Source organism: Pteronotus mesoamericanus, unplaced genomic scaffold, assembly GCF_021234165.1.
Source record: "Pteronotus mesoamericanus isolate MK-2021 breed Mesoamerican mustached bat unplaced genomic scaffold, CSHL_Meso_final contig_25, whole genome shotgun sequence".
In the NCBI taxonomy this organism is placed as follows: domain Eukaryota; kingdom Metazoa; phylum Chordata; class Mammalia; order Chiroptera; family Mormoopidae; genus Pteronotus; species Pteronotus mesoamericanus.
In genome coordinates this window covers 2,508,849-2,563,631 of record NW_026555105.1, presented here as the reverse complement: position 1 = coordinate 2,563,631, position 54,783 = coordinate 2,508,849, and the positions used below count along the sequence as shown (strand labels likewise).

The window sequence follows — 54,783 nt, the reverse complement described above, 5'->3', positions numbered from 1 at the left end:
CTGCGCGGGGAGCCCAGGACGCGGGGAATCCTGCCCCAGCCCCTCCTGGCCAAGGCTGTCGGGACCTGTCGGTCACAAGATGGGAAACTGAGGCGCAGAGAGGGAACCCAGCTTGCCGAAGATCACGTGGCCGACCAGCGGACGCTTTCCCTGGCGCAACAAGTGTAGGTCACGCTTTATTTTTTTAAAGTTCTTAGTTCATTAATCTTTCCATGAAAACCCTGCATAATCACCACAAAGGCAGTGAAGATTCTTTATTCCTTATTTATTTATTTATTTTTTGCTACCACCAACGTTGGCCCTTGCAGTCCTGCTAACTTCGTTCATTGTGGTTCTGGTGTTCCTTTCGCTGTTCTTGAATTCTTTTCTATAGTCTGTATCCAACAAGTCTATGTTTGGGTTCGCTTTCCTTTGCATAATCCGAGGAATCATAAATCACGTCCAAGCCAGTTGTCTTGCCATCACCAAAATGGGTTCTGAATCCAAACACAAAGATGATGTCTGATGTGGATTTATACCTTTTAGCTAGCTTTTTCCGAATTTCTGTCTTAGGTACTGTTGCCTTCCTGGGTAAACAACAGTGACCATTTGTTTTCTCTGACGTTGTCGGCCAGGACGTTCCTGGCCCGGATAATTACTGTGTCTTTCTCCATGGCGGCCGATCTTCAGGTAGCCGGGGAGGAAAAGAGCTAGATCACATGTTAATCCAGGTTTTCAGAGGCTCCCTTTTCAGTTTTTTACATTTTTTCTTCTATTTATTGATTTGAGAGTGACTGCTTTGTTTTTCCCCTTCCTGATGCATTCATGGGTTGTTTCCTGTGTGAGCCCTGAGCAGGCCACCAAACCCGCAACCCTGGCTCTCAGCCTGACTCTCTAAGCCACTGAGCGCACCGGCCAGGGCAGAGGGTCCCTTTCCCAGATGAGAGCTGTCCTCGTCTCCTGCGTTCCACGTACATTTGTGCAAATGTTTCCCGAGGGCCCTCTGTTTGCAAAGCGATGTTGCAAAGGCTTGGAGGCAGGGCTGTGCCTGGTAATTTGGAGGGACAGTGAGTGACGTGAGTGATGAGAAAGGGAAATGAGTTAAGACAGAAAAGTGTGTTCCTAGTAGGCACGTCAAAGACTTGGCATTCCACACCCAGTGTAAGGCGACTGGGGGCTGTGGCTTGGGGAAGGAAGGATCAGACTTCAGTGGCTGCTGCGTGGATTTCGGGGTTAGGGAGTCCAGGGGCATGAAACGGGTTCGTCCGGACCTGGGATCAAACACAGCCTGAATGACAAACACTTCACCCGCATGCCTGTCCCTCTCAGCCTGCCTGGTGCCACTGGTGGCCCCGCAGACCCCAGCCTCTGTCCCAGTGTCCAGAGAGGAGTCCGTAGGGTTGCAGCCAGAGTGACCTCACTTAAGAGTTACAGTTCCAGACTGCACAGGGTGTCACAATGGTGGGACCTGGACATGCAGAGAGCCTGAGGCCTCCGGGGCTGAACTGGCACCGTGGTATGACCCCCCTTTGGGGGAAGTTGGCACCAGGGCCAGCTCTCTGACCTGTGCTGTTACACGGCCAGATGCTCAGAAAGGCCCACACTCGGTTCAGTGCTGTGCTGTCAGATGTGAAATTCCTAGTGACTTGGAGCTCTCAAAATTCTGTAGCCAGTCTTGCCAGGTGCGACATTCAGAGGGCTGGAGATGAGGCAACCAGTTCCTGTGGTTGGGGACCACAGGACAAAGGGGGCGTGGACAGCCCTCTTCTTGCCTTCCTCCAAGGGTGGTCCACACAGATGGAGGGATCCCTGGCACCAGCCGTGGTTGGGGACAGGCTTTTGAAGAGGCCAGAACTACCTCCCCTACCCAGTCACCTTCTCTGGGTGGCCTCTGGGGCCATTTCAGCCTCTCCTGGACGGCAGCACCCCGATTTCTTTCTTTCCAGATTATAGTGTGTATGTACTTGCTGAATTGTGCGTCTTACTCATAGACTCGCCGTGGGGCTAGAGTGTGTTCTGCCCATCCTTGCAGCCTTAACTCCCTGATTAATATTCGTCGAACAAATTTTATCTATGGATAAAAGAAAAATCATTTTACCTATATTATGTATGTTGCCATAACTTGGCATAAATAGTGCCTCAATAAACATGACCTAATAATCATTATATCTGATTCATTAGAGTCTGCGCTCCATGAGGGCAGCGGCCGGAAACTCGGCAGGCACGTAGGAGGACCTCGGGAAACTTCCGGATGCTCCGTCCCCCGCAGCGGACCCCACCCCAAGGCCTCCCCAAGAGCGCTGGGCGCGGCGGGGCGGGGCCCGGACTACGCTTCCCGGCGGCCCCCGCGCGCCAGGGGCGGGTCGGGGGCGGGCCCGAGGCGGGCCGGGGGCGGAGCCGGCTACAAAGCCCGGGGGCGGGCGCCGGAGCGCAGAGTGCCCGCAGCGCCGGCAGGAGCGCGGCGCAGCTCAGCGCGGCGTGCACGGCTGGAGCGGCCCGCGAGTGGACGGGCCCGGAGGCGCCGTTGCTACCTAGCTCGCACCCCGCCGCCGCCCATGAGCGCATCCCCGCGCGACCCGGGTCCGTAGGCCGCGGGGCGCCCCCCATGCTGCTGCAGCCCGCGCCGTGCGCCCCGAGCGCGGGCTTCCCGCGGCCCCCGGCCGCCCCCGGCGCCATGCACGGCTCGCAGAAGGACACCACGTTCACCAAGATCTTCGTGGGCGGCCTGCCATACCACACCACCGACGCCTCGCTCAGGAAGTACTTCGAGGGCTTCGGGGACATCGAGGAGGCCGTGGTCATCACCGACCGCCAGACGGGCAAGTCCCGCGGCTACGGCTTTGTAAGTGGCCCCGCGGCCGGGCGCGCACCCCAATCTGCACTTATCTTGGCCCGGGGCGCTGAGTCAACCAGAGGGCGCACGCCCAGCCGCCCGGGGCGCCTTCGGCCGGTGCTGGCACCTGCTGCCCCCTTTCGGGCTCCAGGGACGGCGATTCGCGTTCTAGTCGGTCCCGCCTCCCCACCCCCGGGCTGGGTCAACCTTCTTCCACTCCACACCCAGTTTAAAAGGGAGATCCTCAGGGTTCAATTCGAACTTACAAGTTCGTGGAGAGGTTTTGGGGTCAGACGACTACTCTCGGGACTTTCTGGAGCAACTAGCTAGCGAGGAGCAGAGGCTTCGACCCCGGGCTCTTTGGAGACCTTTAGCGCCCCTCCCCCCCCCCCCCCCCCCGTATTTTCCAACAGCCCCCTCTGCTGCTTCAGGTAAACATTAGTTTAAATAAAAGCGGCTTGAAACCAGTTTCTAACTACAGTGTTTCCCAACCTCTCCCAAGAGGAATTTCACAGGTCCCCTGCCTCTCTTGGAAGAAGGGAGGGTGCCCGGTCTCCCCTGGGGATTGTTTCTGCCCTTGAAGGCAAGGCTTCCCAGCACTTGAACTTTGGGGGGAGGAGCTTGAATCCAGCGGGCAGCTTTGTGGGAGGGGCCCGGGCTGGGGTCAGAAGTCGTGGGGGGGCGGGCGTGAGCACGGGGGCCAAGGCAGAGCCCACCGATGTGTCTGCTCCTCCAGGTGACCATGGCTGACCGGGCGGCAGCTGAGAGGGCTTGCAAAGACCCTAACCCCAACATCGACGGCCGCAAGGCCAACGTGAACCTGGCTTATCTGGGCGCCAAGCCGCGGAGCCTCCATTCGGGTGAGAGGCTGTTTCCCTTCCCTGGCTCTCCTTGGCTGCTATATTCAGCATCGGTATCTTGTCTAGTGGAGCGCCCCCGCCCGCCCCTGGGGTGCCAGTCGGCTGTCATGTGCTTGCACAGCCGTCACAGGGCAGCCGTTCGCCAGCTTGGGAGCTGGACCCCTCACCTAGCTGCGGGTGCCAGTGGCACAGGGTGGGGAGGGTGCGTCCCTGGGTTGTCAGCTGTTCTCGCGGGCTAGCGGAAGTTGGTCTCCAGGGCCTGAGACAGGGAGGACGAAAGCCTACCGGCTGCTGTCCCCCAGGTCCCTTGGCCTGTTCGGCTCAGGGCTTTGGGGTTCTTCGGGGGGTGGCCTGGGAGGGGAGAGGGAGCCCGTTACCCCTTTTGGTTAGACTTGTGTGACTGTGTGGCTCTGCTGCCCCAGGCGAGCCCAGCCCCTAACGGGTCTCTCGTTGCAGGCTTTGCCATCGGTGTACAGCAGCTGCACCCCACCCTGATCCAGCGCACGTATGGGTGAGTGGGGCAGCCGGCTGGGGGCGGGGCAGGGGCTTCCTGGGCCTCCCAGTGCAGACACTGCTGCCAGGACCACCAACCCCACTGCCTGGGTTGTGCCAGAGGGTGCTCTGAGGACACTTCCCCCAGCTCTCCAGAACCAGGGCTGTGTTTCGGGGGCGGGGCGAGGTGTGGGGACAAGCTGGGAGAACTGAGGGAAGGCAGATTGCGTGTTGCCACCCCCGCCAGAGCCCACATGGCGGAGAGATGAGGGGCATGGGCTCCGGAGCCTGCGGCCTGGGGTTCAAATCCTGGCTTCCCACTTTCTAGTTGTGTGATCTCTAGCAGCTGGCACAGGTGCCTGTCTCTGTTCCTGCACCTGCGGGGGCGGGGGACGGTAGCTGCACCTCTGGTCTCTGCGAGCGCAGGCCTTGGCTGGACAGGGAGCGCTCTGGGTGCGTTGTCAACATTCTTAGGGACCAGCAAGGTGGGCCCTGCTCAGGGAGCCCCTCTGACCTGCGCCAGTGCCCGACAGATGGTGGCCGCAGGTCAGGCCAGCCGGGGTCCGGTGCTTGTAAAAGCTGGAGCAGGTGAGCCGGGATTGGGGCCAGATGTCCCCAGCCTAGGCCAGCCGGTCTTCGGGCCTTTTGTCTGATGTGCTTTGGAGCAGCGTGTCCCACCCTCTTCCATCCAAAAAAGGCCCCCCTTGCCTTTTTTCTTATAAACATCTAATAAGCTCTGGCAGCTGCTTGGGGAAGGACACGCAGACTTCAGGGGCACAAAGGAGCTTGCCATGCGGTCTGACTTCCCAGCTCTGTGATTGATTTCGCCCATGCGCCCTAGTTGCAGGGGGCTCGTTATTGGGGGTAGGGGGGGTCATTTCTTGTGGAGGCGTGGGGAGGACACTTAGTTATAAAACAGGTAGCGCCTTTTAGAACATTAGCACTTCTTAAGCTGTTGGAGACCAGCCCTGGGCTCCGGATTGAAGGCACAGTTCGCGGAGCGTTCTGGCTCACCGGGCCAGCGTGGGCCGAGGACCAAAGCAGGGGCGCCTCCAGGCCCCCGTGGACTGACGGGCAGGGCCTGTGCCCATGGCTCGGGGTTGCCTGCTCGGTGGCTTCGGCGTGGGTGGCATATGTGTGAGCTCAGCTCCAGTCTGCCCTCTGGGGGGTGGGGCAGCCCAGAGGGTGGCAGGGAGCAGGTGTTCTGCCTCAGGTACCTGCGGCCGCCTTGGAAGGGGTTTGGCGACCCCCCCGGCCCTGCCATCACCCCAGGTACTTCCTCTCGGGTTCAGGCCATGAGGAGAGCGTTCCTCGTTTCCACAGGCCCGGCGGTGTTCTCCGGGCCTACACCAGGTGCCCGGGGGGCAGGGCTGGCTGCACAGAGATAAGGGCAGGAGCTTCCAGCACGAGCAGCTCTTTCCTGTTTAAAATGCAACAGTACCTTCCCCGCCCACCCCAGTCTGAGGGCCTCCTGATCCACCACAGCTGCCTGGGATGCTGGCAACTGTCAGCGCTTGGCCTCCGGAGCCTGCAGACCCACGTTCAGATCCTGTTCTGTCCCTTACTGGCTGGGTCTGTCTTGGCAGGTGACATCCTCCCCTGGAGCCTCCGGTTTCATCATCTGACGCAGTTGCAGTGTTGGTGCGCGGGGCTGGGTGCCCCTGCGCCTGCCACGTCTGCTTCTGTCCTCACGACTACTCGCGGGGGTCGGGATTGACGTGTCTTTGCTTTATAGCTGGGGAGACGGGCAGAGAAAGGTGAGCAACCCACCCAGCGTGGCTGGAGTCACAGGATTTGTGCCCAGGCTGGCTGGTTCCGGAACCCACGCTCTGAACCGCTGCTCTCTGGGGCGGGCGGGGACAGGGACACTCTGACCTCGGGGTCCCCAGAGCGTCACCCATGTGAAGGTAGTTGGTGGTCAGTCGCAGGCTTTATTTCTGTGTGTTCCCCACCTCAGGCGACAGTGTTTTGTAACTCAATCTGCTGGCAGGCCATTTAATACCTGTGACAGGGAAGAGGCCTCCAGCTATTTGTTGGTTGCCAAGGGGTGGAGACGCAAACAGGGACAAGAGGTCAGAGGGACTGTCCCGCAGCTGGTTGGCTGAAGCCTCTTGGAACCGTGCTGCCTCCTTCCAGGCCTTGCTGAGGTCCAGGCTCGGGTGGGGTGCCTGGGTGCGCGGCCCCAGAGGGGCGGCCAGCCGAGCTGCCTGGGTCAGCTGTCCCCTCCCACCGCCCTCCCGCTTGCTCGCCCTGCCGAGAGTTGGGCCGTCAGCGTCCCTTTTGTCTTTGCAAACAATCGGGCTTGGGACTGTGGACGGGCCTGACTCAGCGGTCAGTTTTGTCAGCCCCGGGCTGGCAGTGAGGCCACGCCTGTCGTTGGCTGAGGGCAGAGTGGGAGCCAGGGGCCCAGACAGCTCAGTTTGCAAACCAGTTAACCCCTCTCCTGCCCGGCTCGTCTCTCCGGGGCCTGCCAGCCCTCAAGGTGCCCCAGCCCCACTCTGGGGCGAGGCCACTGCAGGTTCCTCGCCTGACTGGGTCGCAAATGTCAGTGCGAGGAGAGTTGCCAGAGAACTTTGCATCTGAGGCTTTGTGCTGGGATTCTCCTCCCCCAGTTTGTCTTTCTTTAAGTCGATGGGACATTTTCCGGACCTGGCTCGGCCAACTGTGCGTTTCCATCGTGGTACCACGTATGCAGCCGAGGCTTGGGGTTTGGAGTCCTTGGCGGGTGACAAGTGGCTCCAAGGGAGGAGGCGATGGCGGCCACGGAGCACCCCGCGGAGCGTGCCTTTGTGGGTGGCGGGACGGTCAGCAGGCTGCAGGCAGGAGTGAAGGTCAGAGCAGTTTGGAGAGGGCACGTGTCCGGCAGAGCTGGGTTCTAGCCTGGAAGGGCCCTCCTGGTGTCAAGGGGCGCTTGTTCACACCTGGCCGGGCGACACTCGGGGTGCCTCCTGGGGTTATTGTGAAGGGCCACCGCTCCTCTGGGCACAGCTGACTCCCCCCTTTCTTAAAGGGGGCATGCTTGGGCTCCACGTCCGTTCACTGTGAGCCCCACTCTGTGCCAGGCGTGGGGCCAGGCCCCGGGGCTGCTTGGGTGTCAGGGGCCCTGGGGTCTGCCTGGGTCCTGGGCCGGGCCCCGCCTTTTCTCTCGGGGCGCCTCCCCGCATCTGGGCGTGGGGGCGCCTCGCAGGGCTGACTTGAGGGCTGGCTGAGCATGTGCATGTGGAGCCGGTCGGCCAGGGCCTGGCCCGTGGGGAGACCTGGGGGTTGTCCATGAGAGTCACACAGCAGCCCCATAACGGGGGCTGTCATCCCGCCACCGGGCGGGTGTCGGTGAGGAGAACTGGGCGCGCGCGCTCGCAGCGTGGGAGTGGGGGCCACGTGGGGGGCTGCTTTGCCCTGATTCCTCCTCAAGGGCCCCGCTCCTCCCTCTGGTGGCTCTTGGACAAACCCCAACTCCCAGGGGCTGACCGGGCCGTGGGACCCTCCCAGGCATGCATGGACCACTTGGCCTGTAGTGTCGGGGACCCTGCTGTGTCTGTGTCAGGGTCCCCGGCGCCCAAGATGAGACCTAGGCCATGAGCGTGCATGCCCAGGGGTCTGAGCAGAGCGCCCAGGAGAGGGGCCAGGGCACAAGCCGAAGATGAGGGGCCTGGACAGACTCGTTCATTCATTGAGCTTTTATTGAGCCCCTGCTGTATGCCAGGTCCTGTGCCCAGGACACTTTGAACAAGAAAGACACGGTCCCCGTTGCTGGGTGCTCCCGTTCCAGCGGGGCAGCCAGGCTGTTACAAAGCCGTCTGTGCACAGAGGCCCGAGAGGAGGGCTGTGTGGGGCTGAGCAGGGAGTCCCTTGTGGGGGCGGGACAGCCCTGCGCCGCAATTGTCACAGTGGGCGGACAGTGTGTGTGTGGACAGGGTGTCAGACCTACACCCTGGGACACATCAAAAAATGGTGCAGGCCAAGTAAGCCTGGCGCCTGGTTCACGGCCATGTGCCTGTGGTTCCTGGTTTTAGTGACGCTCTGGGTTATAAGACGTCATCATTGGGGGACCTCTCTGTACTGTTTTGGCAACTTCTTGGGAGTCTGTCACTGTTTTCTTATGTGCAGTAAATAAAGCTGGGGGAGGGGAGGCACGGGGCCTAGGGGATGGGCGCCTTGTGCGCCCGGCAGGAAGTGAGGTCAGCGCCAGGGGCTGTGGGCGCTGGGAGGTGTTCGGTGCCCCGCCCCCCACCGTGGGGCATCACGTGGCTTGTTTTTACTTTCAGGGTGTCTGGGGTGGCCGGCACTTCCTGTTTGTCACCCACGGGAGCGCGTGGGGGCGGCGGGCAGCCCGTGCACACCTGCTGTTTGTCCCCGTCTGCCGGAACAGAAGCCAGCCTCTGCGAGGTCCCTGGGTTCCTCTCCAAGGACGCGCTCCCCGCCCAGCCCCGCGGGCCCCGCGGGAGGGGCCCTTCTCGGGCAGAGAGACCCATCGGGGAGCCCCAGACCCAGGGGGAGGCCAGACCACAGACAGATGCTGAGGCAGGCGTCTAAAATTCCCTTGGGGGTGTCCCCAGTTCAGGTGGAGGGGGTGTGGGCCCCCAGGTGGGCCAGCCCCTTCATGCCACAGCCAGGCGAGGAGTCTGGAGGTTCCTCATTTGACTTGTCTGTTTCACCCCCCGTTCCCACGATTTCCTCACTGAGCCTCAGTTTCCCCATCTGCCAAGCGTTCGGTTTTCACTCTTAGCGACTTGGGACCAAGGTGGTCCCTGAGAAGACAAGAGCCAGGTCACTTGTGGCTCTAAAGTGCCCCTCTGGCTGCTGGGTGGGCCGGGCTGCCAGGCCAGCGCAGAGGCCTTGCTAGGGGACCAAGTGACAGTCCAGGCCCAAGGCCATGCGGCTGCTCCCACCGTGCTCTGGTGAGGAGGGGGGATTCTGAATACTTTTTCAGGAATGTGTGACACAGGGAGGCACCCAAGAAGATTCCAGAGCTTTGGGCCTGAGCAAATGGAAGGGGTGGTTGGCCTTGGCGGTGAGGGGAGGCGGGTCAGAGGAGCACAGGTCCCCGTGGACACGCTGTGCTGGAGCCGGGCACGGTCCCAGGGAGGGCCTCTCACCTGCCCCGTGTCCGGCCACCCCTCCCACCCACCTGTCATCTGGTGGCTCCAGAGAGCCCAGGGTTCCCGGGAGGCCTCCGTGGCCTGGTTTCCGGGCGGCCGCCAGCCTCCTGGTGGCAGCATGGGGCCCACTCGGCCCTGCCCGCCCCTCAAGCCTCTAGTCCCACCTCCAGCCGCTGAGTGTCTCTTGCCTGGTGGGCAGAAACCCCCAGAGAGCAAAAAAAGTGAAACCAGCCCATTTGCCTTTTTTATTTTTACTTTTGGGGGCAGCTTTGCTTTCAGAAACAGGCCCCCTGGGCTGCAGCTGAATCCCTTTCACTGGGAGTTTTGCTTTGCACCGAGGTGTGGCTGGCCCGTCCCAGGCACTGGCTGCCCCTGGCTCTTGTCCACACCCCTCACCTTCCCGGCAGACCGGGCTGCTCAGAGCCCCAGGCGAATGCCTCCCAAGGGGCCTTCAAGGACCCCCCGGGGCTCTGCCAGGCTCTGAGCCACCCTTAGTTCACAGAGGGTTGGGGGGGCTGAGGCCAGAGAGGGCCAGGGGCCGGAGAGGTGCAGCCAGGATGTGAACTTGGCCTTCTCATCTCTGGACCCCGGGTCTCCAATGGGCCAAGCTGGCTGGGGCACCATTGGCCACATGTCACTATCTCGGAGTGTGCCAGGTCTGGGCGGAGACTTGGCCGGTCCCCTTTCAGCAGGGGTGCTGGACGGCAGCACCCCATGCGCTCTGGTGCGCGGACGGAGGCCCAGCTTGGAGAGGTGGGGGCGCAGAGGGGGAGCTTGGGGGTGTGGAAGCAAGGAGCACCCAGTGGATGGGGTGGGCGTGGCTTCAGGGGAAGAAGCAAGGGCAGGGAGTCCCTGGGGGCAGACCAGAGCGTGGCCACGCTCGTGCCCTTTTCAGAGGCCGGAGGGCCAGTGTGTGGGGCCTGGCAGTGGAGAACGGGTGGGGTGTCGAGGCCCACCCTGGGCATAGCGCCCGTTCCATGGTGCCAGGGGCTGGGACCTCTGCCTGTGGGGACGTGCAGGCCTGGGGGGGCGTGGGGGGGGCGTGGCTGGGTCTCCGTTCTCAGTGGGCGTGGGTGTCTGCGCACAGGTGTGTGCCCACATGCACCCCTGGGGCCCCCCGGCCCCTGTCTTGGGCGCCTGTGGCCGTGAGAGCGGGGAGGAGCCTCGTGTTCGCCCTTCACTTTGGAGGCTGTGGCAGGACCCCCCCCCGGCCCCAGGGCAGTGCCGGGGAATTTTCCGTGGGGTCCGTCCTGAGAACTGCAGGGTGCTAGCCGCCCCCCCGCCCTCTGCGCCCCTGCATGCTGGTGGCACGCCAGTGTGGCAGCCAGAAACGTCCCAGACCCCAGACGTGGCTGCATCCCCTGGGGGCAGAGACGCACTGGCTGAGAACTGCCGTCCTAGCAGACGGTTTCGGTTCTCACAGCGAGCCCTGCTTCCCCTTCCCAGCGAGGAAAAGCTCTGTGGCTTGTCCCTGCACGGGCGGGGGCGGGGCGGCGGCGGGCCCTGCCTGGCAGGCTCTGTGTGTCCCTTCCTCCCGCTTGGCTGGTCTTGCTGCGATGTGCAGCAGGACTCACCGTCCTGCCTGTCACTTTGATCCGAGTCCAGGCGCACGCACCTGTCTGGGGTCCAGTCTCTGGGCACGCTGAGCGCCGTGACGGACGCAGAACCGCCAGGTGCTGACGTGTCTTGGACAGACACTCTTGGTACCTGGGCCGCTCCGTGGCCTGGGTGGACTGCAAGGCGGGTCTGGGTTTGCAGGCCCCAGCCCGCAGCCAGTCCTCGTGGGCGTTGGCAGCGGGCGGCAGCCGGAGGGGGCGAGGGGCCAGACTGCTCTGCCACGCTGTCCCCCGGCTGTGGGCTTCCCTGAGCCTGTTTGCATCCCTCAGAAACGGGGTAACATCAGCACCTATTTCATAGCTGTGAAAAGCTTTGTAAGTTGTCTGGGGGTTTTCATCCTGAGTGGTGGGTGCCAGAGCACCTGAGGGAAATGGGTGAATAGATGCGGCCAGGATCCCCAAGGGACAGGAAGCGGGTCCCCTTCCTCCCCAACCTAAACATCGTCCACCCTCATCGTGCCTGAGGGTCCCCCCGCAGGGCGGCTCTGTGGTGGCTGGACCTTGGGGCAGGCGTGGTCAGGAACCTGTCACCAGCAAAGGGGGACACCACCATGTCCCCGGCAGCTGCGCGACATAGCCAGGCTGAGGCCCTGGTCTGGGCAGCGGTTCCCGCTGGTGTGGGGGCTGGTGTGGGGGCTGGAGTAGGGGTTCTCCGCCGCAGGGCCCCTGACCCTGCCCACTGTCAGTCTGCAAAGTCCCATGTTTTTAGCACCTACGTGGGGGGGTGTCTGAGGTGGGGCCACCCCTGCCCATGCCTAGAGGAATTCTGGGCTCGAAGCTTCCACGACCTCAAGTTAAAGGATGTCCCCAAGTTCTGGAAGCGGGGTGTGGACGCACGGGGTGCCCGGTGCCGGCCTGGTGGGTGCTGCCCTGTGACACATTTTTTCCCGTCGCGCTTGCTCCTTGCCGGGGAGGCCTCTGGGCTGCCAGATCCCCTCACCTTCTTGGAGGGGCGCGTGCCTGAGGGCTGTTGTGCTAGGGGGCGGGGCGGGGCCTGCTTATCCAGCTGCTCACGTGAGATCAGCGGGGAGACAGGCCAGGGAGCTCCAGCTCTGTGCCGCCCCCCCCCCTCCAGGAAGCCTCCCCTGAACACCCCCAGGAGTCCCAGATCTGGTCCTGGTGGATGTGCTTATGTGACCGCTACCCCTCCTAGAATCCGAGCCCCTAGAGGCCAGGGGTTGTGCAGCCTGCTGAGCACCGGGTCCTGGCCCAGGGCCTACCCTCGACAGGTGAGAAGGCTGTCGCCCAGCTCCAGAGGGTGAGGTGGAATTCGAACCCAGACCCAGCTCTGTTCAAGGCTCTTGTTCCCGTGGGGAGACTGGAAGGGCTGGCGACAGGCTTCTGAGCAGACAAGGGAGGCAGGCAGCACGGCCCCGCCAGGGCCTCCTAAGGGAACCGCGAGGGTGCGGGGGGCCTGCCTGGCGCTGGCGTGGGCATGTTGCCGTCGCAGCCGCTGGGTGCTGCCACCTCGCAGGGCCCGCGGTCGGGGGGGGCGGTCCCTCTGGCAGGGAACCAGGTGTAGCTCTGTCTGCGGCGCCACCCCTCACCTCTGCTCTGCCCCCGCCTGGCCCAGCTAGTGGTGACCCCCGGTCCTGGCGGTCTCTCCCTGCCCAAGCGCCCTTGCCTGTGTCTCTTGCCTTGGTGAAGCCGCCCTGACCCGGAGTCTGTCATTTGAAGGTGTCAGGTGTGTTCGCTGAGGTGTGCAGCACGACCTCGGTGCGGTTCAGAACTCGCCCCCACCCCCAGACACCCCTGAACACTTCTGCCCCCGCCCGGAGCCCCTGGCTGTCTGACCGTTTCCTTGCCGCCCCCCCGCCGCCCTCTGGTTTTGCCTGTCGATGGTTCACAGCGACAGGGTCCCACACTCTGGCTGCTTTAAGTCCCCGCGACGCCGAGGTCCGTCCCACCCTGCAGCCCGAGTGAGGGCTGCATTCCTTTCGGTGGCTGAGTGGCAGTCGGTGGCCCGCGTCTGTCCTGAGTCCTGCTCTTCGTTCCTCGTGGTGCACGTGAGTGCCCTGCCCTCCCAAGGCATTGAACCCCACGTGGGGTCCCGAAGCCCTTCTCTGTACATCGAAATGTAACACCGTGTGAAGGTGCCGTCAACGCGCAGACCCCAAAAATGGTAGTTTCACGCGACTCAGCCCCCTCCGCCCGTGGCTTGTGTACACGCGCACGTTTATTTTTCTAGCACCGATTGTCACTGTTTAGTACAAATGTCTCCGTTTTGCACGAACAGCACCTCTGTTCTGTGCTCGGTTCTCGCTCCCGATGGCGTGTTGGGGGAGTGGCTCGGGCCGAGTGGGGGCCTCCCCGTCCGCCCACCGCCCCGTGCATGACGCTTGGGTCTCTCTGGTTTTCCGCTGACGCTGTGGCTGCTGCCGTGATAGACTGAGCACATCTGTCTTTGTCCGGAGAGAGGACCCCTCTTGGGCGTTGGGGGGGCTGCCGGAGGGGACGGAGCGCACGTCCCCAGTGTCCCACTTACTGCCCCGTTGCCCTCCGGACAGCTGCCCCTTCCGGGTGGGCGAGAGCCCCCAGAAACATTTCCATTTTCTTACAAAGCAGCTTCCCTTCAGAGCAGGGGAGGGCCCATGACGCAGGTGTGGAGGGAAGTGGGGGCCCCATCCTGTGTCACTCCTGCCGGTGTGAGGAAGGAGGGGGCAACGTGATGGCCCGTGTCCACCCCGTGGGGTCCCTCTGTGCCCAGTGGGCCGTGAGGCTTGGAGAGGCTCAGCCACCACCGAGGGCGGCCCATCGGCCAGTTGGCAGGGTGGGCAGGGGCTGATACTGCCTTCCTGAGCCTCGGTTTCCCATTTGCGACACGCAGGGGTTGACGCCGCCCTGGTGGGTGTGCATTGGTGCACTCGCCTGTGGCGGGGGGGGGCCGGTGTGGCCGCTGAGAGGGTCGGGGAGCCTCAGCCCCGCTCCCTGTCGCTGTGGGGCCTGCGGCCACCCCTGAGCTCCGCGCTGGCTCCGTCAGCTGCCCTCCTCCTGAGGCCCCGGCATCGGCTTTGCAGCCGCCGCCACCGGCACCGCCGCATGTCTTCTCCCGTCATTTATGTGTTGCACCTGGCACTCGTGGGGAGCCTGCTGGGGGCCCCGACTGGCTGTCCGTGGGCAGAGTGGATGGTGCTTTGGGTGGGGGACAGACGTGGGGAACCAGCAGACTGTAGGGTGTCCTTCGGTGGCGGGCCGATGAGCAGGGGAGTATTGGTGGGGCGGTCACGTGGGGACCCTGACTCAAAAGGGCCCCCGCTGGCTCGGACGCCCTCTGTCACTGTCTTGAGATTCTAAGTAATTTCCAGACAATGTCCCCCAGTCATGCTGGCAGCGCCGTGGGTGCAGAGCCAGGCAGGGGGCCTGGAAAGGGCCCGCTGGGGAGAGGATTGCGTACGGCCAGCGTGCGGGCCTGCACAGCGGCGTGTCTGAGCCGCGGGAAGAGAGGCTGGGGCAGGAGCACAGCAGCACCGCCCCCGGATCCCGCCCCGCGCTGGCCTGCCGCCCTGCCGCCCGGCCCTCAGCTCCCTCTGTTTGGCTCCACAGGTTGACCCCCCACTACATCTACCCGCAAGCCATCGTCCAGCCCAGCGTGGTGATCCCGGCCGCCCCCGTCCCCTCGCTGTCCTCGCCCTACATCGAGTACACGCCGGCCAGCCCGGCTTACGCGCAGTACCCGCCGGCCACCTACGACCAGTACCCCTACGCCGCCTCGCCCGCCTCGCCCGCCGGCTTCGTGAGCTACAGCTACCCGGCCGCCGTGCCCCCGGGCCTCGCGGCCGCGGCCCCCGCAGGCACCGCCTTCGTGCAGTACCAGCCCCCGCAGCTGCAGCCCGACAGGATGCAGTGAGGCCGCGGCCCCGGCTGCGGCCCGTCGCCCACACGCCCACCAGGCGAGCGGCCGGCCGGGCTTGGGGTGCGCACCGGCACCTGTGCTCTGGGGACCCCAAGACCCGTGCCCGCACCCCGGATGGCCCAGAAGCCACTTCCCTCTGTATCCAGGACCTGCCACGCGTCAAGGGAGGGCTTTGAGAGAAAGACGGAGCGAGAGCTCCAGAGAACGCAAGCCAGACCTCCCCGCACCCACAGCCCGCCTTCCCCTTCACCTGCCTGAGCGCCGGGCCGACGTGCCCCTGGCCTGTCCCCCAGTGTCCACCTCCCCACTCCCCGCAGACCCGGCTCCCTCAGGCTCTGCAGAAACTGTGTCCTGTTCAGAGATGCCTTACTCCAGGGAAACCCAAACGAGTGACGTGAATTGACTGTTTGCTGTCACTCCGCCCGCACAAGCTGTGAACGCAGGAGAATGTGTGTAGAAACCACCGCCTCGTGGAATTCCAGTTCCCGGCCAGGCCACGGGGGTGGCTTCTCGAGCCCCCGGGCAGCAGGGCCGCCAGCCTCGGCCCGGCCCCTGGCCCCTGAAGCACTGCAGCCTTTTTTTCTTACCGTCATTGTTTTGCTACTAAGATGATTCAGAATTTCAGTTTATTTTTTTCAATGGAGGCTCCTGCCCCGAAGAAACCAGGACCTGGGTTTGACTTTGAGATGCTCCCTCCTGTCCGTGGCTCCGCCCGGGGAGACGGGGACAGCGTTTCTGTTTGAAAAAGCGTCCTGTCGCTTGAGCACCAGGAGCCCCTCCGAGGGTGGACGTCTCCAGACCGGAGGGCTTTCTCAGCGACAGTAAGTTGTCTCAGAAGCTGGCCCCCGCCCCTGCAACCGTTGCAGGGGACAGAGAGGGGAGGGCCCTAGGTGCTGCTGGCGGAGGGGCCAGGCACAGCGTCCCCACCCCCTCCTCCGCGTTCCCTGCTGCCCACCGGCCAGAGCCGAGACCAGCTTGCCGCGGGGGCGCGGGGGCGCGGGGGCGCGAGGAGGTGAACCCAGCACGCAGAGGGGGCTCCTGGGGCCCGCCCGGCCTTAGGGGATGGGCGGGTGAGATGAGGGACAGCCTGGCTGAGGGGCTTGGGGGCGAGGGCAGGATGTTGGGGGGCGCTGGGGGTGTGCCTTCAGACCTACCTCAGGGCAGCGGGAGGCCTCGGGGCCGGCGGACGCAGGCGGCGCTTGGCGGCACGCCTCGGGGAGTCCAGGCCCCGCAAATACAGGTAGCTAATGTTATAAAAATATTTTTATTAGGATGTTCAGGTTACAGGAATAAAACTTGTTTTCTTTAAAGACGAAGCGGGTCTGTGGCTTGTCTCTCGACGTGGGTGCCCTCGCACCCCGCCTCCCGCACCGCAGCCATCGCTTGCAGGCCGAGCCAACCCTCCCCCCGCGCCCGCCACAGGGGCTTCCCCGCTCAGCAGGGTGCCCAAGCCCCGGGGAACCACCGGCTGGCTGGGCCTCGGGGACCTGCACCGAGCAGGGCCCTGGGGGCTGGGGGTGGGGACCCGCACGGTGATTGGCGGCTCCGGCAGAACCCCCAGGAGAAGGGGGGGTGCAGAGGAAGCTGGCGGCCGTGCATCTCCCCTCGGGGTCCCGGCAGCCGGGCGGGGCACAAGGCCACAGAACTGGGAGGGGGAGGCCCCAGCCACGGGATGGGCCCGGCACCTCCGGGATCTGCACCAGAGCCCGGCTCGGCGCTGGGCAAAGCCTGAGGGCCTTGGCGAGGAGGTGTTGGGTGAGGCTGGAGAGGGTGTTAATTCACTCCCATTTTTTCAGTGGCTTGTTTGTTCAGTCTGCGAAACGTGCGCTGCCTCACACGCAGGGCACTGGGGACAGTCTAGTGGGGGAGACACGACAGACACGCAAATGGAGTCATCACAGACACTCACGGTGAAGGAGCCCTCCCAGGGCAGTAGAGAGTGGGTTCTTGGCAGCAGGCACCGCAGGTGAAAAGGTCCTGGGCAGGCGCAGGGACCAAGGAGGCCAGGGGCTGGAGGAGGAGCAGCGGGGGAAGGAAGGAAGGAGGTGAGCGTGAAGGAGGTACGTTTGTCGCTGGGGAGACGGCAGAGACCCAGCTCAAACTCCGTCATGAGCGGAGTCTGGGAGGAATAGCCGCGCAGATGCCGACGGCAGGCTCAGCAGTGTGACCGATGCTGTCAGCGGCAAGTCCCCTGAACCTGGGGACGGGGAGGGGAGGGCGCTGCCGCCGGGAGGGGCACGGCAGGCAGCCGGGCTGTGTGGGACCAGAGGTCCCCGGTGGTCTGGGGGGCCGAGCGGGCTCTCCTGGTGAGGAGGTCAGTCTGGGCAAAGGCTCAGGGGTCCTGGGTGTGATCTGCTTGGAGCCCGTCCCTGTTGAGGCGCCGGGCTTAGGCCCTATAATACGCTATCTGTCCACCCCCCCACCTCCCACACAGTGGCCCACACGTCCACGGTCCCCCAGCACAGAGCCCTCTGTGGCTCTGCATCGTCCGTCCGTAAAGGAGGAGGCAAAGCTGTCACTGGCCCGGAGCCCTGGCCTTGCTGCCTCCCGCCCGCATCCGTCACGACTCACCCTGGGCCTTTGCACTTGCTGTTGAATCCTTGTTTCCCCACATCCAGTGCTGTGCTGGGCACAGCGGGAAATTGGCCCTCAGACACTGAGCTGACTCGGCCAACAGTGAGTAAACATCAGAGATTGCTAGGGGAGGACACGAGTGGGAGTTTTGGGGCCATCCACTTCCGTGGGCGCGTGCTGGGCAGACCTGAGCCAGGGGAGGGGACAGAGAGCAGAGTCACTGCGGAGTCCGTGTGGGACGAGGCAGAGGGACTCACCGCGAGGACAGGCGTGCGGAGCCGGGTGCCTGGGTCTGACCCCACAGGCAGCTCCGCCGACAACTCCACATGGTCCGCCCTCGGTTTTGAAGTGAGACGGGGCCACCCTGATGCGGGGAGGCGACTCGGGTGGACCTGGGACCTTCCCTGCTCCCAGGCGGGGTCAGGATTCGGACCCCAGAGGCCAGAGTCGGGAGGCCATATGCTGCCCTGCCTGGGCACCGGGCTTGGGCCTCCCCACCCCCACCCAGGTCTCCACCTTCCCCTTGCCCCAAAGCCATCCGATCTCAGGCTGCTGAGTCACTCTTGTGTTTGCCCCCCAGAGACGTAAACACCATTTCAGGGGTCCCCAAGGGGCCCCCTCAGGCCTCTTCCAGTCACTTTGAGATTTGTAAATCCTCCCTTTCAGGGGTCCAGGGCCCCCAGCCTCTGCCTAGAGAAGGGTCAGGGATCCTGGGGTCGAGTCAAGTGAGACCCCGGCTGCCAGGGCTCCCTTTACTTAGCAGGAACCCCTGCCGGTCCCTCCCCGCCTGCCCTCTCCTGCCGGCTGGGTCTTAGTTTGCAAACACTGGCAAGGGTCAGGGAGGTCCTTGTGGGGCTCTGGGCTCAGAGGAGACATTTGCGGCAGCCGATAAGGGTTTGGGGGTGGGGAGGAGGCTGCGGGCGCTGCCGGGGTTATCTGGAGGGCCACTCTCTGCCGGCCCATTTCCTGTCGCTATCAGCTGGTGGCAGCCTCTGAGACATGCCTTGAGGCCTCAAAGAAAACATCCTCGGGGGCCCGGAATGGAGGGCTCAGGACGGTGGCAGACCCTGGAGAGCACCCCAAGTCCCCCTTCGTACACTCGGCAGGCAGCCGCTGGTCACGGCAGCGGTCACCGGAGGTGACAGTAATGGCCACAGGGGCTACATCCGTGGCAGGCACCACGCCAAGGGTGTCTCCGTTACCCTCCGGGGGAGCACCCTGGGCCCCCGCTGCACCGGTGGCGGAGTGCAGCGCCGTTCCCCGGCCTCTGAGGAGAAATGCGGGGAGGCGGCCACGCAGGGCCCAGAGGGAAGTCCAGTGAGTCACTGGGGGTGGAGGTGAGAAGCCACCCTGATGGCTGAGAAGCCCACACCGGGCCCTGCCTGTGGAGGAGGGGCCCCGTGTTCCCAGTCGCACGAGACCGTCGCCAGCCCCCACTTGGGGTAGCCTCTCCCCTGTGGACCTGAGGTTGTGCTCAGGGCCCCAGAACTCGTGAAAACTGACAGTCACTGACGCTTTCTATGGCTTCATCTCCATTCTTTCCCTGAAGGCCCCCAGCAACCCATGGGAGGTTGACTGGGTGCCCAGTTCACAGACGGCAAAACCGAGCCTGAGAGACAGGCCCTTCCCAAGCTGAGCTGGTGTGTGGCGGGGTCAGGATTCGGACCCCAGAGGCCAGAGTCGGGAGGCCATATGCTGCCCTGCCTGGGCACCGGGCTTGGGCCTCCCCACCCCCACCCAGGTCTCCACCTTCCCCCTTGCCCCAAAGCCATCCGATTTCAGGCTGCTGAGTCACTCTTGTATTTGTCCCCCAGAGCCGTAAACACCAATCTGGGAACCCCCTGGGGCTGGGGACCATCCAGATGCAACGCAAACAGCGAAGCAGCTGCCTGGTGTGACCTGGGTCTGGGGCAGGGCACCATGTGGGCGGGCACCTGACCCTCCAGACACCTCCCAGGCCTCCTGCGGCAGCTGATAAGTGCCCCGCTCTGCTTATCGGCCCCACTCCCACCTGCTTTACCCCAAACCTCTGTGCACATTGGGGTGCAAGCAGCCTGGAGAGCCAGGGTGGAGTGAGCCCTCCCAGGCCGGCCCCGAAGACAGCGGGGCCGTCCACGTCAGCGACAGCTCAGCTCCTGGGGGCCTCCTGCTGGCTCCCCTGTTCCCTGGCCCTACGACCAGGGCATTTTTGGAGAGAATAAATATAAAGGTATTTCTTTTTCTAAATTATAAAATGAACACTGCTGGGGAAACGCATTTTCAGAATAAAGGAACAGTGTTAAAATAACCTCCATGTGCGTATAAAAACGGTAGGAAGGAAGCAGCCCAGACTTATAGCGGAGTTGACCCTTTTCTCGTAGCACAGTTCTATACTGAGTGTTACAAACTGGGGAACGGTGTTTGGCGGGTGTTCGCCAGCTCCGTGGTAGGGGCACAGTCCAAGCGCTCACAGGGCAGGGTGGTTTCTGCATCCGTCACCTCGCTTGTGTTGGTCTTCTGGGTGTCTCTGATGGGCCTGAGCCGGGCGGGGTCCAGGCGCTGTTCTTCCGTTTTTATCCTCCCTTGAGGACACGCTTGTTGATGTTAGAGAGAAGGGAAGGGAGGGAGAGAGAGAAGTGGGGGAAGCATCAGTGTGAGAGAGAAACCAGTCGGTTGCCCCTTGTACGTGCCCTCACTGGGAGCTGAACCCGCAGCCTAGGCATGTGCCCTGACCAGGAATCGAACCCTTGACTTTTCGGTTTGCAGGACAGCACTCCAACCAACTGAGCCGCACCGGCCAGGGCCCGGAGGCTGTTCTCGGCTCCTCCAGTCTCTTGTCTATGGCAACCCACTCCATCCTCTGAAAAGGGAGCTCAGAACATGCTGCTGCTCCTGGCATAGAAGTCTCTGGCCCCCCACTTCCCTGGAATAAAATCCCAGGTCTTTGCCACGGCCTCCAGACTGGGGCGGGCTGGCCTGCACCTCTCTCAAGAAGTGCCCTCGGCCTGGCGTGCCTTCCTGCAGATCGGCACGCCATGTGCCCGTCTCCGCTGCCTGCCTGCACCTTCCCAGGCAGGTGAGCTGCGCCCTGCTCACGCGCCTCCTTCAAAGCACCTGCGAGGGTTTGTGCTCCTCGGTGCATTGGTCCGTCTCCCATCCCGGACCGTGAGCTGGGGGTGCGGTGCAGGAGCATGTCAGACCCGTCCTTATCCTCGATGGCACCCAGCCACAGTGCCCAGGGCAGGGCACATAGTAGGGCGACTTATACTACTTGCTGAACATACAAATTCTAAAGAATTTAAACTAGAAGATCTTCCCAGCTGAGGGGAAGTCACCTGAGGCAGCGTGGGGTACGGCTTCATGAGAGAGGACACAGGGAGGAAGGGACAAGTAGCCCCTGGTCACAGGCTTGGGACCCAGGGAGGGGCCAAGCTGGGAAAGGCCCACAGGAGTCCAGGCGCAGGGAAAGGAGGGGACCGCCTAACCTGCACACAAGGGGGACAAGAGGAAGCAGGTGGCTGGGTAAGCGCCCTCCCCTCCCAGAGCCTTCTGGGATGATCCGAGTCGCCTGTGGGAGCGTGAGGGGGTACCTCCCGCTAGGCTCCTTTTGGGCAGCCTGGCCCTCCTCCAAGGGCCGCAGAATTCAATTTTGACCATGTTCGCCTCAGAGCCAAGTGGTCACCCCAGGGGGCTCTGGTATAAATACCAGTGTATTTACTCTGTGTCCCGGCAAAGCATGCTTCCCTGTTGGCTGGTGCACACGCTTGGAAGCTCGGCCCTGGGGCAGGAGCCAGTCCTAGGGGGCTGGGCGGGAGTTTCCTGGAGGCTCTTGGTCACATTCCTGGGGCCGCCCCCCTCAGTGCTTCACCCCCAGAACGGAGAACGAGGCAGGTCCCCTGTGAAGCCAGTGATTTTGAGCTGCGTGAGGCCACCGTGTCCGACCAACCAGTGTCCCGGAGGACAGATCCTTCAAGAGTCTTTCCTTTGCAAATGACAGAAAGTGCAAGTCAGAGCCCAGTAACCTTTGGACCTTGTGAACACGTAACAAGTGAAGTGACAGGGCTGAAGGGACTTCGACGGCAGCGGGGACCTTAGTTTAGGGAGTGGAGGCTGGATTACCCAGGTGGGCTCGGTTTAATCCCATGAGCCCTTCAACGCTGAAGACAGGCCGCAGAGCGGGAAGGTGGAGAGGTTCAGAGGCTGAGAGGCACCTGACCCGCTGTTGCTCATCGGGCCGGTGGAAAACCCCAGAGGGTGGAGTGTGGGCGGCCTCTGGGAGCAAAGGCCCGCCCCCTGGTGTCCGTCAGCGGGGGATGGAGACCGCAGTCCTACAACCGCCAGGAACTGAACTCCGCCCGCACCCTGAATGAGCACAGACGCGGAGTCTCCCCGCAGCCTCCAGCGAGGATGGCAGCCCTGCAGGCTCCTGGATTTCTGCCACCCCAAGCTGAGGCCCATTTGGGTCACGCTGCATCTGGACTTGGCAAACGGCCACAGAAGCCCTGTTGCAAGGGGGCAGGCCGGAGGATCCCCCCTCCGTCTCTCCCCAGGCTCTGCTCTCTCAGAAGAAAAGCCCAGAGCCCTGGACAAGGACCCTGGGCCCTGGCTGGCAGCCACCGCCAGCTATTTGCATCACAAATGAGGCTGGGTCAGGCTGTTGGACTCCGCCAGCAAGCCTGCTGCTGCCCTTGGGTGACTTAAGGACACCAGCCAGTATTCAGCTGTTGCACAAGCTGCCCCTCCCCCAGCTGCCCAACCTGCACTCCTGGGGGTCACTGCCTGGCAGGGCCCCAGCCTGCTTGGGACCCCCCTCCCCGCCAGCCTGGAAGGACAATAATGACGTGGCCAATAAACTCCACTCGGTCGATGGGGTGGGGGGCTCAGTACTGACACTCTTTCACGTGGCCCTCGGCCCGCGGTGCAGAGGCGAGAACGGAGGCCCGGCGAGGGTGAGGGGCACGCTGAAGGCCACGCAGCTAACAGCTGGCAGAGGTGGCCCTGGACCCCGTGCCATTCTGCTGTGAACATAGGTCGCCCCCTTGGGGTGCAGGGGTGGGCTGCCTCTCCGCCTAGACTCTGAGCCCCGCGAGGCCAGGGCACGGCCCGCCCCCATCTGGGGTTCCGGCACGCAGCAGGTGCTCTGCGTTTCTGGGGCAAATAACTGAGTCCATCAACACACGCCCTTTTTGTGAGCCTGGTTGTGCTGCTCCACTGCAGGATCCTTCCGAGGCAGAGGGGGGTCACATCTAGCTCAGAGTCCCAGTGCTGAGCATGTGACCTGGGCCCCCGTGGGGGTGCTGGAAATTTCTCTGAGGTTCGGCCTTGTCCTGAGCTGGCCGGGCCGTCTGCCTGTGAGCTGGAGAGCTGGGCCTGGGGAGGCAATTGAGGCTCCCGCTAAGTGAGCCCTGCACGTAGGGAGACCTCTGTCTTCACTGCCCATCGCTCCCTGGCTGGGCTTCTGGGAATTCCTTCCAGCCCTCTTGCCCGGACATCTCCCAGCGGCTCTTCTAGGGCAGGCTGCTGTTTTCCCTGTGAGTCTGCTGTCATCATCCCCTCCTTAGGGGTGTCTCGTGGCTGCCCTGTTAGCTGGAGCCCACAGGGATTGCGCCCCCACCCCGTCTGCCTCTGAGCACAGAGCGTGCCTGGCCGTTTTCTGTTTTCTTGGGATACGCCTGCGCCCCCTTAAGAACAAAAAAGGGAAACAGATGCACACACAGACATGGAGCAAAACAGAACGAGAAGGGAGAAAATGGAAGGAGAGAGCCGGAGAGAGGGGAAGGGGCAGGCAGAGACGCAGGACTGAAAAAGAATGTGAGAGAGAGAGAGAGAAACCGGGGCTTGGAGGCAGAGACACAAAGAGAAACTGAAAGAAAAAAGAAAAACAGAACTGGAGTCCCAGAGAGAGAGAGAGAGATGAGGACAGAGCCAGAGGAAGCAGGAGGGAGAATCGTGAGGGCAAATGACACGGGGACAAAGGCAGGGGCTTCCTTCTGGGGTGACGGAAACATCTGGAATTAGGTCGTGGAGACAGCGGCCCAGCCCTGTGCGTCTGCTCAGAGACACGGAATCTTACACTGCGGAAGTTGGCATTTTAAAACATGAAAGGCCACCACACAAACCCAAACTGACTGCAATCTCCAAAAGACCTGGCTGATACTCGCAGACGGCAGGACCAGGAACAGGAAGGAATGAGGGACCTCCCCAGGCTGCAGGGGGCTAAGGGGACAAGATGACCAAGTGCCACGTGGGTCCCGGAACAGAATAAGGACACAAGGGAGGGCATTCGAGTGAAGCCTGTGGTTTAGCTGGCGGTATTGCATCGAAGCAAATTTCTTAGCTCTGCTAACAGTACCAGTAGGTAAGATGCTGACAGCTGGCGAAGCTGAGTGAGGGGCATGGAAACTCATCCTACATTTGCACTTTTTCTGTATATCTAAAATTATTTCAGAAGGAAAAGGTAAACGGACAGGGAGACATGATGCGAGGACAGCACTGCGTGGTGTCATCGTCCCCATCACCGCTAAAGGGGCTGCCGCTGCCGCCACCGCGCCGCAAGCAGGCGGGAGCTCCGGGTACTGCACTGCCCCCTGACCCCACGCCCCCGACCCCACGTCCCCGCCCCAGGCCTGCCGGCAGGAGCTGCTGAAAACTCAAGGTGACGCCTCCCACTGTTCACCTAAGAGGCTCAGTGGTGGCTGGGGCAAGCCCGCGACTCCCCTCTACCTATGACTCTACCCGAGTCAGAGGCACTGCCACCCGACATGGCAGCCCCCGGCACTGGCAGCCGACTCTGGCGAGGCTCGGGGCACCCTCCTGCAGGAGGGGAAAACCACCCGAGGTCCTGTGTTCCCGTGAAAATGGCAAAGCAGTCGCCCCGCACCAGCGCTGGGGACACTTCCTGTGGGTCCCAGCACACTGGGGGCACAGGCCCGTTTTCGGTCCCTCTTGCTGGAGGGAAAAATGCCTGTTTTCCTTTCCCTGGAAGCCAGCCCCGCGCCAGGCACAGAGCAGGTACTTCGTTAACACTGTGCATCCCCGCGGCCCCTGACTCACAGCCCAGGCCAGCCACGAAAAGCCCTTCCTAACGCCATGCGTGCAAGCTTCTCAAAGCACGGAAACCTTCTTTTTAAAAAGGAAAATATACAGAAAACGTCAGAGAATCAAGGAACCCCTTAGTGCTACTACCCAGAATTGAACACAGCCCAGGATGGCACATGAACATTTGTCGCTGATCTTCTCATTGTTCTTTAAGGAATAAAATGTCACGGATACACCGAAATTCAGCGGTGCTTTCCACTCAGAACCAACGCAGGGGGCGAGGGAGCGGGGGCTGCAGCCCCTGCCCCGGTTGTCCCTCCGTTGTGTCCCCATTTAAACAACTTGCGTGGGTGGCTCCCTTCCGTGAGCGGCGCTGCGATGGCCACACGGGGCTCAGAAGGGCCCCGCGCCAGGCGTAGCGCTCAGCTGTCTGTGTCTTGAAATTCTTAGTAACTCTTGACCAAGGGGCCCACATTTTCATTTTGACTGCCCGCTGCCCCCACCCCCCACACCGCCGTCCTGACAGCACGGAGCGCCTCCCGGGCCCGGGCCTTGTGCCGGGCTGCCCCGGGCCTCAGTGCCTCTTTGAGGAACGCACGGTTCTCATCCGCCCGTTCTGCATGTGGGGAAACAGGCCTGAAGCCTGCCAACTTGCGTGAAACTACACGCAACACCCACTTTGAACCTGGACCAGACACCTTTCTTTTGAAATGTAGGCACAGAACCAGGTTCTGGGCATTCCCCCCAGCTGGGAGCTGGCGTCCCCTGTCTCGTCCGGGCCCCCTCCCCGGCAGCTGAATTCATTTCCCTGCATTTCCTTGGCAGGGGGCGAGGGGGCGGGCGGGGTACTGTCTCAACGCACAGTGAACCCGCTGGGTGTTAATCCGAGCTTGTGCCCACTTCCTCTCACCCCAGAGAGGCAGGGCCAGCCCTCTCACACACTGCCTTCTATAATTAGACCCCAGCCTCGCCCTCCAGCTGGGTCTGGGCCACTTCCGGCCCTGCGGAGGGGTTTCTACGCTGCTTCCTGGGCCAGAGCCTCCGCCATGGGTATGGGGGTGCTCGGGCCCGAGGCTAGGAAGGGGCCTCCTCCGGTTTCCCTGGCGGGGCCCTCACCTCGGCATCCACGTGGGTGGACAAGAGCCGCTTCTCTGGACCGAGAGAAGCTCCCCCGCCCCATCTCGTTGGTTCATTCATCGGCCTCGGGTGTCCTGAGTGGCTTCCAGGCACCAGGCTCTGGTCCAGACTCTGGGGGACAAGGGCGGACAGAATGGACCAGTGCCCTGCCCCATGGAGCTGAGAAGGAAATAAACACATCAATGAACAAAAACAAAAACAGCATCATTTAAGAAAAAGCGAGGGGGACCCTAAATCAGGGAGATGGACAGAGGGGCGGGGGAGTGAAGCGTAGACAGAGGCGCCCCTCTGCCGGCCACCGAGATGTACAGGGTCGGCAGGGAGACAAGAGGGTGCGCAGGGGGCGCGGTTTGCTGGTGCCTCACTGGCTGGCTTGCTGCTCCAAAAATTCGGTCATTTCTACTGGCTCCTCTTTCCTTCCTCCCCCAGCCTCAGGGCCTCTCCTGGCCCCAGGAAAGGGTGTCCTCAGCTGGGGATGCTCTGGACACTCTCAGGTGAGTGGAAGGCAGGTGGGGTGGGTGGGGTTGGTGGCTTTCATTGCCTTCCCAGCTGCAACCTCTCCCATCTCCCCTTCCTGCTCAGAAGAGGCGCCCAGCACGGACCCGCCAGGGGACCGAGACAGGTGCCGCTGGAGAAGCCTTCAAAGAAGGTGAGCAAACCATGGATCCTGAGGAGCTGCGCAGACAGTTCACTGGCACACGGAAGAACGCCCAGCCTTGTAGGCAGAAAAAGAGAGGCAAACAAAAGCCCTATTTATTACATGCTGATTAAGTTAAATAACTATTATAAAATGATAAAGCCTGGCGCTGGCAAGGGTGTGGGGAAAATGGCAAACCGGATGCAGGCTTTGAAGATCCATCTGAATGAAGTAAGAGCTGTGAAACCACACACACCCTCTGCCCCAGCAGCATGTCTTCTGACGAAATGCTCTCGCTCTTGTCTTCAGGGGCAGAAACATCTATAGTGGCGCTATTTGAAAGTGGGAGGTGGACAAAACAAAACAAGAAAACTACAAAACCAAGGCGCTTTGCGGGGCGCTCACACAATTCAAGGTTCCGAAGACGTATCAGCGCTTCAGTTCTTACAGCCGCTCCGCGAGGCCCGCAGGTGGTGAGTGGCAGGTCTGAGGTCTGAGCCCAGGCTGCCCCCCGAAACTCAGGGGCCGCCCCATCCATGCTATCACTCTGACATGGAGGCAGAAGAGGCGACGTGCGGCTTTGGGGGCGGGGCATTCTGTCACCAGGATGCAACCTGAAGACACAAAAGGGCTTCGCTCTGCTTCTTCCTGGTGGCGTATGCAAGCCTGCCATCCGGCGGGCATGCCCTGGCCTGTGAGTCTGGAACCAGGAGGGCCACTGTCCCTGGAGGGCTGCCAGTGGAGCCGATCTGGACGTGGACAAGCCCAAGGAACAGCGCCAACAGCCTTCACGCTGCCTGGATGGGAGTCGAGCAGCTGAACCGATGCCCAAACCCCATGTCCCCCTCCGGGCAGCCGTGCTGGTGGCCTCACGGCCGGGGCATTGGGAGGATCAAGGACAGCTCTGGGCACCTGGGGCTTCAGGGGGGTCCTGACGTTCTGGAGATGCTCGGGGCCCAGGAGGATCCCCCTCCTGAGACGGGGACGGGCAGGGACACATCTCAGAGGCAGGTCTGGGGCTGGTGTAAGTGTTGAGGCGCTACCGGCTCTCAGTGAACAGTGGCTCCCCTTCTTGGGGCCCCTGCTCCCCGTCTCTAAGAGCACAGAGCCCGGCATGCAGCAAACCCTTGGCTATCGCTGGCTGTTGTTCTGTGCATCTTATAGGTGGGCAACTGAGGCCCAGAGATGCTCTCGGCCACAGAGCCCCGGGCTTCAAAGGCGGCTGTGCAGCGTGGAGTCTCCACCTGGGGCCCCGCCCTGCCCGCTGGGCCGTTCCCGGGTCAGCGCCCGCGGTTTGCTCCCCCGGCAGGCAGCGCCCCGCCCTCCCTTTGTCCCACTGCTGCTGGCTGAGCTGGGGCAGGTGGCTGTGCCCCCACGCAGAGGGAGGCCGGGTGGGCCGTGCACAAGTTGCTATTTGCTTTTCTCTCCATGGTTCCTTCCCAGCCTGGGTAGAGGTGGGCGTGCGGCCAGGTATGCAGGAGGGCGGCTTTAGCAAGAGCACCTGGCTGTCCACTCCCCCCTCTCTCAGTTCCTGGAGCACGAGCGACCGGCGGCCCTGGTCTGCCCAGAACAGAGGGCTCTCCTGGGAAGCAGGGCTTTCAGTGCTAAAACCAGGAATGTCCCGGGCACAACAGGGCAAGATGGTCATCCCACCCTGCAGGAGGCCGTGTGGGCGGGATAGCAGGGGAACGGGGTCAGGGCCGGCCGCTCCAAGGACACGGAGCCGCTCCCCAGCAGCCCTGTGCCTGGCCTGGCTGTGACCTCAGGCAGCGCTGAGCAAGGAACCCCTGTCCTGCCCCATAGTAGTGAGCCAAGCAAGGCCTTTCAGCTCTCGGAGCTCCGGCTTCCTCGTCTGTGAAATGGGGATAAGATTTCACTCCCCACGCAGGGATGCTGGAGAATCAGGTGAGAAAGCAAGCGTGCGGCGCCTGGCAGAGCAGATGCGTCTGATGTCGCAGAGCACGTAGAACTACATGTAGTGCCAGGTCTGCCCTCGAAACCCAGCTTCCCACCACCTGTAGCATGAACCCTGACCCATCCCCCGTGGGCCCTCGAAGCGCCTGTCGTCTGCTCCGTGGTCTCCGGCTGCTTCGTCTCTCCCCTCTGCTCACTCTGCTCCAGCCACGCTGGCGTCCAGGCCGGCCTGGACCCAGACAGGCCTCTCCCTGCCCTGGGGCCTTTTGCATGGGCTGTTTCCTCTGCCTGCAGCGCTGCGTCCCTCTTTCCTGGGACAGCCTTCTTCTCATCTTCAGGCCTTAGTTTAAAAGTCTTCTGCACAGAGAGGACTTCCCTGTCCACCGAATTTGAAGGCGTGTTTGTCTCCTTGGGGCAGGCCATTTCTTAGCTGGTTCATTCTCTTTGGCTGTTCCGGGGCCGGGGAGGAGGCCTGGCCCAGAGCAGAGCCGAGGACGAGCTGGGCAGCGGCTGAACGCTGGCCGGCCTGCGGAGGCCCCCGCTGGAGAAGGAGCCCAGGGCCGTGAACGTTCTCCCTGTCTCGGCCTCAGTCTCCGCATCTGTTGTCAGCAGGGTGGGAGGCACATCTGCCGCCTCTGTGTCGCGAGCCGCGGGAGACGCGACAGAGATGGCATGGCCGCACAGAGCAGGACTCGGGCTTGCATCTTGGCTGACGGTGACCCCTCTGCACCCTCCACGCCCATTCCCTGAGGCCCTCGGGACCCCCGTGTGTGCTGGGACCACTGCGCACACACACTCAAACCAGGAAACTGGGGCTCGGAAGCAGCCGTCCCTCCGGGTCACCCTGAATGCGGCAGCCGCGGGCCTCTGCCGCCTCCCTAGCGAGGTTGCCCGGTGCCCGGCCAGGAGGCGCCTGGCTGCCAGAGCTCCCGGGCCAGCAGGCAGCTGACAGGGCACATGCCCGCAGCCCCCAGGGGCGGGCTCCTGCGCCGCCTCCAGCACATTGTCAAGGCTGTCAAACAATTTCCCTGCCAGGGTTTTATGAGAATCCAAGAATCACTGCTCGATGCCAAACACCCTCTTAAAACAATACCTCGAGCCCGTCCGAGCGCCGCCACCTCTCCTCGGCCTTATATAGGCAAAAGCCGGGGAATCCCTCACCCACCCCGGGGTGGGCTCCGAGGAGACCGCCACCGTCTCGGCCTGACCCTGGGATCTCCCGCCGCCAAATCTGCCGCTGTCCGGCCGCAGGCCCGTGAGGAGGCCAGGCGGGTGGGAGCGGGCTGCCGGGCCAGCGGGTGCTTGACCCACGCAGGGCCTCCTGGAGTCCCATCGGCTCGCAGCGAGTGGCTGGGCCAGCTCGGGCTCTTACCAAATAAGGCCTGGGCAGCTGGGCTCGCACGGGCTCAGACGCCGCGGGTCGCGTGCCGGCTCCTCCTGCGTTGTCCTGAACACCGAGCCACTCACCGGGCAAAGTGTGTCCCCAGGCTCTGAGGACAGCCCGCCCCAAGAAGCCTCCGTGGACGGCCGAGCAGCCCCAGGGGAGGGGAGCCTCCATGTAGAACCTTTGGAAGGTTCCATGCGGAACATTTAGCGGGCTCCATTTAGAACATGACAGAAGGCGAGGCAGAGAGGGCTTCCTGGACCTCCAGCCCCGGGAACCCCAACTAGGCCGAAGGCATGAGCCGCCCCTCCCCAAAGTGCCCGCAGCACAGCCACGCCTGCTCCCACGCCCCCGGGGGGCCCACTGCTTGGCATTGCCTCTGGGTCACCAGCTGCACTGGCAGCTCCTTCCTGGGGCCTGGCCTGGGGCGTCAAAGGAAAGGCTGGTCGGGGGGCGGCCGGGGGCTCTAGAGAAAACCGAGGTGTGCTGGGCAGTGACCGGCCACCCCTGACCTGAGCCTGCAGAGGAGGGCGGTGAGCCCTGGCTTGCGTGGGAGGCCCTCAGCCCTGCGAGGCAGAGGCGGCAGCACCCGGCAGGGGGCGCGCACCGTGTGGTGGGGAACCGGGGAGCGAGGGGTAGCCCCACGGGCGGGGGGGAGATGGGCCCGGAAGGCTGGTCCCGCCTCGGGAGCCGCCGTGGGGCACGGGGCTTCCGAGGCTGCCTGCCATGGCTGCAGGAGCAGCTTGGCTTCTTGGAGCCTCAGTTTTGCCATCCTTATAATGGATGTGATACAAACCCCACGCCGGGGACTCCAGTGGGATTGGGGTGTAGAGGGCTCTGAAGGGGTCTGCCTGAGGATTAAGTGGGATCCGGGTGACAGAAGCCATGCCTCCTTTCCTGGGAGACTGGGGGAGCCGAGGGGGAGGCAGGGGCTCTCCCTCTGTCCCCGACCCCCCCGGCCTAGCTTTTCATTGCCCCCCTGCTTCCTCATTAGCGTAGGGGTGCCGAGGTGGCATTCTGAGGTGTCCTCAGCCACTCACAGAGCAGGAAGCGCATGTGTGAGCATGACTAGAGGTTGCACACATCAGCATGCACGCATGCTCGCGCCCCCGTGAACACAGCTTTGCAACTGTGAACACAGGCAGGATCGTGGGGGCCTGGTCCCCGGCGTGGGCCCAAGGATGCGGGCGGGGGATGTGTGGTTCCCGATGCCGCCCGGGGCCAGAGCCCTTCCACGCGTTCTGGGGAACTCGGCGGGATGGGGCCCACCTGTGGGGCCCAGGGCCCCTCTCCCAGGACTGGCTTCAGAATTAGGGGCTCACAGCAAAATGAAACAGGGCGCCCCTTGTTCAAACTGTATCAAGACTTGAAGATGGCAACCTCAGAGCATTAAAGCACATGTGGGGGCCTTGTGGGCGGCAGAGCCCACGTGGGGGCCCAGGCTGGGTCCCCGCCTCTGCCTGGCAGCCCCAGTGTGCGACCTGGGCCAGAGCCCCCAGATGCCCCAGTCCAGCAGGGGCGGAAGGGTCAGCACAGAGAGTCTGTAAAGTTGCCGACCCCCAAACTTGGAAGCAGCCCAGAGCCACATGTCAGGGCCTGCGGACCCTCTAAGGCATGTTTTCCCAGGCGCTCTGTTTAGGCCCAGCGGGAGGCTCGTTCCCACGGACCAGAGGCCAGCGGGTCTGTGTAGCTCCTGTTTTTAGCCAGGTTGGCAGGACGCTGTGGGCGAGGCGTGGCCAGGGTGGCTCTGCCGGCCGGACGGGTGGCCCGGGCAGAGCTAGTGAGCCCTGGAGGCGCGGGGCGGGCGGGGCGGGACGTCTTGCAAGCCCCAGCGCTGCTCTGGGCACACGAAGAGGAGGCTGTCCCCGGAGTGCTCCTGCAAAGGGCTTGGGGCTCCCCGGTGGCTGCCAACTTTGACTCTGGCCTTAGGAATACACTCTGCTAAAAAATTGTTTCCCCTCCTCTCCAGAAAGTCGTCTATGATCTCTGGTCACAGCCACCCAGGCCCTTGAATGTTCCCGCTGGAACCTTTGGGGACTCCACTCAGAACCTCTGAGCTCCCTTGGGGTGGGGGCTGGGCTCTGCTCGTTCATGAGGTCTCCCAGAGCCTGGCACAGAGCTGGCACAAAGGGACGAATGCCAGCTTCCTGGGCAGGTGGAGAAAAGCCGGGAACATCCCAGCCCCTGGGATTGGAACAGGGAGCTGGTGTTTATCACAGTCCTCCCTGAGGCTGGCTCACAGCTGGTGCCGTTCTCGCTCCTGTAGATTCCATTCTTCAGGAAAGTCTGGTGCTTCGCATCCATTCGCTTTGATCGTGATGTGGGGAAACGGTCTTTTCTCAAGAGTCTGGGGTGAGGGCCTGCTGACCGGGGCTCCCCCTCATCTTTCTGGCCTAACCTGCACGCCCAATGCTTTCTGCCTTTTGCAGTTCCTCTTTCTTTAAAGTAGGGAGAGAAGAAATATTTTCCCGGAGGCAACCAACCAGAGGCTTCTGGGTGGACTTCAGCGTTGTAAAGTAAACTTGTCCTTTCCATTAATTAATCAGCCAAGATGTGTTTGGCACGGGCTGCCTGCCAGAGCCCACAGTGGAAGCTGAGAGGCCAGAGGAAAACAAGCTGAGGGAAATTCAGCCTGAGAGTTGCTAGGTCTGTGTTCTGCTTTATAGATGCACAAAGTGAGGCCCAGAGAGGTTGTGCAAGGTGCCTAAGGTCACACAGCGCACGTGTGACAGGCTGTGGCCTGCAAGGATGCTGCTGTGGAGATCAGCTGGAAGAGATGGGACAACTGGTAGCCTTTGAGGGTTAGGACTCATGCTTTGGTGCCAGTGGCACTGTGTTCAAATCCCATCTCTGGGACCTCAGATGGGAGCTCTGAGGGTTGTACTCTGCTACATGTCAGCAGGCCTCTTGTAGCTTGTTTCTCATCTGTGTGACTCAGCTGGATTGAGCGTCATCCCATAAATTGAAAGGTTGCAGGTTCGATCCCTGATCAAGGTACATGCTTAGGTTGCGGGTTCCATCTTCCACCCTTGATCCCTGGTCTTGGTGAGTACAGGAGGCAAGCTTCTCTCTCACACCAATGTTTCACTCTCTCTCCCGTCCTCTCTCTCTCTCTAAAAGCAATGGAAAAAACAATGTTTTCAGGTGAGGATAAAAAAAAATGAGAATGGTCAGAGTACTGCTCATTCCTTCAGCCCCTCAACAAGTATTTTCCTGAGCACCTACTATGTGTCAAGGGCCATTCTAGGCTCTGGGGTACAGCCGTGAAACAAACAGGTGCCGCAGGTTGGGGCTGGGGTTTCATGAGGACGCGCACCTGGCCCAGGAGCCCCGCACGGGCCAGCTTGGGGGCAAACCAGGGCAAAGGGCTGTCCTGTGGGTAGAATTCAGCAAAGCAGGCCCGGCTCTGAGGTCGTCTCTTCTGTCCTCAGCCTGCAAGGGAGCCAGGTGGGGGCTTGAAGGGAGCAGAGAGAGGATGGGGGGCCAGAGGAGGGAGAAGGACCGGGGAGAGGAAGGAAGGAGGGGTCGTCACCATTGCCGTCCTTCCCTGAAGAAGAAATGACCGTCGCCAGGCACTTGCTGGTTGGTTGGGCACTCCGCTCAGCTTTCTACTTGTACTGTGTTGTGGTCACTGAGGACAACCCAGCGAGGCAGGGGCCCCATTTGACAGATGAAGAAGCTGAGGCTCACAGGGTGAAGCCACGTGTTTAAGACCTCACGCTGCCCCTGAGAGTGGAGCCTGGGCAGATCCCTCCACAGCCCAGTGTTTGAACTGTAGAAGGGACCAGAGAGGAGAGAGGCAGGGAGAGGAGGAGGGTTGGCCCAGGCAGGAGAAAAGCCTCCTCTGGAGGACTTTCCGGACCCCATCTCGTCGCCCTCTCTGTCCGTGCCTCCCTTGGGGCTTCTGCTCCCAGGACTCAGGCCCAGCCCGGCTCTCGCTCAAGCCCTTGGGCCTGGGCCAGGCGTCTCCAGAGCATGTGACAGCTGCCCTTCTTCCCTGGAGATGGCGCCCCCGCCTCGGGGCTGGATTCTTTCCCCAGCCAGGGGCCTGGCACCTCTGGCAGCCCGGGGAGGCTATTTTTATACCTTACAGCTGGTTTTGATCGTGGCTGCTGCTCTGCGTGTGTGGGAACGGTGGGTTCGCTCTGCCAGCGCTCAAGGCGAACACTGTAAATGACCCAAGTGGATGCCTGGCGGAAGGACGCGGCTGTGGCCAGGGCTCTCTCCCCACCTGGGCCCTGGGAAGAGAAGGGTGGCGACAGAATCAGAGCTAAGCAGGAGCTCCCAGGTCGGGAGACAACCGGGTTTAGGCATGTTCCCCAGAAGATGGCAAATGAAGTTTGGGAGGGAGAAGGAGAAATTTTATCAGCTCTGGGCTCTGCTGAGCTCGTTTTTCTTCTGGGAGGTGGCAGAGTATATAGGGGTTGAGAGCATGGATTATGTAGCCAAACAAACCTGCTTTTCAGTCCTGACTCTGCCTCTAACGGTTGCGTGATCGTGGGTGTATCAGTTAGCTACTGCTGTGTAACAAACCACCCCCCAAATTTAGTTGCTTAAAACCATATGACTCAGTGAGTCAACAGTTTAGCCTGAACCATCAGCTGGATGGTTCTTCTGGTTTGCCCTGGGGTCCCCCGAGCATTTGTGGTCTTCTGCTGGGTCAGCTAGAGGCTCGGTTTCTGGGGAGCGGCCACCATCTAGGGTGACAGGGACAGTTAGGGAACGTCACCCTCTGGCAGGCTTGGCTTCCTGATGGAGACAGGAATGCGAGAGAGAGAGCAGGAGCCTGAGAGGCTGTTTGAGGCCTAGGCTGAGATTTGACATAACACCACTCGCTCCCGGCAATTCTACTGACCAGAGCAAGTCCCCAAACCATCCTGGATTTGCGAAGTGGGGCCATACAGTGGCCTTTTGATGGTTGCAGCTGCAATGTGACTTGGCCAAGAGTTCTGAGTACAGGGAGGAATGGATAATCAAGTCTTCTTTCTTTTCAGTCACTGCACTACCCTGGGTTCTTAGAGAGTTTCCTGAGCCTCAGTTTCCTCATTTGTAACATGGGAATAATGTGGGTGTTGTGACCACTAATTAAGCTGATGCACATGAGGTCACTCACCTGTGCAGAGCAAGTGCTCAGGACTGAGCTGCCACAGCCTCTCGAGAAGGATTACTTCCTGCCCCTCCCCCACCATCTGTCTGAAACATGCCCCAGAGTGGCGGCCATGCTCTGGAGAAACACCATCTAAAACGAGAACCTGCAGTTGCAAGAAACCCAGCAGAGCCAGGAGGAGCTTTTGGTAACTACTTCTCTCATCTCCCTGCTTAGTGCGAAAGCCCAGCGATTCGCAGACCTGAAGCTGCTCAGGCATCAGGACCCCCGACTGCCGTCTGTCTGTCCTCCAGGCCCCGTGGGTGTCTTCCTTTTTTTTGTTCAGCAACACCAAGCGTCTACTGTGTGCCCGGGGCCATAGTAGGTGTGGAGATACAGTGGTGGACAAAAGACAATACAGTTCCTGTCCCCATGGAGCTGACGATGTGCCGCTCACACTTGCACACGTGGACATTTGCACGCACTCATTCGCTAGCACACCCACGTGCTCTCGCACGCCCATGCTGTGTGCGCCCCCAGGGGGCCCTCCCACTGCCTGTCCCTTCTGGCTCCCCATTCTGCCGGTCAACAGCTGTTCATCCCGTGGGTCCCACCTCAAATGCCACCCCTTTGGGAAGGCTCCCGTCACCCCCAGACTAGACTATACTCTCCTCTGGGTTAGTTACCGGATAGGTTTTCTGTTTGCTGCCGTAACACAGCAGCACCAGTGGCGTGACCTAAAGCAGCATCCACTTATCAGCTCGCCGTGTCCACAGGCCAGGAGTGCAGAGGGCTCCGCGGCTCTGTGCTCAGGGCCTCACAAAGCCAAGGCCAAGGCGCGGGCCGGCTGCGCCCCTTCCCGGAGGCTCCGGGAGCCCGTCTCCCACTCCCTCGGGCCGTTGGCAGGATTCAGTGCCTTGGCGGGGCCCTCCTCCGCCTGCGAGCCAGTCTTTCTCACTGTGGCATTTCCCTGCCGCTCTCAATTCTCTCCCCAACCTTTTTTTTTTTTTTTTTTGGTGCAGTATCATTGACATCACACTTTCCATGTCTGTTATCTCTGTGGTTAGCGTGGGTCCGTGGGGGCCATCCAGGGCGATCTCTCCCAGGTCAGCTGTTTAGGTAAATAAATCCTGGGGGCGTCGTGTACAGACAGCATGGCGACTCGAGTTAATAACACTGTCACATATTTGAAAAGGGCTGAGAGATTAGATCTTAAAGTTCCCACCACAAGAAAAAAAAAAAAAAAAGCAGAAAAAATCTTTTGCCCTGACCCGGTAGCTTGGTTGGTTGGAACATCATTCCATACACCAAAAATGGATGTAGTTTCAATTTCTGGTCAGGGCACATACCTAGCTTGGGGGGTTGATCCCTGGTTGGTGCAGGTAGAGGAGGCAACCGAGTGATGTTTCTCTCTCACGTCCATGTTGCTCTCTCTCCAATCCATGAACATAGGCTTGTGTGAGGATTAAAAAAAATAAACCAACTTTTGTAACAGACCTGGTGACAGATGCCTACAGGACCTATTGTGCTGACCATTCCCCAATGTATACAAATATGCAGTTGCTGTGTGTACACCTGAAACTGACAGAACGGTATAGGTCACGTATCACCTCAATTTAAAAAATAAATTTAAAAGTAACGATTTTCTCATTGTAAACTGAAATGTAAAATAAAGGCCAGGTATTTAAAATTTAAAAAAGTCTTTAACGTGTTCTGTGCAAAGCGGGTCATTCTGATTTGCCATATTTTCCCTCATTTCTAATTTCTCAGGAATTTCTTTATTCTGTTTCCTGCGTGACTCCACCCCTCCACGGCCTTGCAACGCATGCATATGAAATTGTCACATAAACCAATGGTATCTGATGTCTAAATTAAGAAAAAATATGTATGTATATATACTGAAAAGTCAGCTATTTATGAAACCTTAATTCCCCTCTGCCACAGAACCGACTGTATTTGCAGGTTCCGAGCATGTTTTCCATCACACGCACCTGGCAAACTCGTCATTGCGTATTCATCTGTGAGGGTCCTCGTTTTCCGTCTGTTTCCCTCCCAACACCACAAGCTCCACAGCTGGGCTTGGAGGGACTGAGTGTAAATCCCGGAACAAAGAGCAGGAGCAGGATTTGAACCTGAACCTCTGAGCCGTTACTTATCAACAGAGGGGGTCCATGCTCCGTTTGCTCGCTGTCCCCACCCGGGCCGCCGGGTCCGGTCGCACGGCTGTGGACGGCACGACTGCAGGGCCCCCTTGCAGCTCGGGCCCTGTGCTCCCGCCGTGGGTGGGCTCCAGCCTTTGGGCCCATGGGCCATGCTTTGCTCCCTGGACCCTGTGTTCGCAACCTTGGCCGGCCTTGGAGTCATCCAGAGGACTGTTAAAATCCTGATGCCCGGCCGTGCCCCAGACCAGTTGCCTTAGAATCTCTGGAGCGGGCCTGGGCATCTGCATTTTGAGGCTTCCTCAGGTGACTCCCCGGTCAGGCTAAGGTGCAAAACTCCCCCGGCAGGGTCAGGGAGAGTCACATAGCCCAGCCCAGAGAGAGGGAGTGCCCTGGGCTGCGAAGTCCTCCTAACGAAGGCCCTACAGCTGCCGGCGACACATGGGCCCTCTCGCCCGGCAGGCCCAGCTCTCAGGTCCCCTGCGGACAAGAAGCCAGCCTGCCTCGGGCGGCTGCCTGCGTGGCCTCAAGGCTGATTTATGACCGGCCACCATCTGGCTGCTGGTGGATGTGAACCGCTCTTGCGCCTCAGCCCCGCTCCTTCGAGGGTGGTCGAGGGTGGTCGTTGTCTCCCTTCCTGGGTGACGCACTGGCCATGGAGAGAGGCCGGGAGGGCTGGGGGGCAAGGGGAGCGGGTTGAGGGAGAGCCGGTTCCCTGGAGGAGTGCGCCCCTGTGTCCCAGGCTTCGGGAATGGCTTGAGCGCTGCCGCTGGATCCTAAGTTGCACTTGGCTGCGGTCAGCTTGCTGGCTCATTCCTCAGGCGTTTTCCCTCCGAGGGCACCGAGCGCAGCCCCCCGAGGTCTGGCGGCTCACCTGCGGGGGCAGGCGATGAAACACTGCTGCCGGGCCTGGCAGCTGGGGCGCAAGAGGCCACGTGGGCCATGTGGGGCAACGCGTTGGCAACACCGCTTCCAGGACACTTCCCTCTGCCCTGCGCTTTGGGGACGCGTCCGGGGGAGGAGGGAGGAGGCGGCGGCATCGGGGGGGGCCTGGGGGCCGAGGCTAGCAAGGGACAGCAGCTGGTGAATTTCGCCATTTGTGGAAATACTCGGGGCCCCTCTCCCTGTCCCTGTGTGAGGTCACGGCCCCTTGGCCATGCGTCACCCCTGGAAGGGGTGGCCCTGCTGGCACACATGCCCAGAGATGGGCCTGGCAAGTGGCCGTGTTTCTCCAGGGTCGGCCCCTCCCCTCCTGGCGCTAATCTCTTTGCCTTCCCCAAGGGGTGTGTGTCTTTGCCTCTTGGCTGGGCAACCCCCCCACCCCGCCAGGTGCCCACTCTCTTGTTTCCTCCTTGGTGGGGCTGGCAGTGAGGGTGGGAAGACTCAGAGTCTGTCCCCTCAGGGCAGGAAAGGGGGTACCCTGGCTCCTCCCAGGCCACCCCACCAAGGATGAAGCCCTGACATGGCAAACCAGCTCCCTGGACAGCTACCCCGCCCCCTCGGCCCACGCCCTGTGACACCATCGCGGGAATAGCCTGTCCTGTCCCCGGGAACGGGACAGAGGGGGCCGATGGAGACGACCCTTCCCCGTGGCAATCGCAGCCAGTGCTCACTGAGCATTTGCCGGGACCATTCTCAGCCCAGACACGTGTGAGTCCGTTCGATTCCCGGCTTCGGGGCCCCGGCTGGCTCCTGCTGCACGCACTCTGGAGACAAGAAGACTGAGGCGTGGAGAGGTCAGTTAACGCGCCCGGGGTTGCACGGCCTGTGGGGGCGGCCGGGACGCGGGCCTCAGCTCCTGTGCAGGAGGCTGCGAGCCCTCTCTGCAGGCGCCATGAGAGGGGATGTCGTGGTCCGGCCACAGAGGCCGTAGGAGTGTTTGGGCTGCTCACGAGGAACCGGAACTCTGGAAACCACATTCTTATCTGCTCCCCACAAAAGCTGCAACGAGGCAGCACTTCTGAGCCCTTACAGTTGGGTGGCTCCCCATCACTTGCTCATTCATTCATTCGTTCTCTCTTGCGTTCGCCTGTGCAGCTGATGCAGTTGGGCCTCCCCGGTGCCAGGTGGTGGGCCCAGGTGCACAGCTGTAAGCAGGCAGGCCCGGGTCCCTCTCGTGGAGTCCCAGGTCCAATGGGGAGCTCGGGCATGACCCAGCAAACACGCGGTGTGGACGTGGTGTCAGGTGGAAGGGCCGCGAAGCCTCATTTCAAAGATGGCAGCCCCTGAACGCGACTAAATCTGGGTTCAGTGCTGCCTTTGCCTTTGGTCGGCTGTGCGGCCCCACAGACGTGGCCCCTCTCCTCCGAGCCTCAGGCTCCTCCTCTGCAGGATGTAGATATCGGCGGCGGCCTGCCACGGAACTGTTGTCAGGCAAGCTGAGCCCACATGAGGTGGCATTGGCGGCGGGCGCGAGGCTGGGCTCTGGGGCTGGCCATCACGTCTGGGAGGAGAACTTCTGCATGGCGTGGGGCGTGCTCGGTGTGGGGCGCTCTCCACCTATGAAGGTGGCGTCGGGACACCCTGAGAACGGGGCGTGGTCTCCGTCTGCCGCCACCTCCACTAGGTGAGGAGTTAATCCCACGCCCTGCACTCCCACGCTCTCCTGCCACTTGCCCGCCTTGCTGCCTCTGCGGCGTCGCCCATGCTCGGGTTCTGAGGGGTCCGCCTCCGTCTGCCCGCCCCTTGGGCCCCCATCTGAAGGCCTCCAGGGCCGGCAGGAACCTTCCCCAGCGTGTACCCTGAGTCTGCAGGCTCAGGGCCGCTCTCCCGGCTGCCATTGGCCAGAGGCACCCCAGGGCACCCTGGGAAGGTGCCCCCCTGCTCCACGGTGTCCTACCCAACGCCAGGCTCTGTCCTGCAGTTTGCTTTGGGGGAGTGCAAAAGGCTCAAGTGCCTGCCCACTGCCCGGAAGAGAGCACAGGTCCCCCGTCCCCTGTGTGGAGCCAAATCTCTTCCAGGACGACAGGAACCAAGGAGGTGCCATTTCAGGAATCACAGCAAATGCTGGCAGCTTGCTGGCTGTCAGCCACGGATCAGCTTATCTCCCACGGAGGCGTGGTGACAATGTGACTTTTCCCAGAGCCCCCTCCCCTGCTCCCTCTGCCCCTCCCGATCATGGTGTGGGCCATTCTGACCCCTAGATCAGCCTGCACCTTGCCCAGCAGGGAGTCGCTGGTGGGGGGCTGGACGGGCCCGGCCACCCGGCTTCCGTTGGCCGTGGTCTCTGATCTCACTCTCTGAAGGCGGAGGCCCTGAGCCAGGCCGGCTTCCCGGGTGCGTCGCACGGGTGCTCACACCCGGCTGTGAGCTCTGACGGACCCAGGCTTGGTTTAATGGGCCGCTGTCGCTGTCCTGAAATTCCCAACGCTTTTTGAACCAGGGTCCCAAATTTTCGTTGCCAAGAGCCCTGCTCTTGGACAGTGGCGATGGTTCTGGCCTGCGGTCGTCCCTGCCGTGGGAAGAGCACTGGCTTTCTCCAAACGTTCGGGAGCGCCTGCGTCCTCCTAGGCGGTGTCTTGTGGACGTGGCCCCTGGACGTGGCCTCCGGGGGACGATCCAGCCATTCCGGTTCGAGGCCCCCGCTGGGCTGCCCTCAAGCCCATCTCGAGGCTCCGCCAGATGCCATTTTTGATCCTCCAGCTTCTCCCTCAATTTTTGGTCTTTCTCATCGCGTCTCAGCCAGGAGCTCGGCTGACCGCTCTCACTGTCACACGTCACTTCGTCCTCACGACACCGTTGTGAGACGGAAATGACGGCGAGCTCCACTTTACAGATGGGGAGGTCGAGGCGGGGAGACAGGGGCAGCGGCTGGCCAAGGCCCCAGGGGCTGTAGGTGGCTGAATGCAGGTTGCGGAGCCCAGATCCTGGCCAGAAGCTTCCCTGCCCACAAAGGGCAGCGGTTACCCCTGTGGAGGTCGGAGGTCAGAGGTCGGAGGTCAGAGGGGAGCAGAGTGTGACCTGTGGCCACATCCCCCCCTTTGCAGTTCCCTTTCCCCAGCGCACAGTCTATGGTGGGGACGATGTAAGCCTCCGAAGTGCTTGGGGTCTGTGGCTGCCTCATTGGGGTGGGGGTCGGTGACCCACAGGACCCCGCGGTGGGGGCATGTGAGGTTAGGACCAGGGGCCAGCCTGGGCCTCTGCGTACGTCCCCTTCGCACCGCGCCTGGGCTGGCACAGTGGGCTCCCCGGGGGCGTGAGGGACCGGTCGTGCCAGGCTTCGGGCCGGTTCTAAGGGAGCTTTTTAAAGCCGCTTCCCGGGCTACTTCCCGGCTGAAGCATGAGACCCAAACGTCCCTGAACCCAGGCACTCACCCCAGTCTCTCACGACGCCTCCCCGAGTTTCTGTCCCAGCCCCGGGGACCTCTCGTTGGAGTCCCGTCCAGGGCAGGCGGTCTAAGCAGACCTCTCAGGCTGCACGTGCCACCGTGCCCAGGGGCCCCTCACGGTGCGCGCCCCCACCCCGCAGGCCTGGGGTCCCAGAGAGGGAGGAAAAGGAGGGGAGGGAGGCGCAGAGAGAGAGAGACAGAGAGAGAGAAGAGGGCATGCGCCCTAGGGGCAGAGAAGCCCAGGAGGGGTTGCTGTGTGCTGGTGACTGGCACGGGCTTTCTCACTGGGGCCCTAGGCCCAAGTCGCAGCTCTAGCATGGCTGGCAGCGACTCGGGGCTCCTCTGGACAGTGGGACCGGCGAAGTCCCTGCTCCACGGGGTGGCCGGAGCAGACCTGGGGCCCCAGGGGAGCTCAGACCACATGGGTCCTCTGCTACTTGAAGTATGACCGAGTATGGATCTTTCCAGAGATACTCCCTCCCCCAACCCCCTCCTCAAAATTTAGGACTCTTCCACAAGGAGGGGTAACCTGGCATTGGAAGATTCTTGTAAAAAAAAAAACAACAAAGCAAAATAAACACACCGCAACTTCCCTACTAGGAGTGGGCTTGGAGCAGAGTGTTGGGGGAGGAACATTCAGGTTTTGCTGTGGGCCCTTCTGTCTCCCTCAGCGTCTGGGGCTCCTCCTGCCTGGCAGGGGGTGTCCTTGAACTCTGATAAAAAGTTGCAAAGGCAGAGCAGAGAGGTCCCCAGACCTTGCACTCACTGGCAATGTAACATTATCGGGCCTCCTGACCAGGGAACATCTGGCCAGTCTAAGAAGCCTGGGTTGGAACATTGTTACTTGCTGCATTCTAGAACTCACTTAGAGCTTTCCTTCCCCTGCTGCCTTTGCCTGCTGCAGGACCCACCCGTGCACACGGCGTTTCCTCCTCAGGGCTCCTTACTCCTCTGGCAGGGGACCGGTTCTCCATCGTTCCTTGTGTTTGAGATCTGAGCCATTTTGGGGAGCGCAGCCCAGGTGCTGGCCGAGACGGCCTCCTGCCTGGGTCTGCCTGATGCTTTTCTCATGGCTAGGTCACAGTTACAGGGTTCTGGAGAAAGACCACAGAGGCCGCGCGCCCGCCCTTCTTGTCCCATCTGGGGCTAGGGGATCTCCACATGGCATTGTTTTCACTTATAAGCCATACTGGAAAAATAATAATACTGCACATATTTCCTGAGGGATTTATGCATGTTGACCCGAAGCATGGAGTCGTACCTCTCCGAGGCATGGAGGGCCCCGCTCCAAAGAGGCCCCCGAAGTTAATCCAAAGAGGCCCCCGAAGTTAATTCTGGCGGGGGCAGGGTCATGGGGACCAGGGATGGGCGTGGTCAACAGGGCACTGAACCCTGCCTGTCATATTTGCATTTTTACAAGCTCATCACTTTTCTGACTAAACAGTAACTGAAACTGTGCCTGGTCCCAGGCTGAGGGCAAGATAGCGCACAAACTCGGAGGGGGCCCTGCCCGCGGGGTCATGACCCCGGTGCACCTCAGGGTTTCCCTTGGGAGAGAACCCTGCTGCCTTTCTAAGGGAGGCCGTTGTCCTGTGGGCCAGAGTTGGGGAAGTTTAAGGACAGCTGCCCGTCTGCCGAGGGCGTTTCAACCCGCAGGTCCAGGTCCGGCGGGCCGCCACCATCCCAGCGGTTAAAGCCCTGTTCATCCGCATCTCTTTCCAGCCCGGCAGGACTGGGAGCCTCCCAGGCACGAAGCGGACATTGGGGAGGACCGCCTGGGGACAGCCCAGGAGACTGTGTGTACCTGGTGTAACCTCTTTCCTCCCGTATAAACACCCACTCACACTCCCTCCCTCCCCGCCTCCCCCGAACTTGGTGATGAATGAAATCCTAGGGAACAAAGGCCAGCGGACCTGCCGCTTCACAGCCCACTCGCTGTGCCTGGCTGGCGGGGAACTCCTGCTTTCATCTCCAAAATAGCGCGAGGCTCTGCTCCCAAGAGCCTTCCGGGCTCGGGCTCGCCTGGCCTCTGGCAGTAGTGGGTTGAGTGTCCACCTGGAAGCTGTGAATGTGACCTTATTTGGGAAGAGGGTCCTTGCAGATGAAATTAAGTGAAGGATCTCGAATGAAATCATGTGGGAGGAGGGCGGACCCCAAATCCAAGGACCAGTGTCCTTCGGCCACAAGGGAAGGGGAGGGCACCTGCAGCACAGAGGAAGGGCCATGTGGGGACTGAGGCAGAGGCTGGGGAGACTCTGCCACAGCTTGGGAGGCCCGGCCATCGGAAGCTCGAAGAGGTAGGACCTGCCCCCACCCCCAGAGGCTTCAGAGGGAGCTGCAGGCAGCGCAGCCGGTTCGCGCGCAGCGCCCCCGCTGGGCACGAGGACCGGACACCTTGCGCTTGCGGTCACCCCTCCCCGCCGCCGGGGCCACTCCCTGGAAGGGGAACCGGCCTTGCTCTCCTCCCTCCTTGCCACATGGTGTTTGAGAAACCTGCTCGGGAGCCCTGCAATCTGACTTGGCCAATTTCCTTGCTGAAATCAGGCCTTCTCATAACACTGAACCCCCAGCAGCCTGACTTCCTGGTGGCGGCCCCTCCCCCACAGGCTCTTTGGAAGGACAGCCCGTTCGGTGGGCTAGCAGCAGAAAGCTCTGGAGGCTGGTCCTGGAGAGGCTGTTTCTTCTGACCCCAAGATCCAAAGTCCTGGGGACTTCCCTAAGGACAGGAGGAGAAACCAGAGGGTGCAGGGGAGATTTCAGCATCTCTTGAGGGGCATTTAGCTAAAACAAAGTCCTCGGGGGAGATGCCACTTGCTCTGGAAGGGGGCCAGGCTGGGCATGAGTCCCCCGCCACCGTGCACTAGCTGTTGACCAACGTGCAAGTTAGACCACGGCTCCCGGCCTGCGCTGCGAAACAGGGCCAACTACGGTGCTGCCAGCGCGGACCAAGGAGATGGCGCCGGCGTCGGACGGCTGTGGCCCTGGACACCAAGGGAAGGTATCTAAGATGCGTCAACCCTGAGTGACTTGTTAGGTTCCAGGAGAAGCTTCCTGGGAACACCTTTGGGGAGGTTTGGGGGCTGTCGCCCAGACCAGGGGTGATACCTCCATTCCGCTGCCCTCCCGGAGCCCACATGCTGTCCTGCGATGAGAAGCTGAAATTTCGGGGGCTGCCCACCCCTGGTTCCTTGTCTCCCTGACACCTATCACCAAACAGCCTGCTTTATGTTTCCAGTTTGGTTTCCCGCGTCCAGGCCACCCTGGTCGGTCGGGATTCCCCTCCCTGCGTGCTCGGGGTCTAGGGCAGGGGACGGTTGCTGCGGGCGCGGTGACTGCTCTCTGCTGCTGTCCACGCCAGGCTGGGACTTGCCTTCCCGCCCAGTCACAGTGAGAACGGACGTCCGCTGCCCACGTGCAGACACACTGCGCTCCCCAGCCAGGGCTGCCGGCTCTGGCTGCCCCCGCACAGGGCCCGCGGTCATGCCTGCTGGGGGTTTCCTTCCTCCGAGCCTTGCCTCCTGAGGCTTCCTGAGCCCAGATGCCTTCCGGGATTTTCTCAGCCTGTCCTTATTCCTCTAGACCCCCGACCAAGAGTCCCCTGTGGTGACTCAGCTCAGCGCCTCTCACGTTTCCCTAGATCTTCTCAGCCTCTGCACCACAAATTTGAACTTGACTTTGCCACCTAGTTGACAAGAACTGGTATTTCCCAGCCGTCTGAAAAGCTCTGCGGATGATGTATCATTTAATTCCTGCAATATCCCTGCCAGATGGCGGTGTGAGTGTCACCGGCTCCGTCCCCCAGGGGAGACAGAGGGCCCCATAATCCTGGGACCGGGGAACGTAATTTACCCGGGCAGATGGCGGCCGGAGTTCACTGACCTGAATGTTCAGGTTGGGAGGCTCGGGGGGTGCGCTGCTTCCCGCCCCCCCCCCCCCGAATTTTCAGTAGGGAAACTTTCCGGCACCCAGGAAAGGGAAAAGAGTTAGTACAATAAAAGCCAGTATGTCCTTTTTGTCTCCGTTCTGGACCAGCAGCACCTCCAGGGCACTGCCCAGCGCCCGGGCAGGGGCACTGCACGCAGGGGCTGCACCGCCGGCCCTTCACCAAGGCCTCCAGGGCGTCACAGTCAAGCCTGGAGGACCCGGCTGACCCAGACTGTTGTTCACGCCGGGAACCCAGCCTGCACGGAGCAGGTCCTTAGTACGCATTTGGGGGAAGAAAGGACAGCAGCTTCCTCCCCTCTTTCCTGGGACAACGCCCTTCAGGGGCCAGCTTGCGGCCTGGACCTGGAATTTTAATGCATTTTGACTGCGGACCTAGGCCACTGCCATTCAAATGCCAGGGAAATGGGCCTCGAGGCTCCGGGAGAAGCGCAGAGGGAGGAGCTGGCGAGCCGAGCCGGGTCCTGCTTTCCTTCTGGCAGAGGCCTGCCCCTGGGCTCCCACCTGCCCCTGGGCATGTCCTATTTATAGCCCTGGGGCTGCCTGGACTCTCCCCAGACAGTCGCCACCAGGAACATTCCTGGGCTTCTTGAACGTCATCCTGGGGCGCGGCCCCATAGCCCAGGGCAGACGATAGGCGGCTGCAGCCACGCTGACCTGGCCAGGCTCCGCCGACCTTTGCTATCAGTGCTGTGAAAATAGCCTGCTCCCGGCTATTTCGGGCCATGGAAACCCTCAGGGAGGGAGACACACTGTTCCGAGGACCGTGGCTCGCCGGGGGCGGGGCAGGCGGAGGAGGCCCGCGCAAATCCAGCGGCAGGGCGGCTTTTCCAGCAAATGGGATTATTTCTAAAAACCGCCCATTAGCGGCCAATGGGCAAGAATAAAGGGGGACGACCGAGCTGTCCGTGCCTCGCTCCCCGCGCTGTGTTGGTTGCCGGCCAGGCCCGGAAGGCCTTTGAGCCTGTGGCCCTGGAATGACTTGGTTCCCTTCACGGGGGAGGAGGGGACACTTGCTGCTGGACTCGCTTGCTTGTGTCCAGAGTTTAGGGCTGAGGTCCCCTTAAAAATACAGTTGAAAATTTGTCTCTTCTGTTGAAATACCTCTCACTTCCAATGAACTCAGTCTCTCCATTAAAAAAAAAAAAGGCAAATACAGGGACATTTTTATAAAGGCGGGCCGGCCGGTAACCCACACAAAGGCTCCGCTGCGTTCCATTCTGCACATTCCCTTCTTGCCCCGCCAGCGGCTGCTGAGTGGCCTTAAAGAACCAGAACCCTCAGTCTTGTCCCCGCAGGTGCCAGTTGGTTGCCGTCGCTGTCCTGGGGTGGCCACGTGGGCACCAGCAGCTTCCGGGGTCCTCAGCTCAGGTGAGTGGTCAGTCAGTTGTGCAGAGGCATTGGTTTCCAGGTTCGGAGACCTCTTTCTCCTACTGACGAGCCTCACCGCTCCCATCTGTAAAATGGGGGTGGCAACTCCCCCTCACAGGTGGTAGATTCCCAGGGAGGGTTTAGGGCTCAGCTGGGTGAACCCACCCTCCGGGTCCCATCCCTAGCTGGGCCCCCCACTGCTCGCTACTTAGGCTGTTTTCATGTTATTTTGCATCCCGCATGGGCCAGCGTTCCTCTCCTTTGTTTTCCTCCCTTCCCTCCTACTTCCCTGTCTCCTTCGGTTAGCTTCTTGGAAACAAAATTGCTTGACTGTTTTTGGCAGGCCTGGCTTCAAGGTCAAGCAGTCTGCTCAGGGCCAGGCTCAGCCTGAGGACAAACAGATGAGGGGGTGTGGGGGGGGCGGGGACTGGAGACTTGCACACCCCACCCCCACCGGAGCCCAGCCTGGCCGCCCCTCTGGACAGGGAGCCTCTTTGCATATGCAAAGGAGCCGCTCAGCCTCCCCTGGCCACCTGCTCCCAGGGAAGGGGAGGCCGCCCCTGCTGGGGCCTGGGGGTGGGGCCTGAAGTAGAGGCCCCCCTCAAGGGCAGCAGGCGCCTGCACCCCCTGGGTGGTGGAGAGAGACCCTTCCTTCCTCCCTCCTTTCTCTTTCCTCCTGCCTCCTCTCACTTTCCCTTCCTTCCCTCTCCCTCCCTCTCCCTCCTCCCTTTCTTCCCATCTTTCTCCTTTCTCTCCTTCCCCCCTCCCCGCCCCCCGGGTTCTCACCCATCCCCCTCCTCTCCAGGACAGTCCCACCTGTTGCCCCATGGGGGTTTGCAGTGGGTGTCCTTTAGCTCTTCTGACCCTGGAATCTTTGCAGGTGGGGCGGAGCTGGTGACAGGGACTCCTGTTTCTGGGCTGACCTCACTCTCCGTTTTCTTTAACAAATGAGCCAGGAGGAGCAATGGAGTGGGGGTCTCCCCCCATCCCTAGAGGGTTGCTTCAGGGGGTGCAGCCCTGAGCCAGGCCCCTCCCCCAAGGTTCGGGGCAGGTGGTCAGGGCACTGGGAAGAAAGTTTCAAGTTCCCTGCAGAATTCTAACACACAGGCAAGCTTGAGGGTCACTGCATTGCTGGATCTTTGCAAGTCGGAATAAAATGAGCTATCCTTTATTGAGCATCTCCTGCATCCGGGATGTTTTTTCAGCCAATGTCACAAACGGAGCCCCCTCCAGGGCCAGGCAGGACACGTGACTGAAAGAAGCAGCCCGGGAAGAGGCAACAGGGCACCGCGCGGACTGGGGCGAACGACAGTGTGCTTCGTGGTCGCCGTCCTGGGAGGCAGGCCCGGTGCCTGAGATCGTCTGTAAATCCAGAGAAACAGGAGCTCTGGATTTCAATGTGAAATTAGCTCGTTTCGCGTCAGCAACTAATGCAGACTGAAGAAGGTGGCGGTGAGGCCGGGGGAGGCCAGCGTGCGGGCGTTGGCTGTAGCCTGCAGGTGGCCAGTCGGAGAGCTTGGGTCCCTGTGCGCGGTCTTTCTCCTCACTGCCGTCTCCGCGGAGGCTGGCGGTTAACGCTCTTTTTAGAGATGAGGGACAGGCTTGGGAGGGAGGTGGTGCACTCTAGGCGGTTGGCAGAATAAGGACCCCCCAAAGACTAAGCCCCCTGTCACCTGGCTAATGTCGCCTGCTGAGGGAAATTAAGATGGCAGGTGTAGTTAAGGGTGCTAATCCGCTGATTTGCAGATAGGGAGATAATACTGCGCTATCCAGGTGGGCCCAACGTCAGCGGCCGCACGTCCTTTAAACAAGGAAGACCGAGACGGAGTCAGCGTCAGAGCAGAAAGATAAAACATAAAACCTCTCTGTGTTTTTAAGAAGTGTTATTTATCGATTTTCGAGAGAGAGAGGAAGGAGGGGAGGGAGAGAGAGGGAAACATCAATTTGTTCCTCCATTTATGCATTCATTGGTTGCTCCCTGACGGGAGATCAAACCCACAACCTTGGGGTTTTGGGACGATGCTGTAACCGACTAAGACCCCTGGCCAGGGCCAAAACTGGCCTTTCTTGACTTTGTAGAGCGGAGAGGAGGCCGCACGCCAAGGACTGCGGATGCCTCTAGACTCCAGAAAAGGCGAGAAAACAGATTTCCCCCCAGAGCCTCCAGGAGGAATGCTGCTTGCCCCGCACCTGGAGGGGAAGTCGCTGAGATCCATCTTAGACGCTGGACCACTGGAACTGTAAGAAGACAGATGAGTGTTGCTTTCAGCTACTGCTGTGTGGCTGCAGCTGGGGGCTCCCTTTGGGCTGTGAGTGTGTGTGTGCGTGTGTGAGCCCAGTCGTGGGGGCGGCGGGCGGGGGCCAGGGAAGGGGTCCTTGGTTTCTCCCAGGGTGCCCTTCCTGTGGAGAAAAGTTCTGAAAAGCAGCAATGTTTACGCTTGCGCAGTCCATCTGAGGTGGCTTTGACCTCGGGTTTCACCACGCCCTCAGCACCCAGGGCACCGTGCGCCCAGTGTTACCCGACGTGATCCTCAAACCACCTGCAGCCACGGGGGGATCATCTCCCGTCTACAGGCAGCGGCAATGATAACAATAGAAAACATCTGCTTAGCATTTCCTAAGCACCAGGGTCTGTGTAGCTAATACAGGGTAGCTTTCCCTGTATTGTCTCATTTCACGATCTCAAGAGTCCAAGAGGCGGCCTGTGTTACAGAGAGAAACTGAGGCACCGAGAGGTTCAGCGACCCATCTCTCGAAGGACGTAATGACGCAAAGAGGCTAGTTTGACATCCTTGACAAAGGGGAGGTGGTCGCTTGAATCTGAGGCCAGGCCAAGGGTCTCCACTCTTTCCTGCCGTCATCGGATGAAACAGTAATTCCAGGTTTTTAATTCCCACCAAACACCACCTTCCTCACTGCAACCATGCCGAGCACATTCGCAGGTGGGAGAGGTGAGGAAGAACTCAAAACATCTCCCGGGGAGGCTGGTGCTGCACTCGGTGTCCCTGCAAAGCCACACTGCTGTGCAGAGGAATTCCAGTCGCGAAAGGCGGATCATTTCCCACCTAAGCCAGACTCAGACAGCCGCTGGCTGTGAGCAGTGCTCCTTAGACATATTGCTCGTTATTAAGTTGCTTTTCCATTTGGTAAGAAATTTAAAACCCCCATCCAGTCAATGAATTGCTATTAGTTTGAGAGGATGGTCTTGGATTTCCACGCCTTTCTATAGAAAGCCTTGAGAGGACAGCAGGGACGTGGGGAAGTTACAGGTTAATTTTTTCGTGCTTGTAGCATTCCAGGACGGAAGCAAATGAGGACAAACGCGATCACAGAATTGAAGTTAAACGCGCCGCGAGCAGGCTACTCTTAAACTCACTTTCAAGATCAAATATATTAAAAAACAAAAAACAAAAACCACACGTACTGCTATGGCCAGTGGAATACACTGTCGCTTGCCAAAAATCGCAGCAATTATCATCATTATTGTTGATGACATTGTGAGCATTTACTCTGTGGCAGGCGCTGCTGGGAGGCTTCACCAACTGTGCCATGCTCGTCCTCATGGGTGGGGTCCCGCCGCGAAGCTGGTCCCATCACCCCCATCTTGCAGATGAGGGAACTGAGGCTAAATCCTTCTTTGTGTGTGTTGACGACAGGAGGTGCCCAATGAAGACAAGAAAGTTACTTTAACCCATCTCCTCAATGGGCCTGAACGGCCACCCCCTCCCCTCTTTCCTTACCTCGCCTGGTTCCTATCTCTCCTTCAAAGTATAGAAACTTGGTCTGGCATCACCCCCTCCCCCACACACTCCCCCCCACTGGTGACTCCCCTCCCCGCATCATAGCTCTGACACGCCTCCCACGTGCCTGTCCCCAGTGCACCCTGCTCCACTTCCAGACAGAGCTCCCCCGGGGAGGGACAGAACCCCACTCCGCCCCTCCGCAGTGCCGGGCACGGGCACGCAGTAGAGGCTTAGCGAACACTTCTCGAATAAGTGACTGAGAGAAGGAATGAGTCAAATGCAGGCTCCAAGTCCAGCACAGCTGAGCTTCCCCCGCACAGGCACCAGAGCCATGGAGATGGTCTCTGGTTTTGGTGTGTCTATTTCAAGGTGCCGCTGCTTTGAGCCTGTTTCCTCACCTATAAAACGGGGCCACCTGTAGAAGGGAACAATGCTGCCCGCCCTCAGGGGGCTGTGTCAAAGATTGAGGTGCTATTGTAGCATGTGCCTGGCCCAGAGAAAAAGCTCAAAAATGATAATAACAACGATGTTATTTCCCATGCTATCGATTGCCTATTTATCTAGATCAGTCCTATTTACAAGCGATGTTTGTTTTCCACTTACCATACATGATATTGTGAAGTTTTACTTACAAATAAATATCCTTGGTGTTTGAAAGTGAGCCAATATCTGTGCGTGGTGCCCAGAGGTGGTCGAGATCCCGAGGTGGGAAGGGAACTCAGTTTGGGGCAGCTTCTGTAAAGGTCCCCTGGTCACCTGAGGACAGACGCCCGGGCACGGGGTGCCTTGGGGCATGGGCGGTAGTGCCAAGGGGCAGAGGCTCAGAGCAGGAGACTCCAGAGGCCTCGTGAAGGGCACGGATGCGCAGCCACCGCCGGGCTCACCCACCTTGCCTGCGGGGAGGGTGCGGCTTCCACCCCAGACCCGGGCTGCTATTTTTAGCATGCGCACACCCTGCGCCACCTCCTACACTCTGACCAAATTTAGAAATCTCAAGATGTCTTTGCACTTCCATGCCCCTGGTAGGGGCAATGAATGAAAACGCCTGCTGTCCAGCCAGCGCCAGCCTGAGTGCTTGCAGAGCCCTGGCTCCTGGCTGGTAGGGAAGCCCAAGATTTATCACACAGTGAGATAAAGCGAGGTGCAGAATCCTGTGCGCAGTCTGCGTCTACTTCTGCAAAACCTAAACAATAGCGCCCCCCCTCCCCACACCCCCTCCCCCTAGCTCCTGCGCGTCTAGGACCGGTAGCTAGGAGAGGGGCATGGGAGGGGCCCCCACAGGCTGCTAACATTGGGAATGTGGAGGAATAGGGTGGCACCGTAGGTGGTGGGGGTGGAAGCGGGGGAGATAACTCTGCCTTTACGCAAAGCTTTATATTTACTGTTTAAAAGAAGTGTGTATGACTTCTTTTTTTAAATTGGTTTTTGGAGAGAGAGAGGAAGGGAGGCAGAGAGAGAGAAAGACACATGTTTGTTTGTCTGCTTACTTATACATTCATTGGTTAATGCTTCTATGTGCCCTGACCGGGGATCGAACCGCAACCTTGGAGTAGCAGGAGGACGCTCTGAGGCCCTAACCGACTGAGCTGCCACAGCAGGCCACAAGTGTGTACGACTAAAATCTGAAAACTTTGAGCACTAATACGTTTCTATCTGCAGATTGCAAGGCCTCAAACCACATGCGCGCATGGGACACCATAGTGAACCAAGGGCTTCTGAGGCTGCGTCTGGTGGCCCCTCACCACCCCCTCAGCACCGTGGATGCCTTATGCACCACCTCTTCCCTAATGCACCTCCGGTGGACCGGGACGGGGACACTATTGTTCCCCACTCTGGTCCCCTGGGTGCTGACTCCACCCCCAGCTGCAAGGAGGGGCAGAGCGATCAGAACGCTGGCACTGCTTCCCGCTCGGGACAGCAGTGCCGACTCCACCCCCAGCTCCGGGGAGGGGCGTGGCCAGGCCTGGCCAATCCGACTGCTGCAGCCCTTGGTTCTTCAGGGCTGGGACTGGCCGCCAGAGGGGAGAAAGCAGTGGACTTGTTGGAACTGGAGAGCCCAAACCCTCTGCTTTAGAGCTTCTTTCTCATCGACCAGTTCATTCCCTGTGGGCCGAGCTTGTCTGAGGCTCGTCTGGGTTGGAATCTGGTCCTTGCGAGCAGAGGAGGCAGCGCCGCGATGAACCTACGCCAGCGGGTGACTGAATTGTCAGCAATTTTGCTGTTGTTTGTTACCCATGGCCCATACTAAAATTAAACATGTGAACTTATAATTAGATGAGTTATATTAAAAATAAAAGCAACACACACTCAGAACTTACCACTCCCTATTTTACTGCCCCTCCCTATTACCCATGCCCCTGGGGTTACTTCCCGCTGTCATCTCAACCCAGGGCAATGCTGTGTGATGGTCCCTGCTGGGTGTCTCCTCCCAGCTCCAGGCCGCCAGTCACACTGGTAGCCTGGAAGCCCACATGGTGTGGCGGGAGCGTTTACCTCGTGGAAGCTGGCAAACGCTACAGGTAGGGTCCCACCCCCCAAAGCTGTTGTTAAACATTTACGAGCGTGCCTCTGAGCCGAGGCCTGCTAACAGGCAGGGTCTTGTCGGCTCTTCAGGAGCCCCAAGGAATAGAAAGAAGAGATTATAAGTATCTTTAGAGCAAGAACTGCACTTGATCTCTCTTGGTTTCCCCAGCATCTAGCACGGGCATTCAGTTTATGTACGTTGAGTAACTGGAGGAAATTGGACTCCGGAAGTCAGGGGCCTTGTCTGCGGTCACCTTGTGGGGTGGGGGTAGGGGCCTGGGCACAGCTTTTATTTTTACTTCAGGTGCTACTTAAGAAAAAATAGATAGCCTGAATAGTCCTATAGTTACTAAAGAAATGATATGCACAGTTAATACTTTCTAGCAAAGAAAACTCCAGACCGGGCGCTTCACCGGGAAAAGCTACCTATTCAAGGAAGAAATAATCCTAATCCTAATTTTACACAAACTCTTCTAGAAAACAGAAGAGGAGGGAACATTTCCCAACTTATTTTATGAGGCTAGCGTAGTTCTAATACCAAATATATTAAAAGGAAGGAAAACTGTAGACCAATATTGTTTGTGAATATAAATGAAAGAAATCTCAGCAAAATATTATCAAATCAAACCCAGAAAAAATATCAAAAGGATAATACCTTATGACCAAGTGATGTTTATCTTGGAATACAAGCCTGGTTCAACATTAGAAAGTTAGTCATTGTAATTCAGCCGATAGAAAAAAAGCATATAATCATTTCAAGCATTTGACAAACTTTTAACATCCATTCATGATGAATTCTCAGCAGCTGATAAAAAAAAAAGTCTGCTACCTGATTAATGGAATGAGCAAAAATCTACAACTCATACCATACCTAATGGCAAAAATGCCAATGCTTTTCCCCTAAATCGGGAACAAGGCAAAGATGTCCACTCTTACCACGCCTGTCCAACACCCTACGGGAGGTCCTAGCTAGTACAATATGGCAACAAAATCAAATCATAGACTGGAGAGGGAAAAATAAACTTTTTGTCTCTATTTGGAGATGGCATGATTGCCTACAGAAAAGACCAAGAAATCTATAAACAACCCAAACTGATTACAAATGAGTTTATCAAGTTTGCAGGGTACAATGTCATCATATAAAACTCAACTGTCTTACTCTATACTAGCAATAAACAATAGGAATAAAACATTTTTTAAAAGTACAATTAATGATAGTACTTGTCCCGACTCCCCCGCCCCCCAATAACATGAAAAACTTTGGTATAAATCAAACATCTAGGCAAGATCTGAATGCCGAAAACACTAAAGCAAGGGAACAGGGTGAAAGAAATCAAGGAAGACCTAACTAAATGGGGAGATAAACCATATTCACAGACTGGAAGACTCAATATTGTTAAAATGTTAAATTCTCCCAAATTGATCTCTAAATTCATCGCCCTTGCCAAATCCCATCAACATTTTCTTGTACACGTCAACAAGTGCATTTCAACATTTACATAGGAAGGCAGGAAATCTAGAACAACCCAAACAATTTTGGAAAAGAACAATGTTGGAGGACTCACACTTTCTGATTTTGATGTTGACTGTAAAGCTCCAGTAATCAAGACAGCGCGGTGCTGGTGCAAGGCTGGACCGGAGCAACGGAGTGGAGTCCAGAAATAGATCCCCACATGTGGGGCCAATGCACTCAGCACAGCTGCTGAGGGGCTCCGAGGGACTAATTGAAGGGGTTTCTTCAATAAATGGTACCGGAACGATGGTTCCTCCGCAGGTGGGAAAAAGGAACCTCGATCCACACCTTGCATCATAAACAAAATTGGACTCAAAATGGATCACAGACTTAAATGCAAAACATAATATTATAAAATTTCTAGTAGTAAACCTAGGGGGAAAAATCTTTGTGACCTCAAGTTATGCAAAGATTTCTTAAATGCAACACTTAAAAAAAAATTCATCAAAGAAAAAAAGCTCAATTAGAGTCCATTAAAACTTTTTAAAAATCTGCTCTTTGAAAACCACTGTTCAAAGAATGAAAAGAGAAGACACAGACTGGGAGAACATACTTGCAAAACATCTGTCTCGTAAAGAACTTGTGTCCAGAATCTATAAATAACTCTCAAACCACCCCATTTAAACAATGGTTAAAAGAATCGACCAGACATTTCACCAAAGAAGATGCGCAGATGGCAAATTAAGTCCATGGAAAAAAATTTTAAAGTCACTAGTTATGAAT

At 60.0% G+C, this 54,783-nt stretch overlaps 1 protein-coding gene across 2 annotated transcripts; it reads left to right on the top strand.

Annotated features, from left to right (window-relative positions):
• The first annotated feature begins 2,407 nt into the window (after positions 1-2,407).
• RBM38 (RNA binding motif protein 38) lies at positions 2,408-26,458 on the top strand. Of its 2 annotated transcripts, XR_008529139.1 has the most exons (6): positions 2,408-2,821; positions 3,549-3,672; positions 4,129-4,183; positions 14,423-15,553; positions 25,890-25,954; positions 26,043-26,458. XR_008529139.1 is itself a non-coding variant. In XM_054573574.1 (4 exons), the coding sequence occupies exons 1-4, from the start codon at positions 2,585-2,587 to the stop codon at positions 14,724-14,726; spliced, it is 720 nt and encodes a 239-aa protein (XP_054429549.1). In that variant the 5' UTR covers positions 2,408-2,584; the 3' UTR covers positions 14,727-15,720. The 2 variants fall into 2 exon arrangements, 1 of the variants encoding a protein (XP_054429549.1); XM_054573574.1 differs by lacking the exons at positions 25,890-25,954; positions 26,043-26,458 and having other exon boundaries at positions 14,423-15,720.
• The last annotated feature ends 28,325 nt before the right edge of the window (positions 26,459-54,783 follow it).

Excerpts from the sequence above, each read along its gene's own strand:
- RBM38 (XM_054573574.1), top strand. The coding sequence starts at position 2,585 with ATGCTGCTGCAGCCCGCGCCGTGCGCCCCGAGCGCGGGCTTCCCGCGG. Across the intron at positions 2,822-3,548 it reads AGTCCCGCGGCTACGGCTTT|GTGACCATGGCTGACCGGGC; the intron begins GTAAGTGGCCCC and ends CTGCTCCTCCAG. Across the intron at positions 3,673-4,128 it reads GCCGCGGAGCCTCCATTCGG|GCTTTGCCATCGGTGTACAG; the intron begins GTGAGAGGCTGT and ends CTCTCGTTGCAG.